We start from the raw sequence: 72,089 nt of genomic DNA on the forward strand, positions 1-72,089 counted from the left end.
GTTGAGATCTGCGTGTTTTTCGGAAGTCTTTTAAACAAATGAGATTTACATAAGAAAGAGGAAGCAATGGGGTTTGAAACTCAATGTATGTCTTTTCCATGTACTGAATTCTTGTTATTTAACTATGATAAGGTGAATTCAATTTTTGAATCTAGGGCACCTTTAACTATTACATAAACATACTATATGTATTTAATCTCACTGTATTAACCAATGTCTTTCAATGATCTAATTTAACCACACTAATAAGCAAAAATTACTTAAGATTAGATTTAGAAATAAGAGTGTTGAACTTCCTTCCATTCGACAGTAAAATAAAAAATTGTCATGTTTATGGAATGCATCTCGATTCTTCTTTAATCCAGAATGGCAGCACAGCTGAAAGGTTTGTTTGAGCTGCGCCCTCTACTGTACAGGTGTAAATATGCATTTCCTTCAGTCTGAGGCTTATTCATTTAACCTCTTGGTGTGAAAGGCCTTAACATTTGCCAAACTTTTTGTTGTTATTAAAAAACAAAGCAAGCCCAGCCCAGATGAAAAAAAGCAATGCAAAAGTAATGTAATGCATTACTTTTCATAAAAAGTAACTGAGTAATGCGATATTGTAATGCATTGCTTTTAAAAGTAACTTTCCCCAACACTGGTAGTAATAGCACTACTACTTTGCATTTCCCATAAACATTTAACTGCACAAATTAAGCAGTTAATTGCAAAGAGATTAATTGTGTTTACTTCTTTTGACAGCCCTAATATTTTTATTTTAAAGCCTTAATTTTGGTTTTATAGGTTTAACAAAACTGAAATCTCTCCAAGTACCCGCTGGGAACACGTACCCCTTGTTGAGAATCACTAGTGTGTTTGACATTAACATACACTATATTCATATATTCATTGTAGAAGAGACTAACAGCATCCATTATGCGCTTCTACATAATTGTTTTTATACAGTAATTGGATTGCATTTATTCCCACTTCTTACAAATTGGCAGAAAATGTCAGCTTGCAGATTGTGTTGTGGCAGCACAGTTCCGCAGAACCATAACTGAGGACCAGTACAGCAGAAAGTGATAAAACTGAGACAATGGATGCAAAGGCACAGCCACAGTTGTAAATATTGATTGCCGTAGAGTGAGGTCTGTTCTTACCACACTCTTGCAAGAGTAATGATGTTCCACAGACAGCCAAATTGTGATATTTCTCTCAAGGTGCGAGGTAGAGGATGCTAATAATGAAAAGCAAACACTAACACTAACCATATGCTGCCTCTGCATGGATGAAATCCTGTGATTCAAAGCAGCTGATTCCTTTTGGATGGATTTCCAGACATCTGCCAAAGAGACACCGAATCCACTCGGTTCTCCCCAAGCGACAGTGGTGACATAGCTAAAGAATTCACTTCAACTCTCAGACCATTAAAATGAAGGATGAACAGCCTGGGGGCCGATGACAGAGGGTCTTTTTTAATAGACTTTGGTGCCAAAGGTCTTCCAATCCTGTCACGCTCTCTCGTCCTGAAGAATAACCTGCGTCACCTTTGTGAGATCATTGGTAAAGTTATCATCAACATCAGATAATTACATCCACGTTCACTGCGAACATTTTCCAAGGGACCCTGATGGCGTGAGAGTGTCCCCTCAGACCGCAAATGAGGCTGGTGGTTGTAGGGTCTGGGTCTGAATTATTGATATGGTTCTGTATGAGTGGGGAGTTTTTAACGACGGTCATTTAGAAGATGGAGAGGCATCAGCAGGGCGCTAAATCTGACAGCGTGCTCCACAAACAGCGACTTTATTGGCCGCACAGATGGCCCGTGTGTACTGACTTCAGAGCGCCAGTACATCACACACATACACGCAGAGGGCTAGAATACAATATATGAAATTAGATTTGTGTTGATGTGTGATAATGCATTTAGATATGTTTGCACGGTATGTTTCAAGGTTTGGGTCAAAGAAAGAGCATTTTGTTGCATTTTCAAAGGCATGTTTTCTTTTCTGAGAGGAAGTGAGTGGTGCTGGTTTAAGATGATTGCTTTTTAAGGGCTGCTGGTCACGTTTCTGAGCTCAGATGCTCTGTAAAATATAGCTTGGGTGTCATCTGTTGTTTACTGTTGTGTAGCCCATCCTAAAGAAGACTGTAGACGAGGGCAAATCGATGTAGAAAATCTGTCAGTATGACTTCTGAAAAAGGCTTAATGGACATTTAAGGGTTTCTATAAAAAAGTGTGTGCCCTGTGCTGTCTGCAGTATGTGAAAGTCTTGCTAGGACATAGAAAATGCTTAATTAGTAAGTCTTTCATTGTACTTAAAGGGATAGTTCGCCCCAATAATTAAAATTCTCTCTCATGTCATCCTGGATGTATATGAATTTCTTTCTTTAGATAAACACAAACAAAGATTTTTATAAAAATAATCAATCTCTATATAATGCAAGTGAATGACTGCTGCTTGGTTGACGCATAAAAAAAACACACACACAAACCTGGATTATGACCAGGGTTTGACGTTAACAGCAGTGGCGTGTAATGCAGTCACTCCTACTAGCCACTTTGGCAGGTTAAATTTGAGACACAAATCCCGCCTCCCCACTCACTCATTTCTTTTGCTCCGGATGAATACTGTTGGTGTTACAGGGCTTGAATTTCGCCATGGGATTGCATGCTTTGCGCATAATTTTACTCATCCCTGTCTCTTATTTCACTGCTTATTGTGCTTAAACAGTCAAATACACACAAAATAGTGTCAAAATGCCGGTCTTGGCGAGTAGTCATGTAAACACAGTCAGTTATGTTTTAAAGGTGCCCTAGAACTTTTTTTTAGAAAGATGTAATATAAGTCTAAGGTGTCCCATGAATGTGTCTGTGAAGTTTCAGCTCAAAATACCCCATAGATTTTTTTTTTATTCATTTCTTTTAACTGCCTATTTTGGGGCATCATTATAAATGAGCCGATTCAGGGCTACTGGCCCTTTAATTCTCGTGCTCCACGTCCACGGAGCTCGCGCTTGCCTTGAAAAGTGCATAAAGTTTACACAGCTAATTTAACCCTCAAATGGATCTTTACAAAGTGTTCGTCATGCATGCATGCGTCGGACTATATGTGAGTATTGTATATTGTTATATTGTTTACATTTGATTCGGAATGAGTTTGAGGCTGTGCTCTGTGTCTAACGGCTAATGCTACACTGTTGGAGAGATTTATAAAGAATGAAGTTGTGTTTATGAATTATACAGACTGCAAGTGTTTAATAATGAAAATAGCAACGGCTCTTGTCTCCGTGAATACAGTAAGAAACTATGGTAACTTTAACCACATTTAACAGTACATTAGCAACATGCTAACGAAACATTTAGAAAGACAATTTACAAATATCATGTAATCATGGATCATGTCAGTTATTATTGCTCCATCTGCCATTTTTCGCTGTTGTTCTTGCTTGATTACCTAGTCTGTTGATTCAGCTCTGCACAGATCCAGACGTTCTGCTCTTGTCTAATGGCTTTCATAATGTTGGGAACATGGGCTGGCATATGCAAATATTGGGGGTGTACATGCCAACTGTTGCGTAACAGTCGGTGTTATGTTGAGATTCGCCTGTTCTTCTGAGGTCTTTTAAACAAATGAGATTTATATAAGAAGGAGGAAACAATGGTGTTTGAGACTCACTGTATGTCATTTCCATGTACTGAACTCTTGTTATTTAACTATGCCAAGATAAATTCAATTTTTCATTCGAGGGCACCTTTAAGTGAACATAAACATTTGAGAAAGAAAATGCATATGTAACAATAACATATCTTAAAGTGACAACCTAATATACCTGCTGCCAAATTATAAGATAATATTAAATATATATATATGGCAGTTTTTCCCAGTGGAATCAATGTCAAAATTGTGGCCATTGTAAATGCTGAGGCAAGTAACTTTGGAAAACCACTAGCCATAGTGGCTGGTGAGCAAAAAAGTTTGTGAAGCCCTGATTGTGACATAATCCATACAACCCAATCAATGTCTTTTGAAGCGAAGCCATAGGTGTGATACTAATGTTTTAATCAGCCATATAGCCCAAGATTGGTTGCCCAGTGAAGCTAAGCAGGGCTGAGCCTGGTTAGTACCTGGATGGGAGACCTCCTGGGAAAACTAGGTTGCTGTTGGAAGAGGTGTTAGTGAGGCCAGCAGGGGGTGCTCACCCTGTAGTCCAGGGATGGACAACTCCGGTCCTGGAGAGCCAGTATCCAGCAGAGTTTAGCTCCAACCCTAATCAAACACTCTAAAAAATAATGGGTTGTTTCAACCCAATTTTGGGTCAAAAATGGACAAACCCAACCATTGGGTTAAATTTTTAAATGCATTTTTTAACCCAACGGTTGGGTTTGTCCATATTTGACCCAAAATTGGGTTGAAACAACCCAGCATTTTTTAGAGTGAACACATCTGAACCAGCTAATCAAGGTCTTTAGGATTAGTAGAAAGTTATAGGCAAGTGAGTTTTTATCAGGGATGGAGATAAACTCTGCAGGACACTGGCCCTCCAGGACCGGAGTTGTCCATCCCTGCTGTAGTCTGTGTGGGTCCTAACGCCCCAGTATACACTTTAAAAAATGCTGGGTTAAAAACAACCCAAGTTGGGTTGAAAATGGACAAACCCAGCAATTGGGTTGTTTTATCCCAGCGGTAGGGTTAAATGTTTGCCCAACCTGCTGGGTAGTTTTATTTAACTCAACTATTGTTTAAAAAAACTATTAAACTATTAAATTTATATTAATAAAATATTAAAGCTTATTAATAAACATTCACCTTTTGTCTATTATTGTTGTCTCTAATTGCATCTGGTTTTTAATTTCCCAACTATTTTGGGTTCATTTTAAGCTAGCCATATAGCAATTTTTAAATAATAGTTGGTTTATATAAAACTACCCAGCAGGTTGGGCAAACATTTAACCCAACCACTGGGTTAAAACAACCCAATTGCTGGGTTTGTCCATTTTCAACCCAACTTGGGTTGTTTTTAACCAAGCATTTTTTAGAGTGTAATGTTGTGAACACTGTACTGTCAAAAAGCACCGTCCTTTGGATGAGACGTTAAACTGAGGTCCTGACACTCTGTGGTTATTAAAAATCCCTGGCATCCTGGCCAAATTTGACCATTGGCTTCTATCTATTATGGTCTCCTAATCATCCCCATATACTGATTGGATTCATCACATGTCTCCTCTCCAATAAGCTGGTGTGTGGTGGGCGTCGATATGGCTGCTTTCACATCATCCAGGTGATGCTGCACATTGGTGGTGGTTAAGGAGATTCCCCCTTCTATATGTAAAGCGCTTTGAGTACCTAGAACAGCTGTCATAGGCGCATTTACAAGCTCAGCATGACATAAGCATAAGTGTTTTGTGAAGTTCACATGAGAAGTATAGTAGAAGCACAAGCTTCACAATGCATTTATGTCTCGTGCCAACAACAGCCCTCTTGAGAATGCACATATGGCAGTAGAGCGAATCAATGATTTATAGTTTAAAAAGTTAAAAATATTAGTATTTTTCTTACACACCTATCGCTTCGCTTCAGAAGACATTGATTTATTCACTGGGGTCGTATGGGTTACCATCTCGATCGCTGTGTGCGGTTTCTCAAGCTTCAACCTAGTGCCACCCTTTAAATGGCATTATACGTACTCACAGAGATGGATTATTTTCCTAAAAATTTTAGTTTCTTTTTATCTGAAGAAAAAAAGCCATAAACATTGGGGATGGCATGAGGGTGAGTAAAATGAAATGATTTTCTTTTTTTTTCTTTTTTTTTTTGGTGAACTGTCCCTTTAAAAAAATAGTGTACCAAAAAATACAGATTCTGTCATCATGTTCTTACTCATACTATTGTAAAGCTGTATTTTAAGTGCATGAGATGATGTTTTGACTTATGTTAAAACTGCTTTTTCGACACAAGTTTTTTTTTTTTTTCCACTTGTGGAACCAATGACCACCAAGCTCCAAAAAAGGACACAAAAGCATAATAATAAGAGTCCAAAAGAGGAGAAAATATATATCCTACAAGTCGTATGAATACTTGTATGGTGTCTTGTTGTCTTTTTGTCATTCTTTGAAAGGAAAAGCACACAATTTTTTCAACATATCATCTTTTGTGATCCACAAAGGAATGTCAGTCATACTGGTTCAGAAAGACACAAGGGTAAGTAAATAATAATTTTATTTGTTTTGGGTTTTTTGTTTTTTTTTGTTTTTTTCTTTCACATTGCCTGCTGAGGATGGGGAATTTTCTTTTCATGCCATTAGCAAAAGGAGAGAAAAATGTCTAATGGTGGTTTGCCGTGAACGTTGAAAGATGCGAATGGATTGTACACCAGCGCAGTGCAGTACAGAATACCAAAATATGGAGATGAAGCACTGTACCTGGTCTTATCTCCCAGGGAATGACGTGCAGATTTTGGGAGGGAGAGAGTGAGAGGAAAAACAACACACTGAGAGCACAGTAGAATTTGCAATGAAAAAAGAGCTTGACTCCATTTGACATTTTTTTTTGTGGTGTGTTTTGTTAAGCATTCTCATGTCAATCACTCCAGCTTATAGAATATTTCTATGAATCGCCTGAGGTATGTGTCTGTTAATCTCTTTATGATGTATGATCTTTCCTTTGTAATGCTTATTTGTGGGATAGTTGTATATAACACCATTTTTAAACCTGTTTTACATAACCGTATACTTATTCCTTTTGCATTCTAAGTTTGATAGATAGATTGTGATCCTGCTTAAAGGGTTAGTTCACCCAGAAATGAAAATAATGTCATTTATTACTTGCCCTCATGCCGTTCCACACCCGTAACACCTTCGTTAATCTTCAGAACACAAGTGGCTCAATATTAATATTATAAAGCGATATTTTTGGTGCGCCAAGAAAAAAAAAAAAATAACGACTTATTTAGTGATGGCCGATTTCAAAACACTGCTTCATGAAGATTCGGAGCACAAATGAATCAGTGTATCGAATTTGCTGTTCGGAGCGCCAAAGTCACGTGATTTCAGCCGTTGGCAGTTTGACATGCAATCTGAATCATGATTCGATACACTGATTCATTTGTGCTCCGAATCTTCCTGAGGCAGTGTTTTGAAATCGGCCATCACTAAATAAGTCGTTATTTTGGGTTTTTTTTGGCACACCAAAATATTCTCGTCGCTTTTTTAATATTAATCTTGAACCACTGTTCTCACATGAACCGATTTAAATATGTTTTTACTACATTAATGGATCTTGAGAGAGGAAGTGTCATTGCTCCCTATGAAGGCCTCACGGAGCCATCGGATTTCAACTAAAATATCTTAATTTGTGTTCTGAAGATGAATGAAGGTCTTGCGGGTGTGGAACGGCAGGAGGGTGAGTAATAAATGACAGAATTTTCTTTTTTGGGTGAACTAACCCTTTAATACAATCTAACTTCAAGGAAATGCTGTTGTTTAAATCATCCTGTTTGGATAATGCACACAGCTCTATGCATATTGCATTAGAAGAGGTTTTTTATGTGCTGATATTTTATGTATATACACCAATATAAAAGAAGGCTTTCAATTTATTTATGTGTGTATCTAATCCTGTATATTATTGGATTTCATATTAGATTCTTTTAGTTGAAATTCCAGTCACAACCCCATACTTTGTTACAAGATTTTGTAATACTTGGCTGGGTCATTCCACAAAAACATGTTTTGTATAAGCAATGACTATATGGGGGAAAAAAGTGGTATTGTAATTTATTTTAACAATTGACAATTAAGGGTCTTCTCTTTTGTATCCCTTGTTTTTTCAGTAGGAGGTGGTCTGAAAGTCAACCTGTTAGCATGAGTTTGAAAAGTAACAAAACTGATCATTAAAAACTGGATGTTTAGAGGTATGTAGAAAGGCATATATATGTAGAAATATCAGCATAACATTATCGACGGCTATGACTAAATAAACTGTAAAACTTGGTTACTTTTCAAAGGCACGGCTATGTAAATATATTAACATTTTTAATTTAGCTTGAACAATTCATTGATGTTTAAAGACCATCTTTGTCTGTGGCTAAATTCTGTCTTTTAAAAATATAATTTACTTAAAAAATAGCCTTTTCAAAAATGGAAAGCACGAATTTAGTGGAATGAACCAGCCATTCAGTATTATTGTTTAAAATACGCCTATATGTCTGCAGTCCTGAAGGAGTGACTCTAATGAACCGCTTCTTTTTATTGACTCGAACACCGACAACGCGAGCAGTAGCCTACAAATCGATTCCCGAGGGAGTGACTCTGAAGAGTCGGTTCTTTTTATTGAATCAAACACACAAACGCGACCAGTATTATCCGAATCCCGAGGGAATGACTCTGAGTCGGTTCTTGTCATTGAATCTAAACACACACAGCGCGACAGGTAGGCTATAGTGCTATTTACGAACGAATAACTTTTACTTTTATAGTCCTTATAAAACGTATGCATCTTACGTAGTTGGTGTACAAAACGTGAACGTCTTTTGAAGTCATGTTAACAACAGAATTGAACCTTGCTACATTTAAACCCCATAGGAAAATTGGTTTGAAATAAATAAGTTTTAAGACCACAAACTGAACTGTTCCATTGCATTTCTTATTGCCAAACATTTCTTCTTCAAAAGTAGGCTATTAAAAGAAACGTTAAGGAACCGGAATAGTTAAATTCCTTACGGTCCCCATCCCTTCTCCCCACATATGTGTGTGCGCGCGCGTGCGTCCGTGTGTTTGTGTGTGTGCGCGCGTGCTGGAGGAGGGAGAACTCTCAGCTCTGAATCCAGCCACGAATCACGGAGAATGTGCGCGAAATGCTTCACTGCTGTTCTCTGTAACTCCACAGGGCAGATTCTGTATTATATGACTGCACGTACGGGTTTGGAGTGACATTGAAGAAGACGCATTTCTGAAGACCCAGAACCGAACCTCCCTCTCCCGAGCTCATCTACAGTCAGCATCCGTACATTCTGGACCTGTTACCACTCGACTGGTATAACACTGACCATTTCACCCTGTGTGGATACTTCTCCAGACCGCAGAGGATTCGCGCAATTTCCAACGGACCAAATTATGACTCATTTCACTTTGCTTGGATGAGTTTTCCATCTATTTTATTTGCTTTGATTTTCGACCATAACACATGTAATATTGTTAAATATTTAATTGATAAAATAACAATTAAATAATGACTTTTTAATGCCCCTCCCTTCAAATTAAATATTTTAATGCGTTTTAAGAGATGCGTAAAATGGAATCCACTGCGCGTAAATTCACGTCGGATTAACTCTCTCTTCGCATCCCTGCCACATTCCCGTGAAAATCTATGGAAGTAGCCGAGTTTGCTTTGAACTTGCTCTAGGCTGGGTGCCGGGAGTATTTTCTGCGGGACGTAGTGAGGATGCAGTCGGGGATGCGGGCGCTCTGTGCCGGCGGAGGCGCGTCTCTCTGCTGCCTGCTCATGCTGTGGATGATCTACACCCACATCCTGAAAGAAGGCAAGTGTTGAGCATCACTATACATGACTTTCTCTATGGTAACGGGTCCAAATATCCTCATATTTTTCTGTGCGTAGGCTCACCTCTGATTCTGTCCTTATTATAAAGTTGTTTAAAAATACAAGCAGTCAGATTTCTCTGAGCCAAGCTTCTGTGCCTTAATACCCAAGGGAAAAAACCATAGTGTATAGGACAGAAACAACTCCTCTGAAAGACCCTGGGGAGCTTGTGATATTATTATGGAAATCTATAGCATAATATGGAGGGCATGCTTCACAACCCAGAGGAAAATCGTATTGCTTAGGGGTTGCACGTTCATAGCTCAGGAGATTTATTGGAAATCTCATTCACGTAACTTTGTCTCAGAGGTTTTTCCTAAAATTAATTTGAAGAAATAAAAATTGAGATTAAAGGTGCAAGATAAACATGGACCGCAAAGGTAAAGAGTTTAATGAGGAATGGTTGAGATCTCTGACTGCAGACTTGAGAAATCTGAGAACAATTTGTGTCATTGTTGAGATTTCTCTGTGAGAAGCAGCTGAGAATTTCCTTTCCTTTGAATAGCTTTTAGGGGTGCATTCATTGTGTATGTCTGAATATTTGTAGTGTGAAGCTCATGGGTCTCTGAAGATCTTGTCTTCTACTTCTTCTAATGCCGTGAATGATCATTCAGGCACCAGTGCTTTTGTGTGCATGCTTTTGCATCAGTGCCTACTGATACACATCACTCTATATTTTGTTGATTGTGTTGCGTGTGCATGTCTCTCCGGCGTTTCCCTGTGTGTTCTAGAGGTAATGAAGAGGATAGTCATGATTTGAGTCAGGGGTAAGAATGACTCACATTTGATAAGCTAACTGGCCTAAAAAGGCACTGGGAGGCATGTCATATACGTGGCACAGCATTTGTGTGCTGATGTGGAAGTTTTGCAGATGGCTGTCAGTCGGGGGTAGGATGGGGGGTGGGGGGGTGATTGGTTTTTGTCAGGGGGTTGAGTTAAGATAGGATATAATAAGAGATATTACAGACATTAACACTTCATCTCACGGTGGCGTCTTCGCACGGTAATACTGCAGATTTATGGGCACCCCGCTGCACAAATCCTCACATTTAACTGAGACATTCAGAGCACTAAATGTTAGTAGGAGGGAACTGGTGTCTTGTATTTGGGGGATCAAACATCCCTTCTTGATCCTCTCTACACAGTAAAATACAGTACAAAATACACTACATTTTTTTCTTCAGACCACCATGAAGAAACAGGAAAAAGGAGCTTGAAATTTTTGCATCATGTCCAGCTGCAGAGGCTGATAAATCAGTCATCAAATGTCACTGAATAATTTTATGTATGTTGTGTTTTACAGGCAACCTGAGGGGATATTTCATATTTCTACCATGAAGTCTTTGCAATGTTTTTGCATAGATTGATTCTTTCATTATTTACTCACCCTAATGTCATTCTAAATCTGAATGACTTTCTTTTATCTGTAGAAAACAAAAAAAGACTTTCTGAATTATTATTATTCATGTTTTTTTTTTTTTTTTTTATTGTTCTTTTGGCCCCATTAACTTTTTTTGTACAAAAATAGCTAGAATATATTCTTTTGTGTTCTACAAGTTTATACACTATAGCTAGTATAAAAAAAATGTTTAACTGTTTTATTTATTTAAGTCTGGTGGTGTTGCTCTCTAGTGGCATTTTCTGGTTTCATGTAGTTTACATACTACGGACTCGGAGCCCTGCGCATGACATGCAGACAAATTAAGAATTCATTCTCTTGTTTTAGTACATCTTGGCCACAAATTAAGAATTTGATATTACGACTTATTAATTTGTTCCCTCACTTTAGTAAATCATGGCCACCGTGAACTGATTTGTTCCCTCAGTTCGATTGAACTAAATCAAGGGAACAAATTATTCCACTGTGGCTACGATTTTCTGAAAAAGGGGAATGAATTAGTAAAACGTGCTGACATATTATTGAGTCATGGGAATGAATTGTTAATTCATAGATATACATTTTTACCCCCGCATGTTATGTGCGGGGCTCTGTAATATACATTTATGCATACTTTTATCCAAAGTGACTTACATTGCATTGAATAAATTTTTCATCACTTCATAATGGTTTATATATATATATATATATATATATATATATATATATATATATATATATATATATATATATATATATATATATATAATATAGAATTGTTGGTTTAACTTAAAAAAAAAGTAAGTTACCGGTTGCCTTAAATTTTTGAGTTCATTGAAATTAAACATTTGAGTTAATACAATGAAGATGAATGGTTTAATCAATAGAAACTCAAAATATTATGTTATCTCAACCACATTAATTATCTAAGTTCATTTGACAAAAGAAAACAATTTTTACATTGTGTGTGTGTGTGTGTGTATATATATAATTATATTGTAATATAATATAATTTTTTTTCCTATTATAGAAAGAATGTTGTACAGGTTTGGAATGACATAAGTGTGAGTAAGTAATGACAGAATTTTCACTTCTGCTTGAAGTGTCCATTCAAGCAACACGATCTTGTTCAATAGCTGGATGAAATGGCAACTTCTGATTGCTGTGACGGTTTAGTGCGGTGGCCATTCATTTCGATAATGATATCCGTGACCCTACTGAAGTTGTGGGTCAGATATTGATTGATCAATGTGTGTGACCATCGACCTTTTCCTCTGTTTGGCTCCGAGTCATTTACAGATGAAAGAACATGGCTTCAAACAAGGCCTTGACCCTTCAAGCTCCATAGGCATGTGATGAAAATCCTTCATCGCTCTTGTCTTTTTAATGGCCTTTTTAAAGATCCAGCATACTGATGCACAATTTAATACTACATTAATTGTGGTACGATGTAAGTGATATGGATATGTGTGTGTGTCTTTGTGAGCCATCAGCTTGTGTGTTACAGTCGTGATTTAATTATGCCGTCCTCCCAGGCCAGAGCTGTCATCCAGAATCACAACAGAGCTGCTGCGATGACATCACTGATAATGCACAGAACGTTTTCATCACTGATGCCCAGCGTAACAAGAGGGACAGTGATGAGATGAGAGATTTACAAGATTAAAATCAATTGTCAGGAGTCCAATTAAAAATTCTCTCTTCTTCCATAGTGGAATTCCCCAGAAAGCTTGGAGCAAAAGATTAGTCATTTGTTAAATATTGTAGAAAGATTTCAGTTTTGTTGAGCACCTCCCGCACCACTGAGCGTTCAAACTAATGCACGTGCAAATTCGATTCAGCTGCTTTTTTAAATGAAATGCACACAAGCTTCTCTGCATGTGCAGGTTGTTAGGACACAGGCTCATGTCACTGACTGTTGTCTCCCTTTATCCATCAAGTGCACCAAATGCTGCCCTGCACATTAGAGATACTGCTCTGTTTGGTTAAATGTGATGTGTGACATTTTTCTGATGTTAAAGCACTTTCTTGTTTCTAGCATAATATGCAGAGACAACTGTAAGCCGCTCGTAGGTTGATTTCAAGGAGTTTTAATAAACCTGAAGAGCTATCCATCTTAAAGGCCGTTGCTCGGCTGGTGTTTGCAGCCTGGATTCTGCTGCCTTTGCTTCAGTTTCAGAAAGATTTTCTGATCCAATCACCTGAGCAATATATATGTCTTTGATCGTTCTATATTAGATGCCTTGCAACAGACAGGGAACAACATAAGTCTGTTTCATGCTGTTAAGAGCCCTGTGAGAAAAATAGGTCAGTGGTGAAACATCTACAATAATACTGAATGCCTGCTTTTCAGTGGTTGTCACAGGATTATTATATTTTTGAATATTTAAAGTTCGAAGTGACATGTGAAGGACACGCATTTAAAGGGTTAGTTCAACCAAAAATGAAAATTCTGTCATTAATTACTCACCCTCATATCGTTCCACACCCGTAAGTTCCTCTTCGGAACATAAATTAAGATATTTTTGATAAAATCTGATGGCTCCGTGAGGCCTCCATTGACAGCAAGATTATTAACACTTTCAGATGCCCAGAAAGATACTAAAGATGTATTTAAAACAGTTCATGTGGTTACAGTGGTTCAATCTTAATGTTATGAAGCGACGAGAATACTTTTTGTGCACCAAAAAAACAAAATAACGACTTTATTCAACAATATCTAGTGATGGGCGATTTCAAAACACTGCTTCATGAAGCTTCGAAGCTTTACAAATCTTTTGTTTGGAATCAGTGGTTCAGTGCGTGTATCAAACTGCCAAAGTTTTTAGTAAACGAGGCTTCGTCACATCATAAGTGTTTTGAAATTTCAATGGTTCACCACTGGGGGGCGTGACTTTTGCAGCTTGATACACATGAACAGTTTTAAATATGTTTTTAGTACCTTTCTCGGCATTGAAAAAGGGAGTGTTATTGCTGGCGATGCAGGCCTTACTGAGCCATCAGATTTGATCAAAAATATCTTAATTTGTGTTCTGAAGATGAACAAAGGACTGCTGTCTAGTGGCATTTTCATGTTTCATTTAGTTTGTTTAGATTTATGTGAATTTATGCATTTGTCATTGCATTGAAGACATTTTTATCAGGCCCGATTTGCAAGTTAACAAGCTCACCGACAGGTCGGGCTGTGATCGGGGGCAAATCAGTGGGTGATCGGCGTTTGCCAATTTTTATGTGTGAACTATTTAACGACGCATCAAAGGGGCTCGCTGACGCGTTGCTGACACCTCGCTGACACCAAACAAATATCTAGCATGATAAATATCTGGAGCTGTCGGCCGACTCGACATCCTGTGGCGTCAAGTGTCACGACGAGCTACAGCCAATGAAATATACACTGATGTCTATGGAAGCAGCAATAACAATCCGTTCAAATATAATTTGCTGAGGTTTATTCATATCAGATACACATTGTGTAAGTAACTATAAAGCTCACTCTATTCTCCCAGTTCACCGGCCACATATATTTCTGGACAAATGGATGAATTCATGTGCTGTAGCCTATAAATGTGACTGACAGGACTCTCTGAACCGAGGCGCAAACAAACGAGGCGTCGCCCATCTCGCGTTATAGATTAAGATCAAGATCGTGATGTAGGTTTTTAAATTACAAAACACTCACTTGCACATATTTGAGAGTTGGAATATCAGATAGTTGATGACATGGTGAACAAAGCGATACATCTGTCTGTCATACAAATGTGGCCGCGGTCGGTCACATGACAAGCGTGACGCGTCATCATGGAAACAGTAAAGGGATACATTCTAAAATAATGGTCGCCTTAACTCTTGGAGGTCAGCCAGAATGTTTTAAACTTATGTGTGAAAGGGTTATTTTAATTTGAATTAAATTTAATTCTAAATTTAATCTGCCGTCATTTAAAGTCTTGTATTGAGTCTTAACTTTTAGGGCATTATATGCTAATGTTCTCCTAAATATTGACTTTCTTTTTAGATATATACATTTAAACAGTCTTTCTCTTCCAGGAAAACAGGCCGAAATCCTTGATGAGTCATCCTGCACTAAACAGATTTTTGTCCAGTCAGATGCTCTGTAGAATGAGATTGTCCCTCCCCCTGCAATCAACCAGCACACACTGAATAATTGTTCATTGTAGTGACATAACTAAACCCTATCAGCTAATTTTGCGATATGTCCCACCTAAACTTCGGTTAAACTTTATTTTAATAATCCACTGTAGACAGTCTACTAACTGTAAGTAACTTTGCAACTACATGTTAACAAACACTCATTAATTTGCAACTACATGTTCGAGTATAAGTAGACTGTTAGGCTAGGGTTAGGTTTAGTAGAATAAGTTGACATTACCCAAAGTTGCTTATAGTCAGTAGAATGTCTGTTGGGGGAGCATCAAAACTAAGTGTTATCAGTTATTAAGCAGAATGTCTACTAATACTCTATTGACTGATAGAATGGACTATTGAAATAAAGGGTTACCTAAACTTCTTGTTTCAATAAAAAATACATCAACACAGGACAGAAAACCTATGGTAGCTCGTCAGACAGTTTCATGAGGTCTTTTCTGGATGTGCACTCAAAGAGGGTAATTTATCTGTTGATTTTTGGCAGGTGAAATTTCGTAACCACCTTTGACAACCATCAGCAATGATTTATAATGGCATGATTTGTAGTAGATGTTGTTCCCTGATTGTTATCCAAAAATCCCTCTACAGACGAGAATAATTCATATTAGTAAACGTGTCTACAGCTGAGAGACAGATGGAGGGTGTTTGGCTTAGGAAATGGATTTACAGTACAACAGAGTGATGCAATAAAAGGGCTACTGTGTGCTTTTAAGACAGGCCCATTACCTGCAACACGTGCTTTGGTCTGTCAGGCTCTTTTGGGGGTTCGGTAACAAAGAAATGTGTGGGTCGCTGCGAGTGGCTGTGAATTCTGCCCTGACAGCTCCCCCACAAAGCGCCGCCATTCGTCATGGCAAAGACAGGAAATCAAAGTGCGCTTGGCTGTGGGTGTGCACTCTGGGCCACAGAACAGACAGATGGATGAGCTGTCACCAACATCAGCGCTGCCAGTTTATTTAACAATACATTTGGAAATGTCAGTGTTCCCTCTACGGACTTTTCGCCATGCCACCACCGACACCTTTCGGCTTCCACCGTTAAGCTTGGGTATCAGTGGGTGGGAAGGGATGTTTCTAATTATAATGCGGCAGAAGTTCTCAGCACATCCTGTCCTGCACGAGAGAAAGACTCCAATAGTCTTGTTTTTGTTTTTCTGGAGTTCTCAACAGTGTCTCAGCAGAGTCAAGAGATTTTAATGTGAGCTCAAACATCACATCAAATCCTTCCAAGACCAAATTATTTGAGACATTCCCATCTGTCTATCTGTCTCTCCTATTAATTGTTCGGTCCCACTTTATATTAAGTGGCCATAACTACTATGTACTTGCATCAAAAAACAAGTACAATGTACTTATTGGGTTCATATTGAATTGCAAAACACATTTGCAGCTATTGAGGTGGGATACGGGTAAGGTTAGGGAAAGCATTGGTGGTATGGGTAGGTTTAAGGGTAGGGGTAAGGGTTAAGGGATGGGTCAACAGTGTAATTATAAATGTAATTACAGAAATTACAGATGTTACAGGTGTTTTTAAAATATAATTACAATGTTAAAACATGTATGTACACAGTAAGTGCATTGTATCAAATGATTAATTTAAATGTAAGTATAGTAGTTAAGGCCACTTAATATAAAGTGGGTCCAATTGTTCTATTGTCCTGTCTGTTTTTCTCTCTATCGGTCTGTCTGTCATGCCTGTCTGTCTGTTCTATTGTCTATTTTCTATCATTTGGTCTGTCTGCCATTTTATCTATCTATCTATCTATCTATCTATCTATCTATCTATCTATCTATCTATCTATCTATCTATCTATCTATCTATCTATCTATCTGTGTGTCTGTCTGTTTGTCGCTCTTTCTGTTTTGTCTGTCTTTTCTATCATTCTGTCTTTCATCCATCCATCTATCTGTCTGTCATTCTATCATTCTGTCTGTTTTATCTGCCTGCCTGTCTGTTTGTCTGTCCTATCTATCATTTTATCATCCTATCTATCTATCTATCTATCTATCTATCTATCTATCTATCTATCTATCTATCTATCTATCTATCTATCTATCTATCTATCTATCTGTTTGTCTGTCTGTCTTTTCTATCATTCTTTTTCCATCCATCCATCCATCCATCCATCCATCCATCCATCTGTCTATCATTCTGTCTTGTTTTTATCTGCCTGCCTGTCTGTTTGTCTGTCCTATGTATCATTCTATCATTCTATCTATCATTCTATCTATCATTCTTTCTATATATCTATCTATCTATCATTCTATCTATCTATCTATCTATCTATCTATCTATCTATCTATCTCTGTCTGTCTGTCTGTCTGTCTGTCTGTCTGTCTGTCTGTCTGTCTGTCTATCTGTTATCGTTCTGTCTTTCTGTAATGCCTGTCTGTCTGTCTTTTCATCCATCCACCCATCCATCATCCATCTATCCATCCATCCAGCTGTCTGTCATTCTATCATTCTGTCTTTTTTTTCATTTTGTCTGTCTGTCCTATCTATCAATTTATCTGTCTGTCTTTTCTATCATTCTATATATCCGTCCATCACTATCTAATGGTGCACAACCTTGTAGAAGAAACATCTGAAACAATTGATACCTAATAAAAGATAACTGAGAACTCCATTAATTCTCTCGAGCTGTAAACGAGCAACCTCTGAGCAATAAATTTGTCCTCTGGGATTACTTTGCTGAACCACAAGGTATGAATTCCTGGTTATTTTTGCACTCTCCCTAAATGCCATTGTCATAATGTTGTGTAGGTGGGCAGGACAGATATGTCATTTCCAGCAGCACAATTTGCAAAATGCAATTTCTTCCTCAACAAAGGGCACCAGCTCCCAGCATGCCAGATGTTAATGATGGCCCGTATCATAAATTTAGTGGCGACAAACCACTTGTGCCTCTGTAGGTAATGAAGCCGTAGAACTGAACGAATATTTATGGAGAATTCAAAAGCTTTTTAAGGCAAAATCAATTGTGCAGCATTGTGCCACACATTTTTAAAAAAATTTCGCTGCTGGGTATGTATAAATGTAATTCATATCAAATGCCACCCTGCTCTATTCCGTTGTTCTCTCTCTCTCTCCCCTTCTCTCTCTCTCTCTCCTAGCTGAGAGGAATTTTGGAGTGTCTAATATATGAAGATGAATGATATGATGTTCTGCAGTATTTTAGCTTCACTGCTTTCTCTCTCCTCCTGAGAAATGCCGTCTGAGTTTACTATTGTCAGATGTTGTGTGAAGTGTGTGACCTTTGTCCCCTGTCTTGTTGCTAACTTGTATCATTTTTTTGTTATAGCCTTCCTCATTCCACTTGAGGTTGATGCTAAATGACATAGATGTTTAAACAGGTTCTTAGAGGGTTAGTGTGGGTTAATTAGCTCTTCCGTACACAATACAGGAGGTTATGGCCGTCTCTATTGCTGAACATAACAGTTAACAGCAAAGACAAACTCTACAGAGAGGCAGTTTTAAAACTGTGGCTCAAGCTGCACTCCTTTCCACTCGTACAGTAACAAAGGATTAGCTTGGCTGTCTGTGGACTGAAGAGATGTATTTGAGTGAATCTCATGATGCCTGTCAAGAACATCATATTCCACCACAAAGAAAGAGAATAGTGCATTTTAGTCACATTTACTCTCATGTCATTTGTGGCGCACCAAAGAGGATGTTTAACACAAGTGAACTGCTCTCTTCCTGGGGATGAAAGTGGACTGGGATCAGGATCTAAAAAGGATGAAAACAAGCACCATAAAACATCATGAAAGTAGTTCATATGACTTGTGCACTGAAGTCTGTATCTTCAGATACAAAAAAAAACAAAAAAAAAACAGTACAATAGCTTTGTCCGAGGAATGGACTGAAATGTAAGTTATTTTCTGAAGATCTTGCTTGTCGTGCCCAATACACTACAACGAGCTTCTTCCCGGGTTGGTGACATCACAAACCCCAAAATTTACATAAACCCTGCCCCCGGGAACACACAACAAAGCAGGTGAGTCCATGTTGGGCTGCTTTAGAGAAGAGGAAGAGTTGTTGTAGTAGAGTGTTGTTGTCATGCCGTCATTTTACGCCAGACTGCTTCACAAACGAGGGTCAGTTCAACGCTGGATTTGCACAAAAGATGAACATGACGGCACATGCTAGTGGATGAGTTGAATCAACTCCACAGCAACTACATACATTTATCCACTAACCATTCAGAAACGTCCAGTTTCATTCTAAAAGTTGTAACTTCTTCCTGAGTCTCTCCATCAGTGTCGACTCCGGTTTGAACAATGTAAGGCTGAACACCGTTACTGACAATCCTCATTTTGGCTGCGTGAGATTCTCCAGCTTTGTTGTTGTTGAGCAACAGAAGCACAAGCTGTTAAAGCTCCGCCCTCTTCTGGAAAGGGGGCTGGGAACAGCAGCTCATTTGCATTTAAAGGGACACACAAAAACGGCATGTTTTTGCTCACACCCAAATAGGAGCAAATTTGACAAGCTATAATAAATGATCTGTGGGGTATTTTGAGCTGAAACTTCGCAGACAATTTCTCGGGACACCAGAGACTTATATTACATCTTGTAAAAGGGGCATAATAGGTCCCCTTTTACATAAAATGTATTACAGTATTTTGCTACTGTAGCACAGTAAAACTTACAGGAATGAGAACCCAAAAAAGAATTACAAAAACTTAAAAGTAAAATATTCACCCATTGGTATTAATAATCTAATTATTATTATCTTCTACCCATTCTTCAAACCACTTGTCCTATGTAGTGTTGCATTGTTGTTGTTGTTATTATTATTTTGCATAACAGCAATGACAATTGATGAATAAATGTGCTTAATTATCATTAAAATGTTGCAATGCAACAAAAAAACTCATTGTTTCTTTAAACTAAATGTTTCTTTATACAAAGTATATAAAATATTTTACCTTTTGAATTTGTATGAAATATAACCTGAACATGTTCTAGACAAGTTTCATGAGATTCATTCACTCTCATTGTGTGTTAAACTTTTAGCACTCCCGCTGATTCAAGTGATTGAAAACCAGTGAGAGTTTGCAGTGAAATGTTTTGTCTAACCCTTATCTTTTGTTGCAAACTCTAGAAAGAAACAAGTGTCATCTTCCTGTCAGTTGTCCTGTGGTGCTGTGCTTGGAGAGGAGGTGGTGTTTTGAACCACACTAGCTTTGAGCTTCATGTTTCCTTTGCAGTTGTACCTATATCTTCAGGCTGAAAGTGACACTGCAGACCTGAATGTACTTCCTCTGAGAGGGGAAGTAGAGTCTGAAGAAGAGCAGAGCTGAGTTTGTTGACCTGGTCTGTGCTGCTCTGTGCTCAGGTGCATGTAGATCCTTATCGTTTGATTCGCTCTGTCGTGTCTGGACTAAACAGGCAGAAAAACCTCCTGTCATATCAATTAACTTAACAACCTGTGATGGAATGGCTGTCAAGCTTTTGGCATATCAAACCCTCCGACTCTATCTCTTTCTCTCTCTTTCCATCCTGTTTTCTGAGGCTTATCTCCATCCGTCCCATTCATCCTCTGGCTGTTAAACATGGACAGAATGCTGGTATTTCATGCCATGGATGTTCCTGGCCAGCAGCACACAGCTGTTTTTATGGGTGTGTGTGTGTGTCGTTTTGCGCGTGTTTCTTCAAATACAGGCACATTTATCTCCCTGGGGTTGATTTTTATTAAAATTAATTTAAAAAAATATTAAATTAACTTTTTTCCCCTATTTGTTACATGAAGGTCACACTCTCTTGGAAAATGTTCAACATGCCTTCATTTCTTTCTTTCTAGTTTTCAAAATGCTTGTTATATGGTGATTGGATGTAATTTTTTACACCCAATTTAAATAAAATGATTGCATATAATTATTGAATTTTTAAACATGACAATCAAAACAAAGAGTCAAATAAACACTGACAGTAAGAAAATGTACATTTTTTTAAAGAAAACTATCAATTTTGCCTCTAATCACTTTTTAAATGTAGTGTTTTTGGTTTCCAAAGGTGAGTGCAGATCATAAATAAAATAAAATATGAAACGATGTGATATGTGAAGAAAATCAAAATTTAAAAAATAAAAAAAAATGTTTATTTCTTTTTATTATACATTTATAAAATATTTTTATTGCACTTAATTTCCAATCAAGTTCTAACTTCAAGTTAATGTTCATGGCTTTCAGAAATGGCAAATCCCAGAATTCATCTGTAATGCATGTATATTTGCTGTTGTTAGCAGACAAATCAAATTAACTAGTGCAAGTGTGTAAAGTACGAATTTATTTTCTAACAGAGACAAAAGCACCCGTAGTTGAAGAAACACCTCGATATGAAATGAAACAGAATAAAAAGGGGCAAACAGAGAAACATCAGAGGACTGAAGGAGGGGTTAATTCTCTTATCTAAATTCTGAGCTGTGGAGGATTAATGTGGGCCGTTATGGAAAGAGGTTGTGGCTCTATTTTGGAGGAGGCTGATCAGAGCGAGAGCGCGAGCGAGACAGAGAGAGGTGACCTTCAGCATTCTCCATAGTCTTTACAATAATGATGTCTGCTGGGATTTCTCATCTCCACTCAACAAGATGCCCCCATCGCCGTCAAGGTTAAAACAATTTCAATAGACTTTGCATCTGACACGTTCGGCCTGAAATTGCATGTAAGTTTTGCTCTTGGTGTGTGTTTAGTATTCACTGTAAACCCTAAAGCTCAAAATGCTTCAATGGTTTGAGTAGGACAAACTTAAATGAAACAAATTAGTTCAGTTAAATCAACTGTTATGAGTATTTAGAACTTTGTTTTTCTTTTGAGTTCACAGCACTGACATTTTTCAAGTAAACTGAACTGTTTCATTGTTTTGAGTTGAATTATCTCATTTCTTTTAATTTAGACTAACTTAAGGTTAACTGAAACTGGGCTGGGATTTTTTATTTCCCAGCATCCTTTTCCTATGGTACTCGAGAGTAAATGCTTAAATAAAGTGTTATATAATGTTTGTTTGTTTTGTGCAAGATTAGTGGTAAGGGAGATTTAGTAGTGATTAATGTTTTGTTATACTAATTTAGAAGAGTTTCTATTAATGTGGGTTTTTGGAGTGTTACCATCATGTTGACAAGTGGTGCATGCGGCTTGGTTTGAGAGAAGGTAATTTACATGTTTTAAGTTTCTGTACTCATTGCTATACTATTCTATTGTTAACATGTTAACTAGTTGGCATTTTCTGAATTAGTTTGTTATAGCTAGCAAAATATTTTGTTAAAATAACCTGATAATTTTATGTTAAATGCCTAAATTAGTGTACTCAAATATTTTAAGTTAAGAACAATAACAATGTATAAGGACAAAATAAAAATGTAACTTAAACTTTGAGTTTCTTAACTTACATTCTCATTCAACTTTTTTAAAGTAACTCAGTATAAGTTAGGACCAATTAACATGCATGAGTACTACAAACTCAAAACTTGATAGTTTTGCTTACTTAAAATTGGGAACATCATAACTCAAAAATTTGATGTAACTGATTATTTCAAATTTTTTGAGTTAGTCCAACTTATTTGGATTTACAGTGTTGTGCTGTTGCAAGAGGAAACTTTTTTTTTGTGCATCACAAGCGAGAATGGTCTGAAAATTAGTTCATAATGCAGTGTTTTTAGACACTATCACATGTCCTTCAGAAAATGTACAAATCTAGTTATATTAACAGCTCCCAGTTTTTTAAAAATGTAGAAATGGGCCTGACTGTCTGTCCATTGCACATTGTGTTCAATTCCCCTGGTATCTTCCATTAAAGGCAGGTGCCTTCTCGAGCTTGGCTGACCTTAACCTATTGTTTTGAAATAGTAATTGTTCAGGCCACTGGACTGTGAAACCAATTGGTCGTCCTGTAGGGAGTACAAGCTTTGCGTTCAGCACGTCCGTCTTAATCAGCTCAGTCTGTGCCGACTGTTGACCAAGCAGTAGCGGTCATCAGCTCTACACTGCTGTCTTTGCATTTCAATGGGTCAAGTGCTAATCCAACGGGAGGGTGGTTTTGCTGTTTTTGTGCATGTTGGGGTAGGGAGGGAGTAAAATATGATGAATAGCAATAAGCCGTTCAGCCCTGCAATCAGCAGCCGCTTAAAGCTAAAATCAAGGCTGGCACGTTGGCGAACAGAGAATATGGTGCATGAATAGAGTTTTCTGATTTCTTTTCGGACTGTCTTTCATCAAGCGTTGATTAAAGTTGTCCTGATGCAGTGTCACTGCATTTTGGAGACAATAGTTAGCCATTTTGCCCTTTTTTTTGACGATGAGATCTGATTGGGTCTCCGTTCGGTCTGATCGGAGTGAATTATTGCGCCCTTGAGATGAGCTTCCTGTGAAAAGGAATCTTAAAGCAGGAGACGGTGGTAATTCATCACTGTTCCCGAGTTCTATTACACATATAAAAATCCCCTTTCATCACATCTCTGTTGGCCCTTCAACGGTATCACATAAGATTAATTAATATTGTAAATCTGCTTTTATTGCCATTTTAAACAGCTGGATTCATAGAGTTGTACCCAGCCACTTTTCCTTTTGATCAAATACAAAGAAAGAGCAGAGACAGGAAGTGAAGGAAAGAGGAAGACTTTTTTTTTTTTTTTTCTTCTGAAGTGAATTATGATTATGATTATGTATGAGGCAGCTAATGCCTAGCCAGACTTTATGAACTTTTCATTCTTTTTCTCCGAAGCTTGCTGGTCATTGTGGTCACTTGAATAGAAGTTGTAAGCTTTGCCATCACACTAAAAGTGTCAAAAAATACTCAGCCAAGCGTTTATGCTTGTCAGAGAAAGCACTGAGGGGAAGTGGTCTCTGAGGATATAAGAGAGAGAGATTTTGCTTTATAAAAGGCTTGAACAACAATGAACACCTTAAGAGAAGTAAAAAGCTACCATTTATAAAGAGTAACACTTTAAAATGGTCTCTTCTTCTAAAGACATGATGAGAAACCAAAATGAGTTTTACCTATTCTGAAACATTCTGGTTTGTTTCAGATGTCTAGTAAATTGGTTGTCTGGACGTGTTTGGAGAGATCTAGTATTTGTCTTACATGATTTTCATAGTACAGCCAATGAGAAAATGAGATTTTATGCAGGTATTCAGAGCTATTGAACATGATATATATTTTAAAGGAATATTTCACACAAAAATGACATGAAAATCCCCCAAATCTGTCAGCCTGTTAGTTTCCATATTACATTGAAAAATTACTGCGCTTTCAAACTTCAAAAAGAACAAGAAAGCATCATAAAAGTGTTCCAGTCTTCTGATACACTGGGGAAAATGGTGTAGAAATGATTTTCAAAGAAATAATTACAAAGAAATGAAAGGTGAAATTTTGAAGTAGAAAGACTGAAATAGTATTTTCTTGTAATAATTTTCTACAGTGTATTTATCTTTGTGTGATGCACAGTCAAAATTGACGTTGTTCTCAGTGTTAAACTCGGTGTATCTTCTGAGACCGAATCACTGAGTCAGTGAGTTGAACTAGAGAACCGAACCAGTCCGATTCATGAATCATTCAGACCAGTTTTGTGAGCTTGATCAACCAATTCATTTAAAATAACTTAAACACTCAAAAGAATGATTCATTCACTAAATTCCTCATACAAAACAATTGTATAACTAGAAGATTTGGAATATAGTTGTTGAGTCAAATGAGCCACTTTTTAAGTCAAATGAACCACTTTTGTGGTGACTCAGGGTGCGTTCACACTTGTAGTTTGGTTCGTTTGGTTCATTTGGTCCGGACCAAAGAAGAAAAAACATTTAGTCCTGGTCCGGTTAGCGTTCACATTGGCAATTTTATCACCGAACCAAAAGATACCGAACCTTAAGGCATAGGGATACATTCACAACCTGATTGGTCGGATTTTATGATGTATTGCCTATTTTGAGACAGAACTTACCGAACATCCAAAACAATGATGTGTGCTGAGGTAAATGCGCGTTGTGTGTGCATAGCGGTGTGTAGCCTGCATGTGATGGTATTTTGGCCAGCTGGAAACTCGTGAAGAAGAGCTTATAAAATGTGTAAAGTACTCAAAACACCGGCGGGAATCCCTCTGTCACACACAAATGATCTGCTGCATGGAGACACGCATCTGATGCCTGTTATGGGCAAACTCGCGACTATGACAAGAAAAACCGACATGCGTGAGGATTCTGTCCTTTTTAGGGTCTCATCTTCCTGTTTTTGGTTCGGTTACATGTCTTTGGTCCGTGTTGCGTTCATATATCATTCGAACCGCACCAGAGTTCGTTTGGAAGCGGACCGACACCCATCTTTTCAGCGGTCTCGGTCCGCTTGTTTAGTGCGCACCAGGGTTCGGATGGCAGCGTTCACATATGTTCAAATGAACCGCACTAACCGCGCCAGGGTTCGTTTTAATCGAACCAAACATGACAAGTGTGAACGCACCCTCAGTTCTCGTTCACTTTCATTATATTGATTTACAAATACCTTTGTGTTCTGCAGAAGAAATAAAGTTAAACAGGTTTGGAATTACGTGAGGTTGAGTGAACAATGACTGTGTTCTTTTTTGGGTGTACTGTTCCTTTAAATGTTTTGTTCTACTTTACCGTAAGTCGTCTGTGTTTATTTCCCTCCATGATTGCTTTGGCAATGACTCTGAGACTGGTACATAACAATGCACTCAAAGATAGGGTCATTTTAAGGGATATTAAACCTTCATGATGAAGTTTATATAACAAGACTTGACTATTGATATTCTTATTTTCAAAGCCATGCTTTCTGAAATGTATGTGTTTGTGTGTCCTCCACAGGTCAGTTGGCAGTAGGCACATGTGAGATAGTGATGTTGAATAGAGACAGCAGTCAACCCAAGCGCACTATCGCCAGGCAGACAGCCCGCTGTGCCTGCCGGAGAGGACAGATCGCTGGCACCACACGGGCCCGACCAGCATGCGTGGACGGTGAGATGCAGCCCCCACACACACATTCTCACATTGTGTGCATGTGCACACACACATATATCCGCTCACAGCATGCAACAAGCCACGTCATGTCATTCGACTTCACTGTTGAATTTGCATTGCATCGTTTTTTTTTTTTTTTGTCTCGTGTCAAAATCTTGTATCACGCAATATAACACAATAGTCAGACTTGCTACATGTAAAGAAATGTTCCTCTCTGCAGTGTGCGCTGTGACGGCTGAGGATCGGTGAGAAGGGAAAGGAAAAATGTAATCTTTGGATTTTGATTGTCACTGTGGTTTAGGAGGAATATTTGAGCTTGTCTGTTCTGCCGAGCGCCGGATATGGCGGAGGATCTCATGGGGTTGGAAGCTTTTTGCTTTTCTTAGGTTGTAAACCTGAATATGATGGTGGTAGTTGTTTTTGTAGCAAATAAACCCAACTCTCCTGACAGCTGGGGTCGTGTAGCTAGTTTCTTCAGTGCAGTGGTGATTTTGGTAATGCTACAGCTTGAGCTCTTCAACGACACATTAGTAGCACTTTGTAACGGCAAGACCAGAGTAATTAACCAAGAGAGTACCATAATTACAGCTGTGGGAAATTGATTTTTATTGGCTTTCTCTGCTGCCTTCATGCTCCATTAGTAGTGGATCCATTAAAGAAGGACCTGTTGCATACACACGCACACACACACACATGCTGTACAATATACCCTGTGACAGCTGTACAGAGACAATTCAAGTTTTAAAGAATGTAGAAATTACAGTAAATATCCATCCATTAGCATCTAGTCAATCTGCCTACTACTTCTCATCTCATCATTCATATCTCCTGCATTATAGAGCTCAACAGAAGGACTATGGAATTTTAAATAGAAATTGATTTTTTAGTGTAAATGTATGAAACCATAAGTCAGTGTGATTTCAGCCTCATTTACATGGAATTGGAGCACTATATATGCATGCACACACACACACTGTTCAAAAGTTTGGGGTCAGATTTATTCTTTTTTAAACTCTCTTAAGGCACATTCACACCAAGAATGATAACTATAAAGATAATAATAAATATCTAGTATTAAAAATCACTCTTACAGTTCACACCACAACTTGAAACAATAACAGCACACAGAAATTTTCCTTCTGTTTTCCATCTGATGAATGATAAAGCAATTGACAGCCAATCAGAATCCATCCTGCCTAAAGAGCTTGAGCATTTAAAGAGACAGACGACAAAACTGCAGCACACTTATGATAAACAGAACGATATTGTGCATTAGTGTGGACGCTAATATAGTCAAACCAAAATGTATTCAACATTTCACACATTATCACAGTTTATTTGCTATAGTTTAAAAAAATGGTTATAAAATATGACAAGATCTCAGAGTTAAACTGTGTCAGAAAAAATGTATCTTAATAATGTCAGGTTAAAGTGTCTGAATAATAACGAAGTTGGACATAGTGGTGTATTAGAGGTAAAAAATGATATAAATACTGTTCGGTTTCTCACACAAACCGATCGTTTCGTGTCTTAAGACATCAATGTGTCGTCACGAGCCGCAGGGTTTAATTTGGATCTGTCTAAGCTAGTTTTATTTACTGTTATAGTTGAAGTTCCCATCAACTGCTATTATTTGACTGACAGATGGCAGCGGTTGCAGTTAAAAATCATAATTTGCATTCGACTGAAGAAACAAATTCACCTACATCTTGGATGTACTGGGGGTAAGCAGATAAACATCAAATTTTCATTTTTGGGTGAACTATCCCTTTAAATAGAAATCTATAACATTTTAAATGTCTTTACTGTCACTTTTGATCAATTTAATACATCCTTGTTAAATACAAGTCTTAATTTCTTGTATTAACTTACTGACCCCAATCTTTTATCCAACATACTGATAAAAAGGGATGGATGGATGGATGGATGGATGGATGATAGATGGATGGATGATAGATAGATAGATAGATAGATAGATAGATAGATAGATAGATAGATAGATAGATAGATAGATAGATAGATAGATAGATAGATAGATAGATAGATAGATAGATAGATAGATAGATAGATAGATAGATAGATAGATAGATAGATAGATAGATAGATAGATAGATTTAGGGACTGCTTTGTTGTTGTTGTTTTCCATGCCTCAAGTTAAAAATGTTTTAAAAATGCTTCAGGGCTTCTGGTTAAGATTAGTCAACAGATTAGTCGATTTGTCCTTCAGGCAACCCGTCCCAAATATATTTATAGTTTTGCACTACTTTATTGAATTATTTTCTAAGTTAGAGAAAATGAATGGAAATCTATTTCCTGAACCCTGCGCTCACTGTTGTGCTCTATCTGGTTAGATGGCAGTCTGCAGGTGAGGCTGTGTCTGGCAGATGAGTCCGGGGGCAGATGGTCAAGGGTCTCGGGAGCGAGGGAGGGCATGTGCGAGTCAGGTCCCTGTAGACGTCTAAATCAGTGTAGGTGTGCTGGACGGAGCCGGCTCAGGTGTTGCATGCACGCAGAGAGACGAATTGAGTCGTGATGCAGAACAGAGGTACCATGGGAAACAGTGTGTGTGTGGGTGTGATTCATCCTTTTTGAAGCTGGACTCGTTCTCTCCACACAAACGCACTGGTCAGTGGGTGGTATCTTTTTTTAATATGCAGAGAGGAACAGGAAATTATCTGGTTTTCTGGGCTGTTTATATTGATTCTTGTTCCGCTGCTTTTTTCTGGGGAGATTTTGCATATGCCTGCCCCATATACAGTGACCCTGAAAGAGAAAGTATTCTTGTTCTATCTATTTGCACGCAGTTAATGATCAGTGAGTTTGGAGCAGAGGCACACAGCTCCCCAGGAGGCCATGTGTTCACTGGCTGCCTCTATAGCGGAGAGCGCAGCTCAGGAGCCTCATCAGGCTTCACATGAAACAAATAGGGTACGAAAATATCTGCTAAACTCCGTGTGCGCTGTAATCTGCCGGTCTCTGCTCCCTGTGTGGCCTAGTTAGAGCACTTCACCATACCCAATGAGACGTGTGTATTTGCATCTCACATGCATTAATGATAATTAAGGCTATATTCTTATTTTACATTAAAGGCTTGTTTTTAGATCAGGGCTTTAAAGGCAGCGATGGATCAGCACCTTTTCGGTTTTGTTTATAGTATACAAGGTGTTTCCATTTTAGGACGAGATGAAAAGGGAAACGGATTTTTCTAGAAATTACTGAGGAAAACCGGTTATGAATATTAGAGAGACTGAATGTGTAGAATCTGTTCTAGTTCTAGGCCAGCAATAATGCAAATATGAGTACTTGTACTACTACACTACGTTCCAAATTATGCAAGTGACATATCAGTAAGATTTCAGTACAATAAACATTCAGATTTTAGTTTTTCCAGGAAAATGTTTGTTTATTTATCCAAGTATTTTTAGAAGACTGGTATCAATCTCAGACAAAATAATTTGCCAGATTTATGAAAACCCTACTTAGAGGTTGTTCCACATTATTAAGCAAGTCACAATTCTCATGCAATATGGGGAGGAAGAAAGATCTTTCTGAAGATGAAAAGCATGAAATGGTCCAGTGTTGTGCAAAAGGCATGAAAACAACTAATATTGTGTGAAACTGAATGGAGATTATCGCATTATCATACAATTTGTGAGTGATATAGAGCACAGCAGAACTCGGTCAGATAAAGGTTTATTAAGGAAAGTTCCTGTCAAAAAAATTAATTGTATCAAAAGGGCAGCTATAAAAAAGACAGTGTTGAGCAGCAAACAGGTATTTGAAACTGCTGGTGTCTCTGGACTCTCATGAACCTCCCCATGCAGGCTGGCAGTTGTGCGTAAAGATGCATTTCAGACACCACTAACCAAACCTTGCAAGGAGAAACATTTACAGTGGGTTTAGAAATACATTTTCAAACAGTTTTATTGCTGTGGTGCTTTTTTGCTGAATGGGATAGTGTATAGTACATTGTATTTCAGAAGGCACTATCCTTCTTTTTATACCATAGCTGAAAATGGCCAGTTATGAACTCCACATATCTTGCAAAAGTAATTTTAATACCCTCAGAGATCCTAAAGGGACCTTACATCTCACTTCCCAGTATTCCAGCCCAAATCATCACCCACCAGCTCCCTGCTGATTTCGCAGTCTTGTTTGAACTTGGTGGCCATTCACCAACTATCCAGAAATCCATCCATTTAGACCATCCATTGTAGTACGGCATTAGTCAGTGAATAAAACTATTTAAAAATGAGTCTTCATGTATTTCTAAACCCACTGTAAACATTTCTCTTTGTGAGGTTTGGTTTAGAGTGGCTAAAATATATCTTTACGCACAACTGCCAGCCTGCATGGAGAGCTTCTTGAGACTCCAGAGACACCAGAAACTTCAAATACCTGTTTGCTGCTCAACACTGGCTTTTTTTGATACAATTAATTTTTTTGACAGGAACTTTTTTTAATAAGCCTTTATCTGACCGAGTTCTGCTGTGCTCTAAATCACTCAAAAATCTTATGATAATTTGATAATTTCCATTCAGTTTCACACAATATTAGTTGTTTTCATGCCTTTTGCACAACATTGCACCATTTCATGCTTTTCATCTTCAGAAAGATCTTTCTTCCTCCCCATATTGCATGAGAACTGTGACTTGCTTAATAATGTGGAACAACCTCTAAGTAGGGTTTCCATAGATCTGGCAAATTATTTTGTCTGAGATTGATACCAGTTATCTAAAATGACATGGATAAATAAACAAACAAACATTTATATATTCACCAATATAATTTTTTTACTAAAACCGAAAAAAATGTAAGTTTTCATTAGCCAAAAAACCAAAGATTATTTAGTAATTAATCAGCACTCAAAAAAAAGTTGTATATAAACATTTAAATGCACATAAGGTGGTTCTTTTATATCTACTTTTTAATTAAATAATTTGGTCTTTAAAATTTAAACATTTAAATGGTGGCTGTAATAACTTCAAGATTTATTCAAATGTACATGAATAGGTTAAGTAAAAAGTCAGTACTAGTTCAAAGACAGTACTAGTGTAAGTATGAGTGCCAAATCAAAGTCAGTATTAGGGCTAGTAGATGTACTAATTTAAAGTCAGTTTTAGTACTAGTTTGGGTACTATTTCAAGTGCTATTATGAGTGCTTATTCAAAGTCTATATTGGTACTAGAATACCTGATGGTTCAAAACAAATTTTGTACACATACTAATTCAGGTCATTTCTAGTACTGGTATGAGTACTAGTTCAGGGCTAGTACTAGAATGAGCACTAGGGCCCTCATTTATAAAGCATGCGTACGCTTAAATCCACGGCAACGCTCATATTTTTTAAAATGGTCTTTGACGTGGAAAAGTGCTTAGAGCCACGTCAGGGTCTGAGCAGACATACACACTTTTCCTGGTCAGATTACTGCAGGTTTTTGGAAATTGAAGCTATTTTTGCAGCTCGCCAAGGATTTGGAGGATGACTGGGCATCTTTTATATGTAAATTACATTAATTATGTGTCATTTAAAACACAGAGAACTGAAACCATTCAGCTGCGCACAAGTTCAAGATCATTTGCAATTTATAATTTCACATCTGAAAAAGAGGCGTACGCTCGTTTTCTGTGTGTACGTACATTAGAGAAATGATCATAAGATCAAATTTAGGACTACATTTAGGTTTCTGCTCAACATTTTATAAATGAGGCCCCTGGATTAGTGCAGAGCTAGATCTAGTGCTAGGTCTTGCAATGTGTAAGTTCAGTACTAGCACGAGTACTATTTCAAAGTCTTCGTATTAGTGCTAGGTAGTGTTTGGTACCAAGTCCCTACTGAAATTTTAAAAATGCGATGATACCAGCATTTCCCCCTAGCATTTTGAGTGCTTTTGAGCGGATTCTTAAACACCTCTGATTGGCCATTATGTTCATACACTCAACAGATGTCTGTGATTGGCTACAATGATCAGCGCTTCAAAAACTTTTTGTAAATGTTTGATGCTCTTCCCAGAACGCTTAACGCTTTTACACACGGGAGCGTTTGAAAGCAGGCGTCTATCAGCAAACCAGTCCACTGATAGACGCCGGTTTTCAAACGCTCCTGCTTTCAAAACACTTTTAAACACTTCCTTGTGCTTTCAAACGTTCCTGTGTGTTGATCATTATAGCCAATCAAAGACATATCTGTTGAGTCCGTGAACACAATGGCCAATCAGAGGTGTTTAAGAATCTACTCAACAGCACTCAAAATGCTAGGGGGAAATGCTGGTATCACATTTGTCAGTACTTTCCGAAGTCAGTACTTTTGACAACACTAGTGCTAGACGTACTAATTTAAAATCTGTTCTAGATCATAGATGGTATTAGATTTACTATGAAAAATCAGTACTAATACTCTGCTAGTGCTACTATGTGTACTAGTTCAAAGTCTTAATATTACCTCTAGAATGAGTACAGATTTAAAATCTGTTCTAGATAAAAGATTACAATGAACAATACACTGTACTAGTTTAAAGACAGTACTAGTGCTAGTTTAACCCTTAAATGCATGACTGTTTTGCCAATCATTCTTATATATTCGGGTCTTTATCGACCCGGATCTATATCTAACACGGAAGGATCTCTACCTGCCGCGATAATATAAAACTCCTCTGATATTAGAGTAACAATTACAGAAGAATAAAATAAATTGTATTTTGTTACCTTTTGGAGCTTGAAAGGGCTCCGTTTGAGCAGATGTTTTATGCCATCATCACTGTCCTCGTCAGAGCTCATTTCCCAGTAAATTCAGCAAATAATGGGCTAGTTTTATGTTTGAGATCACGAATATGAGCCCATTTGCGATCTCAAACATATTCTCAGAACTATATAATTTTCAACATCTTCAAAATCAACATTTCGATCGCTAACAGCTTCACCAGATCCATCCCATGTCATATTTGATTGCGTTCAGTACTTGTTCTGCAGTAAATCGCTGAGCCATTTCATGTTTTTCTTATTATTTCGTTTTCTGTCTAAATGAGTCGTCACTTCAGCATTGTGTATCAGACATTGCCACCTTGTGGAATAAAAGTGAATTGCTCTTATTCCGTCATCTACGATTTAATTATTGTTGTGCAGAAAAAATATATGTACACTCATACACACCTCGGGTCGTTTGCGACCCTATACAATTTTTACAAAAAATGAGTACAAAATAGGCATTCTTTTATAATTTTATGATTTTATTTTTCTTTTTATATTTTTTATAATGAATTGATTGAGGAATACCAAGAAGGTTGATGTCTAACTTTAAAAAATGAACAAGGAGGAGGGTAGTGAGTGACGTCCCGGGTCACTAAAGACCCCAGGTATGCATTTAAGGGTTAAAGTCATTCAAGTGCTAGTATGAGTTCTAGTTCAGATCAGTAATGGTACAGTTTTGGATCTAGTATGAGCTCAAGTTCCTTATCAGCATTAGTACTAAACTGGTTTGAAGTTTTATTTCAAGTCAGTTCTAATAATATTATGAGTAGTTTTACTTGTCACATGGATCTGGTACAATAGCAAGATGTTTTTCATTTGACATGTTGGGCCAAGATCGTGGGCCAAAGAAAGTATGCCTAGTGCTCAGGTGCTCTGTGTGCTTTCAGCAGAAATTTCTCACTTATGTTAAAACTAGTCCACACACCCCAGTACTTCTTTCAACTAGAATACCAACTGGAGTGTGCAATCACAAGCGTTACCTCAATATAGCCATTCCTCAGCATGAGGCATTGCGGCTCAGACACCCTGACCGACTGTGCGCTAAATACCTCGCTGAAGCATTCCAGCTTCATTTAAGCCCATTGATTTCCTTTAACGCTCTTTGTTTTCTTTCTTCATGGCCCAGTTGTATTTGTGCTTTTGAATACTGTCCCTCAGAGGGAGGCTTGTTTATGTGATGTGGGATGGATTTGATTGTTTTCGGCCCCCCGGGGACAGGAGGACTTGGATGAGATCTGTAGAGCTGGCTTGGCCATCCACAGCTTTTGCTCCGGATCGTTTTAAAGACATAATCCTTCATTTCAGCAGCGCCACTTTACTTTGATAAATTCAGGGATGGAGCTTTGATAACGCTTTCACACTCAATATTCATAAGAACTGCCATGAAAGACCTGCTGTGTTTCAGATCAAGAAAATGGTTGTAAACATCTTAAGCGTCTGGTGACAGGAAATTTCTAAAAAGAAGCCGAGCCTTTGTACGCAGAAAATTGCATGGACAGAGTAATCAAGGAACTGAGGTCTCACGGGGATGGTATATTAATGAAATTGAGGATTTTGTAGAATTTAAGGATAATCTAAATCCTGGGAATGTATTCGGTGCACATCCATGTTCAGTTTCGTTTAAGTATGAATTTCTCACAACATTTCTTCAGGGAAATAAAGATAGAAACAAAAATGTTTCAGTTGCTGATTGACTCATATTGACCTTGGTATTCTGGCAAATCTGAGCTGAGTTTGAGATCTTTTCTGATTCCCTAGATATAAAGAGATAACTAGGAAATTTCTTTCAGTAGAAACATCTGAAAAGCAGGAGATTTAAGCAAATTGCTATCTTGGAGAAACAACTGAGATATTACAGGGATCTCATTTGTTATTGTTCTTTCCTGGTGTGCAGACGAGACGCAGCCATCTTCTGATTGTCTGATGCTCTACATCCTCTTTGACCTGTTTTGTTCCCATCACCTTCTGAACACTGGTTGATCTGCGTCTGAAGCACAGGAACAGCAGGGGTTTATGGAATTTTACATGGATCTACAGAGCAAACAAGAGAACTGAAAGCGGGAGCCTCGGTGCATACACATGTCTGATGTAGCTCTCTCTGAGTTGTTTGATGGTTTCGGTTCTACAACGTGAAGATAATGAAGTGTGCAGTGAATCAAGGCCTGCAGGCTGCTTACTGAAACATGCATGACTTTGCCATAATCTCAAATCCACTTTCATACACAAATCCATATTTTATGTTGAATATAAAGGTTGGGAGGTTTTTTGCGATGCCTGTTGGATCTCAAAGGTTTGTAGTAACAAAAATCTTTCATAAAAACCCATTAAAAGAAGAAATGGGGTTATATGACAGACGTTATATACACATTGTCATTTCCAAATCCTCTCATGTTTACTCATTTTTGTTAAATAATATATGAATACCACATTTGGAGACTTGTCAAGAATATCTAAACAAACACAAAGCACATTTTCATTTTTTTAAGAAATGGTTTTTAGATTACAATACGGGTGCACTGATATATATAAATTCATGAACTAAGAACTAAGGCATACAATACTAGAATAAAAAAACTAGACTTTAGTTGATAATGCAGTAATCATTAATGAATGGCATAGTTCTTCATGAGTCATACATTAACTCAAGATTATCTGGGAATTAGTTTAGCATGAATTAATGCATATTTCAAAATATTGTAAACCAGTTTTTAATTAAAGAAACAAAGCAATATTTTGAATTTGAGCCTTTTTGAAGAACTGGTTATTGCCTTTGACCTTCCAGCATTTTATGCAGCTTTAAAAGTTAGTTGTTTTATCAAATTTGTTATATAAAATATACATTTTTTAAAAATGTTACCCCTCATATGTATTATTCTTTGTGATGTTGTACACTACAGCACTTTCCTAAACACCTGTTTTAATGCAGAAATGTATTGTGCATTGATTTGTTGTACAAAATGGGTTCATTGATTTATTTGCATAGAAGTAGTGTTACTGTTTTACGTTGCCCCTAAAGGGACATGGTGATGGAGAAAAAAATATGAGATTGGAGAAAATAATTACGTTTTTGCGTTCTCTCGCAAATTTTGTGTTGCTCAGAGAAACTTTGCATTCGCTTACAAAATGTTTGAGTTCTTTGTAGCCAAATGCAAACATTTTGGTTTCATGACAGATTTATTCAAAAAACAAAATTTTTTTGAGGAAATACAAAGTTTCTCGGGGAATGCAAAAGTTTTGTGAGCAAACGCAAAGTTTTGGGGTGGGATCACAAATCATTTGTGAGAAAAAATGCAAAACCATCCAAATAAATTTTTTCCTCCCATCTCATATTTTTTCCATCACCATGCCCCTTTATGGGCTCTGTAGCAATACTGAATTTAACATTTATTTTATTTTATGTTATAGCTAAATTTGAACTAAGAATCAGAGATTTATAGGGATAGTTCACCCAAAAATGAAAATTCTGTCACCCTAAAGTTGTTCCAAACCTGTATAAATTTCTGTGTCTGTGACTGAACACAAAGAAAGATATTGTGAAGAATGTTTGTAACCAAACAGCTGATGGGACCATTGACTTCCATAGTATTTTTTCCATAAAATAAATTTTTGGTTGAACTATCCCTTTAAGGCAGTGTTGCTTAAACTGTGTGTCTGTGTTTGTATGTTTGTAGCCCGGATAGTGAAAAGCAAGCAGTGGTGTGAGATGTCCCCATGTTCAGAGGGCGAGATCTGCGGACTGCTCTTCAATCGCTCCGGATGGACCTGCACCAAAGGCGGCGGCCGCATTAAAACCGTCACGGTGAGACACGTTCTAAATATCTGTAACATTTAATTTCTTCACTTGGTTGACGCAGTGTTGCATCATTCACACCACCTGTGTTTCAGCTCATTGGATAACTCGTTCTAATGACTTTCATTAACCGACATTATTTCTTTATATAATGCTTAACAGATCATTAGTTAATGTGCATTCAGATAGATAGAAACATCATTAGGCATCTTAAATTTTCATATATATTTATATTTTAATGTATTGTAGTTCAGCTACTGATCTGTTAAGCCGTAAATAATGTTTTCTCATTATGTATTAATGAAAGTTATTATGAATGGGTTTATTTTTGTGATAATTACCACCTGACTGTATGATATTTCAAGTAAACAGACACTTGAGTTGGAATTATTATTATTATATTATTATGTGAGAAGAAAGACACCTCAGAGTGATGTGAGCAACTACTGGGACAACAGTCAATTATAGTTTAATGGTTCTTGTGCTAAAATAGGGTGATCAGGAACACAAGACGACGTGATCACCCTATCAGGGTTTATTTTGCAATAATGATAGGCTGACTCTACATTAACCCTTACATAATAACTTTCATTAATACATAATGAGAAAACATTATTTACGGCTTAACAGATCAGTAGCTGAACTACAATACATTAAAATATAAATATATATGAAAATTTAAGATGCCTAATGATGTGAAGAAATTAAATGTTACAGATATTTAGAACGTGTCTCATTAGAACGAGTTATCCAATGAGCTGAAACACAGGTGGTGTGAATGATGCAACACTACTGTATGATATTTCAAGTAAACAGACACTTGAGTTGGAATTATTATTATTATATTATTATTATGTGAGAAGAAAGACACCTCAGAGTGATGTGAGCAACTACTGGGACAACAGTCAATTATAGTTTAATGGTTCTTGTGCTAAAATAATTGATAGCAGAATGCAGCTATTGACCAATCAGAATAAAGTATTTCACTGTGCAGTGTAATAAAAAGTAGTACAAAAATAAAAAGACTATATACTGTAGTGGTCAAAAGTGATGTCCGGAAGGGATATTTGTTTTTTATGACCCTACAAGTTTGATTAAACCATCAAATTATGAGGACAATATTTAATATTTTTTAAATATGAAGGAAAAACAAAACAATAAACTTGGTTAAGGTATTAATATGACCAAATTAGTTGGCAAGCAGCTTTTACTTGTATTATTTTATTATAATATGGTTTTATTTTACTAAATACAAAAAACAGAATGCATAAAAAAACAAAAAGCTCACAGGAAAAAGCATACATTGACTACAACATAATCAATTATTAATATTTTGTTGGTTCTCTCTTGTTTTTGCATGTGTTCATAATTCCTTTTTTTTATGGTAGCCTGGCCAAAATGTTTGCTCAATTTGGCATATTTCATTGCATTATCACAAATAAAACGATTGACTCCAAGCACAACTATGCAATATGCCTACAAAATTTTAACATTTTAATATTTAAACAAAGGGTGAAGATGTCAATTTTCCTAGGCCAGACATCAGTTTTGGCCACTACTGTATATGTATATGTACTGTAGCATATACTGTTCAAAAGTTTAGGGCCAGTAAGTTTTTTAAGAAGAAATTAATACTTTTATTCAGCAAGGGCGCATTAAATTGATCAAAAGTGACAGTAAATATATTTAAAATGTTACAAAAGATTTCCATTTCAAATAAATGCTGTTTGATCTAAAAAAAAAAAAAAAAAATGGATCATGGTTTCCACAAAAATATGAAGCAGCATAAAAACGTTAATAATAATGAGAAATGTTTCTTGAGCACTAAATCAGCATATTAGAATGATTTCTGAAGGATCATGTGACACTGAAGACTGGAGTAATGATGTTGAAAATTCAGCTTTGCATCACAGGAATAAATTAAATTTTTAAATTTATAGACATAGCTATTTGCTATTTGAAATTGTAAAAATGTCACAATATTACTGTTTTTTAATCAAATAAATGCAGACTTGGTAAGCAAGAAGACCTTTCTTTCAAAAACATCAAAATCCTTGTGGCAGTTCATTTCCCTTGGACTTAACTGTACACTATAGCATTTGTCTTTATTTCTTACCAAAAATTTGTTTGCCTAAATCACTTGAGCACATTGTCGCATTCCTTTTTTGTGCGTTCTGCATGAATTTACATTCAAATCGGGTTGCAATGTCAGAAAAGTGCAGGGGGCAAAATCACCTTTTTTCAAAAATTCATCTTGACAGGCTCCTGCTTGTGTGAGTGGCCGTACAGGAGATGAATTGGGCTCTGTGGTGTGATTCGTTGTTTGCAATGCGTTGCATACATCACAGGCATAAGTGCTGAGCTCAGGGGGTGTTTGGGCTGTGCTGACCCTGCAGGCTCCCGCCCCATAATGTCTTGAGGCATTCTGTTTTTTTGAGTTGCTTTGCACAAAATGACAAGGAGCAATTATGCTGAATTAGAGGGTGTTTTCGAAAAGAAAAAGAGATGGAGAGGAAGCGAGGCTGCATATTAAACAAGTGCGGTTCTGCTCGGGTTAGAGGGGTTGCACCATTCAGCCAGAAGAGCTGAAATCATTCATGTGTTACTGAGGGTGTGAGTGTTCATCGCTGTGTGCATATTTACGGCTTTATTTGCAATGTTTGCATGCGTGCCTTTGCTTTTTGTGTGTTTGCGTGTTCACTCAAAGTCAACGTCATAAAGTCATTCTTTATCTTATTGTGCGTAATTAATCAGTGCATGTTATTCCCAAAAAAAATTTAAATATAGTAACTTGCGCCATCCTTTTTAACGTCCACTTTTCACAATCCAATCAATTCCTGATGCATAAAAAGCATAAAAAGATGCATAAGTCCTTTCCCACATTTTTTTTTTCTGTAGAATACCTTATTTCACTTAGAAGTTTATTACTTAATCTTAAAATCAACATGAAATCTTATCTTAATTTTTCTCTGGTATCTTCATTCTTTCTACCTCTTTCCTTTTCTCACTCTTTCTCTTCCAAATTGCTTTTTTGCACTTTTGCAGGTCACTGCAGATAGGAAACACTCTTAGTGGGCCCTTCCACAGGGCCGTTAGTGAAGTGCACACAGTGTCATTTATGATCACATGATAATGGTGCAATTCATTATAAAACCTGAGCTAATTTACTATATTACCTGGTATTTAAACCATCCGCATGCACTCAAGGCCTAAATGGGGAAAAATTCCTGTACATTTTCTATTTTCATATCTTCATATTTGGGTAACACTTTATAAGTATACAGTAACAAAGTACTTTGCAAACTATTAGTTTATAGTTAATTAACAGTTTATAATAAACTGTAGTTAACACATTATAAAAGTAAATACAAATAGTGTGTTCTTCATTCATTGTCACTGTAATTAACTGTTATTGTTTAATTAGCTCATATATAAAGAGTTAGATAATGCTTTGTTGACAACTTATTAACCATAAATAGTTGTCACTTTAGATTAGGTCATGGAAAATCGGAAAAGTGTTTAAAATTAAGTGGTTTAAACCAACCTTAATTGCATTAATTGCATTCATATTCAGTCTTCCTTAAAATGTTTACAAATACAGTAAACACACACACACACATGCTGATTTTCCATAAATTATTTTTATACTGTACAAACTGTATATTATATCCCCTACCCGTAATCCTAACTGATATATTTTAACAACGTGACCAAATGAGTATTTGTATGAATTTCATAATAATAGCTTTATGTTATATCATTTTTTAAGTGGTTATGTTTAGCTTTGGGGATAGGCTTAGTCTGTTAATGTACATGTATTAAAGGGTTTGTTCACCCAAAAATGTTTTTTTCTGTAATTTATTACTCACCCTCATGTTGTTCTACACCCGTAAGACCTTCATTCATCTTCTGAACACAAATTAAGATATTTTTGATAAAATCTGAGAGCTTCCTGGCCTCTGATACACTGCAACGTTAGTACCAATTTCAAGGCCCAGAAAGGTAGTAAAGATCTTTATAAAGGTAAAGGTATCTTTATTAAGATAAAGGTAGTAAAATCTTTAAAATAGTCCATGTGACTGCAGTGGTTCAACCTTAAAGTTATGATGCAGAGATGGGCACTCGAGTTAGAGACTCGGACTCGAGTCGCATTTTAACAGACTTCAGACTCGGACTCGACCTGAAATGACTCCAGACTTGACTCAACTCGGCACAAAAGACTCGAAAAATTTTTCCTTAACTTCTGATATAATAAATAAAGAATTTGTGTTGTGTTTAAATGGTTTTATAATATCTGCGTCACATATATTTCCTTACGTGTCATGGTAGATTGGACTCTTGTCATAGAATTTGATTACGTATGTCCGTGCGCATAAACTCAGAAATGTCATAATAAGAGTCCCATGCAACATGACGGGAGCCACCGTGCCATATGTTCTTTCGTTTGGGTTTATTATCATGTCAGGTCAGCTAGATGCACAGAATGTGGGAAAACAATTAAAGACACCGGAACAACATCATTAAATTTTATGAGACATCGCATCCACAAAGGTTAGTCACATTAACTCACACAGTTAGCTATTATACTGTGGTGAAGCTGCATGGCTCTTTTTAATTGCCAGCCTGTTAAAATATGAACAAAAAGATCTAGACTTTAAACCTAGCACTACGTTTTATCAATCTTTTCGTATTATATGCAGCTTTTCTCTTTCTTAATGTGTGTCCATAAGAGAGAAAGAGATGTTAATCCATTTATTACATAAAGCTCATATTTTAATGTATCGCAATCAGCATGTGTAGAGTTTTCAATTGACATCCGTTAAAATTACAACAAAGCTGTATAACAAACAGCTGTATAACAAACCGTGACTCACTGGCGCCATCTTGTGTCCGTTTAGCGACTGTATTTAAAATGACTACTCGTGTTGCCAGGACGACTGTTTTGTACATTGTAATGGATTATAAAGTAACAAACTGGATGTACATTATCCCTTACATTATAGAACCTTAATTTCAAATAAAACAGATTACAGACAGATCATTATTTTGTCTATATAATACAACTAGGATAAAAAATAGGCTTTGATTATGAATTTTTTTTTTTTTTTTTTTTATGACTCTAGACTCGACTCGGACTCGTGACAAAAGACTCCAGACTTGACTCAGACTCCAGCTTAAAGACTTCAGACTTGACTCGGACTCCAGATAAAAGACTTGTGAACATTTCTGTTATGATGTGATGAGAATAGTTTTAGTGCGCAAAAAAACAAACAAAAATAACAACTTTATTCAACAATTTCTTCTCTTTCGTCAGAACGCCGACTCATTATTGGCCGGCTCCTGCATCAGCAGCACACGCATGCTCACATGAACAGCGTCGGCCAATACTGAGTTGTTCAGATGTAAACACGGAAGCAGCGAACTGTGTTTACTATGTGAACAGCATAGGAGACTGACATGGAAGAGAAGAAATTGTTGAATAAAGCTGTATTTTTGTCTTTTGCGCACAAAAATAATTCTTGTCACTTTATAACATCAAGGTTGAACCAAAATAGTCACATGGACTATTTTAACAATGTCTTTACTTCCTTTCTGGGCCTTGAAAGTGATAACGTTGCTGTCTATCAGAGGCCAGAAAGCTCAAGGATTTCATCAAAAATATCTTAATTTGTGTTCTGAAGATGAACGAAGGTCTTATGGATTTGGAATGACATGAGGGTGAGTAATTAATGACAGAAATCTAATTTTTGGGTGAACTAACCCTTTAACTACAGTCTATAAACTATTAATTAACTATAAACTAATAGTTTGCAAAAGATTTGTAAATACTTTATTACTGTATACTTTATTATATTTTAAAAAGTTTGATTTGCTGCAGCTGTAGGTAATTTTTTACTGCTGTGTTATCAAGGATTCATAGTAAGTGGCAGTGACGCATGTCTTTGTGTTGTTTTTCAATAGCCACCTAAGAGACTCACTTGAAGCGCTCTGCTCTTGGAAATGAGTTAAGCGGTAGTGAAGCTCACTTTTCAATGGAATTCGCCTCTCTCGTTCTGACCATCCTTTTGTGTCTGTGTACTTGCTAACACTGCATTGGTTAGTGTGTGTATGTCGTTGTGTAGGCATGTGTGTGAGTGTCTAATCTGTGTGCGTATATGCCTGCAGCCTTGTGTCTCTGAGCCTGGGGCAGCTGCCGCAGATTTCATGCCCCTGTTTCCTGCACCATATAATCTAGTCTGACAGCGGAGAGGAGTTTGCATGGGAGTTGTTTACTTATATGAGTGTGTATTGAGCTGAAATGTGTCTGTGTGTCGGTGTACAGATTTTTACGTCTGTTGGTGATTATGGATAAGTGTCCATTTGTGGGTGATTGCGTTTAGGGTGTGTGTGTGTGTCTGTTTGAGAGCTTGTGTATCCTAAAAAATGAATCTCTTTATGGTGGACTGAATGCTACTGTGTTACAGTGTCAGCAGAGGCAGTTTTCAGCAGATTTGTGACAGCTATTCTTAGGTGGAGAAAGATATCGATATGCATCTGGAAAAGTGTTATGGTCGTTATTGTGAGGTCTAGCAGGAAATTAGCAAGATAGTATGATTACCAAGTGAAGCACGGGGTTCATAAATCAGTGGACCTGGAATAAAGAAGGTTGCACTTCCTAACAAAGCAGTGAAAAACGGAATTATGTTGCAGTTTCTGTCCCATATGGGTTATTCAATAGCCGATGGTGATATCTAGAAAGCAGTATTATGCTGATATATATTCTTAATACATTTTCGCCTAATAAAGCCTACTGTATCATATTTGATTCATGAATTTCTAAGGCTCCTGTATTTTCATTATGATAAAAATTCTGAAAAACCTGTTGTACATAATCTACATAATCTTTCAAAATCAAAATCTTTAATGACTTTTGTAAAGTAAACTTAAAGTCCCCCTGTAGTCAATAACTTTATCCCTTAAAACTCCTCTTTGATCACCAAAGTTTAATATTTAAAAAAAAAATTCTTATGAAAAAAAAAAATTCTTGAAAGTAAGTACATCCTTGCTTTATTTAATATACGTGGCTCTATGGATATGCTAATTAGCCCCGCCTCCACTCACCTGCATGAGCTCAGAGATCCACTCGGTCAACTTCCTGCGTCCAACGTCAGACACATAACCAGCGATGCACCGATATATCAGCCAATAATTGGTATAGGCCGATAAAAGCAATTTTTCACACTATCGGCCGAAAGTTTAATAGCAGCCAATAGTCAGAGCCAATATATCCTGTCAATTGAAAGAGGGCAGGAAAATGCACTGAATTTTGGCTTTGTGTTAAGAAAATGCTAAGAAACCAGTTTGATGTTCAATATTAATAGTAATTATAAGAATTAATAACATTCAGAAAGTTAAGAAATATTAATGTAATCTTCAGAATTTAATGTGTTAATATTAATTTGAGTAATGTATTTGTTTATAACTGATACCAGTTACTCTAAAACAAGTTGATGAAATTGAGAGAATAAAGTTTTTATTTGCATTTCTTTCAAAATGTAATAATTAAAAATATAATGATTAATTATTAATTATAATGAAATTATCATTAATTTAAAAGAAGGTATAAAAGGCAGAACCCCCAAATTATCGGTATCGGCAGATATCACTCTAATCGGAGATCATGAATAATCGGATAATCGGAGATCATGTTACAAACCATGTTCCCATTTGCCATCTGAGTCAAACAGCTGCCTTCTAAAAATCAGTATCCTTAGAAACAGGTTTAATTTATTCATACATCATGTTAAAATGTGGCTTTTGAGGAACATTTGTTTGTACATCGCTCAATCATTGTTGTATTGCATTGCATTGTATGTTTTTCCACGCACAACGAAAACTACAGAGTTTTGATCATTAAAAAAAGCATTTAAATATCTTAAGACGCATTATTGGGAGATAACAACTGATATTTATATGCATTTTATTCAAGTAATGTTATAAATATTTACGTTACAAGCTATCAAAATTTCATCTAGATTTTTGTCAGTTTGTGCCTCTGATGAGGTGTTTTTGTCCTCAAGTATGAACTCCATGTTATCACTATATCATATTATATGAGCCATAAAAGCCTGATGTATCAAATATAATACCAAACATTAAAAAATGCATTTATTTCCCTAAAACTGTTCCATCTTAAAATATGAGATTTTTCCTACTATTAGTCAGAATATCAGGCCTTACATGGTTAATAATGCCAAAACAGATGTACATATTTGCTGGAGTTACATGCACATAAAATTTACTCAAAATGCACAAACTTGTCCTTGTCACACAACAATCTTCAATAGTGTGGTCAGGACATTAACACAAAGATGAGGGGTCTTGTATCACTCTAAAGGGGTTTATTTTGTGCTAATGCTTGAATGACTGTAGATTATCATAAATAAATAAAGGGGCATGAAATATTGATTTAAGTTTTATTATTTTATTATGTAAGATGAAAAAAACCACAGAGTGCTTTTAAAAAAAAAAAATGAAACTAGCAAAGGAAATTGGTTGCTTGTAATATCTGGAGAAAGCTATCCATTAGCATAGCCATTCATCTCAATGGCAGCTGCACGGCTAAAATATAAGGTAATGTAAGTCTATTTCATAGCTTTGAGAGCTTTCAAAAAAAAGTAACACTGGTAAAACTTCTGTATTATAATGAAAAATGTGACTCTGGACCACAAAACCAGTCATAAGTCGCAAAAGTATATTTGTAGCAATAGCCAATACATTGTAAAATGATCGATTTTTCTTCTATGCCAAAAATCATTAGGATATTAAGTAAAGATCATGTTCCATGAAGATATTTTGTAAATTTACTACCGTAAATAATTCAAAAAAAATATTTTTGTGAATATCCATTGCTAAGGACTTAATTTGAACAACTTTAAATGCGTATTGTAATATAATATTATATTGTCCTGTCCTAACAAACCATAAATCAATGGAAAGATTATTTATTCAACTTTCAGATGATGTGTAAATCTCAATTTAAAAAAATTGACCTTTATGACTGGTTTTGTGGTCCATGGTCACAAATTAGCAATATATATGTTTCTTGAAAAACAGATTTTTTTTTGTCTTTTTTTTTTTTTTTTTTGTCAGAATATACAGCTAGTTTTGAATTGCTGTCATTCAGCCAAACCATGATCACTTATAATGATACAGTTTTTATTAATTCAATTTTGTTTTATTAATTTTTAAATTTACAGTTTAGTGCTCATTATACAAAATGTTTGTCATATTTTGTCATGATAGACCGATCAGAATTACATATACCAGAAAGCTGTATGATTAACCATTGTAAGACTATTCATTGTTTGAATTTCTTAAAGGGATAGTTCACCCAAAAATGAACAAATTGTCATCGTTTACTCACCCTTATGTCGTTCTAAACCCGTAAGACTTTTGTTCATCTTCAAAACACAAATGAAGATATTTTAAATGAAATCTGAGACATTTCTGTCCCTACATTGACAGTCCACGCAACTACCACTTTGAAAAAAAAAAACATAAAGAGATCATAAAACTAATCCATATGAATCTAACGGTCTAGTCAAAATTCCCAGAAGCTCAACTGTACTTGCTTGACACATGAGAACAAACCTCATTGATTCTTGCAGAAGCTCAAATGTGCTGGGTGACACATGGGAATGAACCTCATTGGTTTATGCAGAAGCTCAAACAAGCTGCGTAATGACAACAAACCTCATTGGTTCTTATGGAAGCTCAAATGTGCTGCGTAAATGTGCTGAACCTCATTGGTTCTTGCACATCAAGCAAATTGCTTGAGCTTCCGTTTAACACAACTGATGTATGTGTTGATGAATGTTTATATGTGAATATAAGCCTAAATTCAATCTCTTCATCATATAAAGGGATCAAGTCTCTTTTGGACTAAATCTGGACTAAACCGTTCAATTTACTTGGATTAGTTATACAATCTCTTAATGAAATTTTTGAAGCGTCAAAGTAGTAGTTGCATGGCTATCAATGGAGGGACAGAAATCTCTCAGATGTCATTAAAAATAGATTGCAGTGAGACTTCATTTGTGCATGTTGCAATAACATTGCATTGAATTTGTGTAACAGAATTGCTGTATTCATATTATGCAAAGATGACTGAATAGCAAATGCATCATGGGGTGGCGAATCAACGGCAACAGACGGACCACAAGCACAGAGTGCAGTTATTCGTAGGCTCAAATCCAGAAAACATGTGCAAACGGAGTGTTTATGTCTTTTATGTGTGCATACATATGCCGTCTTTCTGCTGTTGCATGCACACGCGCGCCGCACCTGCAACTTTCCTATTCCCAGCCCCCCTCAGCGTGCAGGGGATTCAGACAGAGCCAGGTTCTGACCCGCTAATGGAGTTAGCATATGCAGCATGCTGAATCCCTGCCAGGCATTAATACAGATCACTCACGAGGGCCCCTAAACACGCTGGCCATTTGTCTTCACTAGTGAACTGCTGAAAGGTTCAAATTTGCCATAGTCTCGGGAGCCCACTGCTTTGGCATGTCATGCGCTGTGGAGATATTCACAGAGATGGATACGAATAGGAAACAAAGAGGACGAGAGTGTGAATGGGGCGTGTTTTCTGTTAGCGAGGCTGGGGAGAAGGGTTTGAGAGTGGGTGGGCAGCATGTGAACTCTGTCCGGTCACAAACCACTGAGTCATGCTGTCAGGTCATTTATAGTCCCTGTGAAAACATAATGCTCTTGCAGGAACAAGGATGTTTCCAAGGAAGAGTCATTAGATGTGCTTTACCGGATGCTTTCTCAACATGTGGTTTTCTCTGTTGCTTTTTATTTAGCTTCTCTGCATGAGCGCATATTTGATAGATAACATGAAATCAAAATTAAAGTCACCTTGAAAGCAAAATTTACTTTTTTTTATTGCAGTGTTTATTATAAATTATCTGTGCACATATTTTTTTTTTAATTCATGTGCCCTCATAATCTTTAATCAAAATAAGTCCCCCAACGTGTTTTTCAGTGTGAGGGCGGGACAACCTGTCTCTCACATGAGATCCACCAATATCAAACCACAGCGATCTAATCAATTCCCAATGGGCAAAATTAAGTCCTGCCCTACATTTTTCTTCTTCAAGGAGCTGTTTCACTCGGATATACGTCACAACAGTGAAGAAAAGACTATTGCAACTTTTGTTTTATGCGACTATTACTTTTTTAAAGGGATAGTTCACCCAAAAATTCTGCCATTGTTTATTCACCCTCCAAACCTTTATGAAGTTTTAACCTGTAAAGAAGATATTATGAACAATGTTGGTAACCAAACAGTTTTGTTGACCATTGACTTCTATTATCGACATTTCTCAAGATATCATCTTTTATTTTCCACAGAAGAAAGATAGTCATACAGGTTTAGAATGACATGAGGGTAAGTTAAGGGTGTGTTCACACTTGATATGTTTAGTTTGATTAAAACGAACTGTGGTGCAATTTCTCTGTTAGTGTGGTTCATTTGAATAAGTGTGAACGCTGCCAACCGAACTCTGGTACGCACCAAACACGCAGACAGAGACCCCTGAAAAGATGGGACTTGATCTGCTTCAAGATGCAACAAAAAAGACAAGATTCTCAAGCATACCTGTTTTTTTTCTCATCATAGTTGTGATGTTGCCCATCGCAGTTCGGTACAGACATCAGAACCGCGTCTCCTCGCAGCAGATATTCATTTGTGTGTATGACGGAGGGATTCCTGCTGCTGTTTTGACACATTTACACATTTTATAAGCTCACAAGTTCTCTCTCAGCTGGTCAAAATACCAGCACATACAACAAGTGCATTTATCCCAGCACACAGCATTGTTTTTTATGTGATGTTAAAAATGCCAATGTGAACGCTAAGCAGACCAGGACTAAATTTTTGGTCCAAACCAAGCGAACCGATCTACAAAGGGGTAAATTATCCCTTTAATGCATGTTGCTGGTCTTGTTGTAAAAATCTATCTGTCTATCTGTCTGTCTGTCTCTTTCTGTAAGGCATTTAAACCTTCAAATTGAGGCTTTTTAAAGGTTTCCCCAATCAAACTTTCAAACAATGCTTTATCAATCCAACAAGTTTATCTGGACAGTTTTGCTTTTCTAGTAAAAAAAAAACAAAACAAAACAAAAAAACAAATAGTTATATGATTTGTTTTGAATTTTCAGTTCATTTTAATTCCACTTGCATTCAAATTTGAATTTTAATTCTGCATTCTGTTTGGTACCTCAGTTCAAATCAAATTCAGGAATTTAATTTGGAAAAAAGACATCAGTTCAGTTTTAAATGAAGCACAACCCTGATGTGCAAACGTAGAATTAGGAGTAAAAAATTCATGTTATTGCTGTTTCTTAGCTCTTCCTAGGGAGCTTTTCCTTGCTGTTGTTGCCTCAGGCTTGTTCACTGGGGCATTATTTTTCCATTCTTTTATCTTCTTTATTTTTCTAGTTTCTGCTATGCTAGTTTTAACAATTTGTATTATTATAAGCTATACAATTATACTGAAACAAGCATATTTTAGTCAAACACCAAAAATAAGCTGAATCCCCCTCCAAATCGAAACCTGTGTTTAAACCAAAGCTGCTCCCTTGCTTCTCTGCCTGTGATTTTTCTTTTTTGATGGCATGTCTTTCTCTGTCTTAATCTCTACCTCCCCTCGGTTTCTTCTGGGTAATGGCATTGCTCTGTCACTGCACAGTCATCATTACCGAGAGAGAGGATGAAGGAGACGTTCAGAGGGAGGGAAAGAGCGACGGAGCGGTGCGGAGGAATGAGGCGATTGTTTTCAGCCAGCCGTTGTATTTAGGGAAGGGGAACTTCTCGGTGAGATCGGCTGCGACAGGGTCAGAGCAAACACAGCGTCTCATCCATGAGCCGTCTCCCCCCGCTCCGCCTGCTCGCTTTCCGCTCACGTCCGCCTCCGTTTGCTCACGCCTGCACTGTTAGAGGCCACTAAATATCTGACACACTGGAGAATTGGCAATCCTTTGAGAGTCTGTACCCTTTTCAACCTCTCCCCTCTTCTTTTTATTGAATACATTTATGGAGCCGAGCGCGTGGCGCAGCGGGTCGCCTGATTTGATTCTGCTTCGCCTCATCCGTGGGGAGGAGGGCATCCAAATTCAGCTCCGTGGGTCCTCAAAGAGGCCTGTGCGACACAGCGGTGTGTGCCTTTATTCATAATTGAGAGAAATACATTAGTCGAGTGCCAGCGTGGGGTGTTTTTTGTAATTGAAGTGGCAAGGTGTTAGCAAAAAAGAAAACACCCTTACTCTCAGCGGAGTGACGCTAGGAAATCTATCTAACTTGTTATCTGCTGTCGCAGGCTGTGGATTTATAAAGCCTGGCACGGATGCAGCTTTGTTTGTTTCTTATGAAATAATTATATTCACAAATCAAATTTTTCATTGTTAGCACGATTGTTATGCATTCGGCCCTTGTAATGAAAGGCTAATTTAGTTTTCTGTTTTTTTATTTTTGCACCTGTTCGGTTGTGCATAATCACTAAATAATTACGGAAAGCTCATGATCCTTTGTCAAGAAACCTCAAACAACACTTCAAAAAGGCACAGAAAAAGAGTTTTATGAACCAAATTGATGAGAGACTGTAGTTTTTGTTCATTCTTTTTTTTCCCATTACTTGGTTGAGTTGATGTAGCTATGCAATTTTGGCAAATTAAATGTCTCCTTGCAATCATGAAAATATATGGTTTGTCAGTTTTCTTAATGCAGTATCATTTTACAAGAACAAAGGATTTTTATATTAGAAATGCTTTAGTTTTTTGCATCATATAGAAAGCTATAATTTCTGCCTCATTTTATAAAGATAATGCACCTATATGATCATGCACTCAGTGTGGGTTTGAAGTAAGCAATTTGTATTTGAATGGTTTAAGTGAAAGTGACGTGATGGTGTTCCATACTTGGAATTTGTGCTCTGCATTTCACCCAGCCAAGTGCACACACACACAGCCAGGGTTGCCAGGTTTGCACAACAAAACCTGCACAATTGCTACTCAAATCTAGCCCAAAACTAGCCCAATCACGTTTCCGGGGGAAAATATCCACTTTTTGGCAGGGTTCCCCTGGTAAAATTTGCATTCCAGGGATAAATATCATGTTATTTGGGGTCGCTTCAACATGCGGACATGTAAAACAACCCGCGGCAACACTGTTAAAGTAGCCCAGTTCTGCAGGAAAGCCGCAGACTTGGCAACACTGCACACAGCAGTGAGTATTGAACACACACTGGGAGCAGTGGGCAGTCATTTTTGCTGCGGCACCCAGGGAGTGATTGGGGGTTAGGTGCCTTGCTCAAGGGCACCTCAGTTGTGGGTAAGCACTCCCCCACCTACATTTCCTGCCGCTAATGAGATTCAAACCCACAACCTTCAGGTTACAAGTCCGATCTCTAATCATTAGGCCACAACTGCCCCCAATTTACTAATGATTACCCAATAATATCTCTTTCTAGTTACTAAAAAAGGAAAAATTCACAAAAAATAAATGTGAAGGCATTTGAAACTTGAAACTTGAGATCATATTTCCATCATCATTCTGTCATCATTTCGTTCCAAAACTGTTGGTTTACTGTTGGAACATAAAAGATGATATTTTGAAGAATGTTGGTAACTAAACAGTATTTGTTACCAGTGATTTCCAATTTGAAAAAAAACAAGAACAAAAAAACTCAAAGACATTACTAAAAAAATATATTCTCGTATGTTACACAGAAGAAAGAATGTCATATAGATTTGAAAAGCAAATATGAGAGATTTTTTGGGTGAACTATCCTTTTAATAAAACCCTACAACAGAATAAATTTTCTTGGGAAGCAGCACTGCATAAGATATTGCAACTTGTTTGTATTTGTAATATAACAATGTCTTACTGCACTGACAGATACATTTAAAATACACACTGAAAAATGGAAGTAATACAGTGTATTTTGATGGTTATTGATAAAATGCTTTGAATGTCAAATATAATAATTTGAATAGTTTCACTGTTGCTTTACAGATATTTAAATTCTTGTCAAGTAACTCATTAAGTCAAATAAATCATATCAATTTTATGTTTTAGGCAAGTGTACGCCTACCATGTCAAAACACAGGTTTGATTGAAAAGCCCTGAGCACATCCATGCAAGTCTCATTATGTATTTGGTGCTCAAGAGATCGTTACGAGTATCAAAGCTGCCTCTAATCAATATCAAAATGTTTCCGTTTATTTCAGAGCACAGAGAATGAGCACAGCACAACAATCTATTTAATTACATCTAAATGTGCCATTTCTGTTCGGTTAGCTGGTCGACAGATACAGATTGCCTTGTTAAGGTTTGAGTGAATTAAACACGCATTCTGTTCTTTGAGTTTTCTTTGCACGCATCGTTTCTTGATTTCATGAAACCCTCCTCCCTCACCGCCTCTCCCTCTTAAAACGATTCCTTTATGTTTTTGGCCTCTTCTCATTCCCGTTAGAAGCCCCTCTCAGCCAGCCGCCTCGTCACTTAGACCACGTTTAGGCCATTTTCCATCTGAAGGATTGCCAGGGTTTCTTTGAACTATCGTTTTTGCATCCCACAGGCAGCGCTTCACATTTCCCAGAGGAATATTTCGGAGATGTTTGCTGCGGGTCTATCAGGCCATGATCAGAGGATGTCTAATATTGTCCTTCTTCTTTGAGGCCCCCGCTACCGTTTTTTTTTTTTTTTTTGAAGACATATTAGCATACTGAGACTAGAGTGTTAGCTCTTCTACTACAGGATAACCAACAGGATGAAAAATTCATTTGAAACATCTTCCAAAGAAGGTGCTTTCAATAATGCATTTGTAGTGATTGAAAGTGGGATATTTCAAAGTATTCCAATGCCGAGAGATGAACATGTAATGATATCTCTAAACTACTCTCTGTACCAGTTCATATATGCATCTGTTAATTTATTAATTTCTTTATTCGTTTTATTAACTCTCTTTGTCATGGGAGCCTTGCATCGAGCAGAGAACAAAAGCATAGCATTAAAAAAACACATGAAAGCCAGAGAAATGCTCTCACTCCATTGTGACCTGCTCTCCCACAGGCGGCTTGAAAAGCACATATCGCACCAGGGAATCTAGCTTCTTTTTGAAATTCATTTCATTGAGATGCTTGATAAAGCCTGAAAAATGTCTCCTAACTATTCACTGACTGGAGTTTAGCAGTCATTTTCAAAGGCTACTCCATCAATATACGCTATATTACCCATCAGGTTCGTCCCTGCAGTTTGCCAGTGATTTATAATTGCCTTAATTGCTGCTCTCGCAGCCACTGGAGGAGATTAATCAATCCTTAAATTCGAAATCCAGCCGAGGCCAGTCGGAGGAACGGCCCTCGCCGCCTCCCACAAAGGGCATGTATCGCTTTTAATTCGTAGCCATGCCTGCTGTTACCGTGGAAATAGAGACTAACGTGAGTGTGTTAATGCACGTCTCCCACGGTTACAAAATCGCTAATCCCTGTCTAAACGGCATGAGGTTGAACGTCCGCAATCTTCCAAATGCCGTCCTTAGACACGTGATGTGTGAAGCAGGCCTGAGGAGCGTGTGTACAGTAGCACTGCTGAGAAATCGCAACGTGATGTGCTTTCACATGGTAAATTGGGAAAATAAAAATCAGTGCTTGTATTTTGAATGCACAATAGTATGTTTTGTAAATTAATATTAACCATTAATAGATAGAGACAGTGAAAAAATGATGCTCATTGTTAGTTCATGATACCTAATGAATTATCTAATGGTACAAATTGAACCTTACTGTAAAGTGTTACCACATTTTTACATTACATAATGGTAATCTAAATATTTAAAGGGATAGTTCACCCAAAAATTAAAATTCTGTCATCATTTACTCACATGACTTACTTTCTTCTGCAGAAGATGTATTGAAAAATGTCTAGGATTATTTGTCCATGAAATGAAAGCCAGACAGTTCCAGTGTTGTTTGGACCACAGTGACATTTATTTTATTGACAAAAATAGTTCAAAAAAGCATTCTTCAAAATATCTTCTTTTGTGTCCTGCAGAAAAAAGACAGTCATACAGGTTTGAAACAACATTAGGGCGAATAAATGATGACAGCATTTTCATTCTTGGGTGAACTTTACCTTTAAAGGGATAGTTCACACAAAAGTAAAAAAATTACCCCATGATTTTCTCACCCTCAAGCCATCCTAGGTGATTATGACTTTCTTCTTTCAGACGAACACAACTGGGGATATATTTAAAAAATATCCTTGCTCTTCCAAGCTATATAATTGCCATGAATGGTGGGCCCAATTTTGAAGCCAAAAAAAGTGCATCCATCGATATAAAGTACACTCCATACACTTCCGCGTTCGTCATTACGTCATGCATTGTGTCAGAGGTGATTCTCCTGCCGCAGATCCATGCGTACGGCCGTCTGCTGTAAACTAGCTATTATAGTTAATAAAGTTTTACATGACTAGAAAAAATATTCTTCAGGTGTATTTGAAATGTTTTAACTAATCATCTTATAATGAATGTCATTCAGTTTTACTTTCCGAGTATGAATTATCACATAGCTGTATTTACTCTTTCAGGCAGTAAATAGTTTCACTGTTACTAATATTGTATCTGTTAAGCACTTTTTACCTCCTGCGACGTGAACACCTGGAGCAGTAGCATCATTTGCGCTAATGATAGCTAATCCGCTCAATTAGCAAAGTACACATTTGTAATCTGGGCCTCTCTGCTAGCAGGCAAGTTTACATACTCTTCATCTTCCTCTTGCAGACTAATGCCCTACGACATTCACAGTACTGTGGCGGCAAACAATCCCCTGTGGTAACATACTAACAGAGGAGCTGTTTCATTCGATTGTTTGCAGACACAAGAAATGGCTTCTTCTTTCCACATGTCCCTCTCCCTCAGTCTCTTACTCAGTCTCATTCTGCCTCTTTCCGTCTTTACCACAAGAGACCGCATTCACCTTTTTAGCCCATTAATTAGCATGAACAGTTAATAGTGCCTCCTACAATAGCTGCCTCAGCAGTTTTTTCTCAGAATTGGTGTCACCAAATCGATATCAAGTCGAGCAGAAAGCACTAGAGAAACTCAGTCGTAAGAAGCAGGCCTGTTTCTTTCAATGATTTTTCTGTTAGAAGCAAGCCATCCCTGAACCAATATGCATAATACCATGTGATTTTGTTTTCTATACTTTATGACTGTCTCTTTAATTGTACAATATGACGCCAGTGAGATAAGATTTTGGTAGCAACCGAGCACTGACAGGACAAAAGAGTGCATTAAAGGTGCCCTAGAATTAAATATTGAATTTATCTTGGCATAGTTGAATAACAAGAGTTCAGTACATGGAAATGACATACAGTGAGTCTCAAACTCCATTGTTTCCTCCTTATATAAATCTCATTTGTTTAAAAGACCTCTGAAGAACAGGCGAATCTCAACATAACACCGACTGTTACGCAACATTCGGGATCATTAATATGTATGCCCCAATATTTGCATATGCCAGCCCATGTTCAAGGCATTACACAAGGGCAGGCAGTATTAACGTCTGGATCTGTGCACAGCTGAATCATCAGACTAGGTAAGCAAGCAAGGACAATAGGGAAAAATGGCAGATGGAGCAATAATAACTGACATGATCCATGATTACATGATATTTTTTGTGATATTTGCAAATTGTCTTTCTAAATGTTTTGTTAGCATGTTGCTGATGTACTGTTAAATGTGGTTAAAGTTACCATCGTTTATTACTGTATTCACGGAGACGAGAGCCGTCGCTATTTTCATTTTTAAACACTTGCAGTCTGTATTAGGGATACTCATTTCGGTTAAATTTCTCGACCGACAACCGACGCTCATTATCCGATTATTAACCGTAAACTGATAAAATTATAATATTGTATAGCCTATATAATATGACATATATATGACATTAAATAAAAAATACAATTGACGAGTGTCTGTGTCTTCCATGGGTTTATTTTAACATGCAAACAGCAGCATAGAACAGATAAACAACAGAACCTGGATTCACATTATCAAATTGTCACGCACCTGCAGCGTTTCTGACAACAGAAAAAAATAATTTAAATAAAAAGCATAAAATAAATAGGCCTACACTAAATATACACATACCAATTAAACGCGCAGGTCTCCTCTCGTGCGTCCTCCCCACTGTGTCGCCGGTCGAGGCAATAATTTTCGTTTCGCTTTTAGATATCTCTTTTACAGATGCCATCAATGCTTTTAACTGTCTAGATGTAATTACCGAACTCAAAACAGTCCATAAACTACAAATCCTCACGAAAACTTCAGTCAAGCCAGCTCGCGCGTCAATCTGAGAGATCAGCCTCTTACCTTAAAGTGTCAAATTTCTCGGTTTCTGAATGGACGGTTTTGCTTGGTTGACAAACGCTAACGTTCGGCCACGATTTATATACCATCGACCTGTCCTAAAACGTTAGCACGCTGTGATCGATTGCTTGGAGATCACGTGTTTCCTCTTCTTCACATCTGCGACAAAACAGTTGATTATTTATGAACGAAAGCTCACAGAAACGTGAAAATGGTCTCATTTGAAAGAAAAATATCCTAAGCTAAAAGATGATATATTGTGACTGATTGAAGCAGCCCTTATCAAAAGTGCGGGGGTCGAATTCTATCTTTTCAAAACTGCGGGGGTCCTGATCCCCCTGTCCCCCGTGCCAACGGTGCGCCTGACCCTTTCTATCGAAATGGTCAGTACTTCTTTTCGCTCGCTTCATTTTGCTTGTTGCTTAGCGAAATATGTCTGGCACGTGTGAAACACCCCGCAAGTTAACAAATAAGCATGTATATATAGCATATTTATCTTTAACCATGCAGCAAACAGCAAAAAAACAAAAAAAAAAAAACGTTTAACTGATTATTAATCGGTTAAAATTCTTACTTTCGGTTAACGGTTAAACGGTCAATGTGAGCATCCCTATAGTCTGTATAATGCATAAACACAACTTCATTCTTTATAAATCTCTCAAACAGTGTGTAATGTTAGCTTTAGCCACGCAACACTATCAAACTCATTCAGAATCAAATGTAATACATCCAAATAAATACAATACTCACATAATCCGACGCATGCATGCAGTATGCATGACGAACATCTTGTAAAGATCCATTTTGAGGGTTATATTAGCAGTGTAAACTGTTTTTATGCTGTTCAAGGCAAGCGGGAGATTTAAAGGGGCCACAACCTATATATCGGTGCATAGTTAATGATGCCCCAAAATAGGCAGTTAAAAAATTGAATTTAAAAAAATCTATGGGGTATTTTGAGCTAAAACTTCACAGACACATTCAGGGGACACCTTAGACTTATATTACATCTTTTAAAAAGAAGTTCTGATTTTCAGAAACTTTTTGTTGTGTTTCACCTCATAGCTGGCCATTTTGGTTCATGGCTTATAATTGTTAAATAAAGACTTTTCAAAAATCCCAATGGGAAAAATACTTCCGGAACCAAGGCCGCTGAAAAAGTGGGCGGGCACTGTTTGTGTCATCATTGATATGCTAATGATACGGCACACAGCTAAATTACAATTTGTTGGCTCACGCTGGCTGAAAGATGGATTTTGTAGACTGATCAAGTTCATTTTTAGGAGAATTGTAATAATGGTAACTCTAATGAAGATGATTTATCTTATCATGTAGACAAGTTCTTCATCTGACACTGTTGCTTCAACTTTCAGACAGGATTCATGCCAAACCAATTAACCCACTGTCGATCATGTCACACCGAGCAATCAAAGATAATTCCCAAAGTTTGTCTCAGACAGCAAAGCTGTGGCAAAAATCATATACAGTAGTGTGCGCTCAGCTTACGTGATAACACTCTCAGAATTCTCCTCACATCTCGAGGAGAATGAAGAATGTGTCTAGGATCTTGAAGAACAGAAATTGGAAAAAATCAAATCAAAATGCTTGCAGCCAGTTGCAGGATTGTCTTGTTTGCTTTTGCTGTCCTTGTTGTTTTCATTTAACAATACAGCATGAGTGCTTAGCATTTAGATGACATGTTTGAGGAAAGGTGCAGCAGATCAGATGCACTGCGTGAAGGGTTTCACAGAGAGCGCCAGGCTTCCAGGGCGGAGAGACATACGGGCAGGCGGGCACTGGAAAAACCGGCTCTACCCATAGAATCACGGGCACTGTCAACACCATTGTGAATGACGCGGTGATGAGCCAATCAGCACGGGTGCCAACGAACAGCTTAGAGTGCCTTCTGCATGCCAATGAGTGTAGCGGCTCCAAGAGCCATGAGCTTGCCAATGAGGGACTCAAAGTCTTGAGGGGTTAAGAGGTTTTTATAAACATTGAATGAGCAAGTGGAAAGTTGGAAGTTTCTTCAACTTGATCTGAGAGTAAAGACTTCAAAAAAGCCCTGTGAAGTGCAGAATACAGGGCTGGCTAATTTGAGGCGCTTTGAGAGCATAAACCAGACAGCGAAGGACTTGAATTAGTACCATTAGCAAGGTTGAGAGTGTTGCAGACAGTCAGGCAGTGCTGGATATTGACTGTCTAAAATCAATACCAACTTGGCCATATCTTTCAATGGAGAAACTGTATTGGATTTATTAACATTATTGTGGTATGAAGCAGGGCGGGCCGAAAGCCGCAGGAGTCCAGGGCAGCTTTTATTACGCTAATGCTGCAGTTGGCCGCTTCCGCTCTTTGCATTGTGTATGTGGGGTAATGCAGTGCTGTTTTACATGGTTAAAACAATCATACTATATACTGTACATCTGAGTGTATTGAAAGTTATGTTATAACATTACTTAACATAACACGTTCACTCTGTGGCTGGTATAAGAGAATTGTTGCACATTGCAATAAACCGATATAAGAAGTAGATCGATATAAGAATGTCATATTAATTCAAACAGGATGACTTGTGTTGCTAAATGACATGCAATTAATTCATATATATATATATATATATATATATATATATATATACAGTTCTTCCCACACATAGACTTTACTTGGGCGGGCCGCCCACATATAATAACGGCCGCCCAAGTATATTCGGAGACACATTTTTGCTTTTATTATTTTTATCCTCTTATACTTTTATATCCGCGCAAGATAATGAAACCATCCGCGATTGATTAACTAGTTGTTTCGTACCTGCTCGTTATGTGTGCGTCAGAACTGTTTACTCCCGCTGACATTCCCACGGGCGCTGCATTTTGCAAAGTCACAAGGGGGCGCTGTTTTGCTTTCTACAAGCTCGCGCAACAGCGCTTCAGACTGCTTCAAAGTTATTCTCAATCAATGAAAAGTGCAGATTTATGCCAAGCGATTGCTAATGAACTCAAGTTGATGAATTATTACAATGTCTACTTTATGGCTTTTATATAAAATGTTTTAGACGATTGTAAGATCAGCCTGCAATAGTACAGACATTTCAAAATAAGAGTACCTGTGTGTTAAATATTTTTTTATTTCTTGGGCTTCACTTTCTGACTTTCTCTGTGTCTTGGGATTTTTCCATTGTGCAGCTCATGTGCCTACCTAGACAAAACAAGTAGTATTTCAGGCTTGTTTATAATTAAAAGTCACACGCTCAGTTTTTTCTTTTTCTTTTGGGCATTATTGGTATTTTGGTTACACAATAAATTGTATTTAATTTGATTTCCATTTAATTCATAGTAAATTAGTAGTAAAAGACTAAGAACATTATTTGACACATATATTATTCATTTTATAAATTTTACTAGTAAAATCTGTGTTCTATTCACTGAGAGAGACACTATATGACAGCAAGGAGAACATAGGAAAATGTGAACCATTTAAATCAGTGGTCTCAAACTGCCGGCCCGCGGGCCATTTACGGCCCGCCCTCCCCCTCTACCCGGCCCGCAACTGATCTAAAAAATAAAACACAATCCGGCCCGCTAAATTATTATTATTATTATTCTCTAGTTGCTACCGGTCTGATATGCAAAGAAAAAGTCGCCGTTCTAAGGGGCATTCACATATCGCGTCACATAAGCGGCAGCGCCGCATTCTCCTTCTTTCCAATGCACTTTCGCTCCAATTGCATCTGTCGTTGCTATGCAACCATGAGCCGTGCTCTCAACCGCGTCGCTTCTATTATGAGCGCGCTTGCCTAAATTACAGTAAAAGCACTAGACTTTAAGTCACGAGCGTCGATTTAAATGACCAAAACGCATCCGATTAAATGCCATTAAACGTTACCGATGAGCAAACGGCATCTTGGACAAATGCGCTGCCAGGTGTCTGTCAAGAAACAGAAGAGTGTACAAATGTATTCAGGGATTGTATTTGTTCAGTACAGTGTTGGTCAGTGCAAAAATTTAATGTTATTTAAGCTAACATAAAGTAAGGGAAAATACTTCCACTAAATATTAAAAACTAATAATGTATGTAACAATGAGAGATTTTTATTTTTTGGAAAAATAAAGTTGATAGTTTTTTGTTTATTTCTGACCCCTCCACGCCACAAGTGTTAATGGTTTTGTTCCTAAATTACTATTTTTTTTTTTATTCCATGCACCCTGTTGGATGTGAGAAGTTGCACCAGACTATTGCAATTAATAGTATATTAGTAGTATTATATTAGTAATATAATTACATTACACTCTGTAACAAAGAGAGATATATTGCTGTTTACATTTAGTATGCTAAATAAAATATTTATAGTATAGGTATAAAGATATTTTAGCATGCAAATTTGATGTAAATGAGAAATAATGCAAAGGAAAGTAAATTTTCTGAAATGTTGCTCTTTCTTGCGCTTTAATGTTAATATGACCCTCCTATGAGGTGTCAATCATGTATGTCAAATGTATATGTTATTTAATTAAAATTAACTTCAATAAATAAAAATACTGTTAAAAATCACACATTGTTTGTTTGTCACATGTAGTAGACCATTTTTGTGCCATGGGTAATAGGAGGATTTTTCACCCGGCTACCACTGCAAGTATATTTCAAACCTGTGGGAAGCACTGATATATATATATATATATATATATATATATATATATATATATATATATATATATATATATATATATATAGTATGATGGAGAAAGCTCTCTGATTATGCAATGTTAGCCACTTAACAAAACAGTGTTATCTCTGAGGCATGGTACAAACATGGTACTCATGGTAAATCAAGAAAACAAACGATGCAGAAAATAAGACTAACAGTGTTGAGCTATATAACAATGATTGGTTTTCTGTTGATAAATGTATCCAAATAATTAAACCTCCTCAACTGCCAATTTAGGGGACATCACCCAACCCTATTTATCACCATATTTTGTCAATTTTTCCTGTTATTTGGTTAATTTTAATGATAAAACATTTATTCATTCATATTTTATGTGGAGATAACACAGTCTAGTGAAATATCTGACCTCTATTTCTTTTTTATAGCCTCTGCCCAAGGAGCCATCCTAAAGGACTTAAGATTTCTGCGAGGAGGTGAGTGGTGCTTCAGAAAGATTATCTCTTATCTTGCTCTGTTTGCTTTTCCTTAGTAAGCCATCATTGTCTCTAAATCTAATATGCGATGACGTAGGTCGTCCAGCGAGCAGGTCCGAAGCAGAACAGCGACAAAACGTGGTGAACGTCAAGAGTTGCTATCACAGTGTTTGCTTTAAAACAACATGACAGATACAGAGCACAGGTACAGAGGTGGAATAAGGCAGAGCAGAAATCGAGTGGAAATCTTATCATTTATCCAGCCAATTGTGCCCCGGTGGCGCTGATGAAGTTGTGTTAAGAGTGACGCACCTGATCAGCAGAAGGGCTAAAGCAGGATTAGAGGGCAGCTGGGGGCGCCGGTTTTGCTGCGGATCGGGAGATGAAGGGAGAAGATGATGTTGCGAGACGTGAGCTGAAACTCAAAATCCCTTGCGCTCTGCCACAGTAGTGATTGCAGATGGCCTGATGGTAGCAAAGAAGAAGATACGGTTATATTTAACAAGATATATTTACTTGCCAGCTGTTGTTTGTCTTTCTGTCATGCTTCGAGCGATTCCCAGTGAGTTTACATGGCTAGGGAAAGACTAGTTTTGCAGCGCGGGAAGATAATATGAGGATAGAAATTTGCATAAATGTATGTTAATCCTTGAGGCAATTAGCACCTGTCAGTTTCTGATCAATAGCTTTCCTGTCTTTTCATTACATGGCAAAATAAAATGCTGAATATTGTTATAAAACCAATCCCAACACCAGGTTTTCTGTATTGAAAAGTATCCTTTGGGAAACAATGCCTTTTCAAACCAGTGTAATTCCAACAGTCAAAGCTATATTTGAGTTGAACATGCTGTTATTTCTTTGAAAAGCATTTTATTAAAAAGCTAGTCATAAGGGAAGACTTTTTATTGAAAAGCTCCATTATAAAAGGGTCCAAAGTGAGCACTTAAGGAACATCTCAGAGGGAAGCTGTTGTGTAAGACTTCTGGGGCGGATTGTAGGCTTTGTGGGCTCTGCGGTGGCTCTAGAAAATGAAATTCTGTATGGCCGTTCTGGTTAATTTCCAGCATGTTTCGGTGTCCTTCCTCAAGAGAGCGCCACATGTATCGCAGACAATCATGAATAGACGGAGAACCAGCAAAAACGGAGCACCATAAATATTTACTTAGAGAGGAACTGGAATGTACGTATTTGTGTTCTGATTTTGGCAATTACATTGGTGTGCATTAAAAATTGATCTGGGTAATGTGGGGGGATGTCTGATTTACAAATCCCAATTGCGAGTTATTTATGAATTATAAATTCTGGGGATTGTCAGTTAAACAGCAATGAACTGATATGATGTTCTTTTCTCTAACTCAGGGATTCCCAAACTAACTGCCATAAAAAAGTGAGATAGTTGCATAATTGTTTTCAATTGACCTATTAAGATGGATGATAAATACTTAGTTTTGTGGAGAACAACATGCAGTTGGCAGGCTAAACACTGAAAGCCTGATGGTAGCTTTGACAATAAGATTATTATTTTTGGAAAACATTTTTTTTTAATTGTAGAGTGAATATAATTTATGCTCTACTCTGGAACTGGCACATTTCTTTAGCTGAAATCGTATAACATGGTTCTGGCAATTGGTAACTCATGGGTTTGATTCCAATGGAATACACGGAGTGATAAAATGTATACTATATCTTGAATGCATTAATGCAGTGTGAGTTGCATTGGATAAAAGTGTCTGCTAAAAGCATAAATGTAAGAGTCATCAATATTTCTGATGTGTTGTGTAGTGTAAAACTGGCTAACAAGCCATAGTGATCAGACAAATCACTGATGCAGAAGTCTCAAGAATAGAATTTGTCATATGTATCTAAAAGAAGAAATGTTTTACTTGAATCAAAAGACAATTTAAAATAATTTTGCTCTTAAATTACAGTATATTCATTATCTATTATATAAGATTGTAAGACTGGGATTCTTCACCTAAAAAATAAAACCACTGAACAACTTTTCTGAACTTTTAGGCAAGACTGTTTTATGTCCACTCAGTAGTACATTTTTCAGTGTTTTACCCAGAGTAAAAGAATTGGAAACTGCCAACTGGGTTTGCTTTTCCTCTAAACCATTCCCTTGTATGCCTCTATGCTTACATTTAACATCAATAAATGCATTTAATTCTCTAGTCCAAGTCTCAGATTCAAATTTGTAAGTGAATCATTTTTGAATCAGTTATTTTAAGTGAACTGGCTGAATTGTTCACAAATTGGTCTGAATGATTCATCAGCGAATCGTTGTGAAATCAAGTCATTGGTCAAAAATGTGGGAACCCTGAACATTGTGAGATTTTATTTGCAAAATATCAAAATTATTACAGCTGCAAAGCACAAAAGAAAGATTGGTAACACTTTAGAATACTCTTCCGTCATTAATGAATAACTACACGGGAACATGTGAGTAATGCAATAACATTCTAGTAACTACTATTAACTACCTATTTTTTCATACTTCCTGGAGGAATAAGAACTACCATATACAGTTTCTTAATTTCAAAAATGACTGCCCACTGCTCTGGGTGTGTGTTCACAGTCTGTGTGTGTGTGTGTGTGTGTGTGTGTGTGTGTGTGTGTGTGTGTGTGTGTGTGTGTGTGTGTGTGTGTGTGTGTGTGTGTGTGTGTGTGTGTGTGTGTGTGTGTGTGTGTGTGTGTGTGTGTGTGGGTGTGTGTGTGTGTGTGTGTGTGTGTGTGTTCAATACTCTCTGCTGTGTGTGTGCACTTGGATGAGTGAAATGCAGAACACATATTCTGAGTATGGGACACCATACTTGGCTACATGTCAGGTCACCCACTCATAATTAATGCGAGTAATGCATAATGTATAATTAAATTCTAGAGTGAAGATCATGGTAACCTACAAGTAATGACTCAAGTATTACACTTATCATTCAGAAGGAATTACTTATTATTTGGAGCAGTATTCTAAAGTGAAAAGCATGATAACTACCCAGTAATAACCAAAGTCATTTTAAGCTTTTGAGGTTTTTGTAAGGTTTTGGATAGAATTTGGACAAACACTTCAGTCATTACTAGTGAGTTACCATGATCTTCCCTTTAGAGTACTGTTCCAAATAATTAGTAATTCCTTTAGAAGGATGTAGTAACACTTGAGTCATTACTATCTAAAACCTTACAAAAATCTCAAAATCTTTCAATGATTTCAGTCATTTTTGGGAGTTATCATGCTTTTCACTTCAGAATACTGTTCCAGATTAGTAGTAATTCCTTCTGAAGGATTTGGTAATACTTCAGTCATTACTAGTGGGTTACCATAGTCTTTACTTTAGAATTAATTATACATTGTGCATTGCTCTCATTAAAGGGTTAGTTCACCCAAAAATGAAAATTCAGTCATTAATTATTCAACCTCATGTCGTTTTACACCCGTAAGACCTTCGTTAATCTTCGGAACTCAAATTAAGATATTTTTGATGAAATCTGAGAGATTTAAACCGTAAAGCAACGAGAATACTTTTTGTGCACAAAAACAAAACAAAAATTGACTTTATTCAACAATATCTTCTCTTCTATGTCATTCTCACACGTTTGCGTGAAAGTTGTCAAAAGTACCGACTTCGGTACCAATCAGTACTGAAATTTTAAAAATGTGATGCTTTGAGCGCTGTTGACCGTTCTGATTGGCCATTGTGTTGACGTGCTTATCGGACATGTCTGTAATTGGCTACAATGATCAATGCACGGGAGCATTTGAAAGCACACGGAAGTGTCTGAATTTGAAAGCCGGAGCGTTTGAAAGCAGGCGTCTATTAGCGGACTGGTCCACGATATATGCCTGCTTTCAAACGCTCCTGTCTGTATCTGTGTAAGTGCTCTGTGAAGATGACTATTTACAATATTTTTGAAGCATTGATCGTTGAAGCCAATCACAGATATATCCGATGAGTGCGTCAACACAATGGCCAATCAGAGGTGTTTACGAATCCGCTCAACAGCGCTCAAAGCATCACATTTTTAAATTTCAGTACCGACGTGGTACCGAAGTCGGTACTTTTGACAGCTCTAGTTTGCATCCAGTGCTTCCATGTTCTACATCAGAATGCTGACTCATTATTGGCCGGCTCCTGCGTCAGCATCACAAGCATGCGTCGTGCTGCTCACGTGTGCATCTTTCACCAATATTGAGCCGGCATTCAGACGTAAACACGGAAGCCTTCACTGTGCCTACTGTGACAATTACGTAAGGATAATGACAGGGAACAGAAAAGATTGTTGAATAAAGTCATTATTTTTGTTTTGTTTTTGCACACAAAAATTATTTTCGTCGCTTCATAAAATTGAAGGATAAGTTCACCGAAAAATGAAAATTCTGTCATTTATTACTCACCCTCATGTCGTTTCACACCCTTAAGACCTTTGTTCATCTTCGGAACACAAATTAAGATATTTTAGTTGAAATCCGATGGCTCCGTGAGGCCTTCATAGGGAGCAATGTCACTTCCTCTCTTAAGATGCATAAAGGTACTAAAAACATATTTAGATCGGTTCATGTGAGTACAGTGGTTCAATATTAATATTATAAAACGATGAGGATATTTTTTTAGGCACCAAAACTAACAAAATAACGACTTATTTAGTGATGGCCGATTTCAAAACACTGCTTCAGGAAGATTCGGAGCACAGATGAATCAGTGTGTCAAATCTGCTGTTCTGAGCGCCAGAGTCACGTGATTTCAGCCGTTGGCAGTTTGACACGCGATCCGAATCATGATTCGACACACTGATTCACTGTGCTCCGATGCTTCATGAAGCAGTGTTTTGAAATCGGCCATCACTAAATAAGTCGTTATATTGTTATTTTTGGCACTCCAAAAACATTCTCGTCGCTTTATAATATTAATATTGAACCACTGTACTCACATGAAACGATTTAAATATGTTTTTAGTACCTTTATGGATCTTGAGAGAGGAAATGACATTGCTCCCTATGGAGGCTTCACTGAGCCATCGGATTTTAACTAAAATATCTTAATTTGTGTTCTGAAGATGAACGAAGGTCTTAAGGGTGTGAAATTACATGAGGGTAAGTAATAAATGACAGAATTTTCATTTTTGGGTGAACTAACCCTTTAAGGTTGAACCACTGCAGTCACGTCGACTGTTTTATGTACCTTTCTGGACCTTGAAAGTGTCGTTAAATTGCTGTCTATGGATGAGTCCTAAAATATCTTTGTGTTCTGAAGATGAACGAAGGTGGAACGACTTGAGGGTGAGTATAATGACAGAACTTTCGTTTTTGGGTGAACTAACCCTTCAGTTATGAACCTGTAGTTCTTAGTAGTCTTCTGGGAGGTATGAAAAAAAAATAGTAGTTAATAGTGAACTACCACATTCAACTAAGCAATATTACTTACTAATTCATTAATCAGAGTTTCTTTTTACTCTTAAAAACAAAGGTTCCAAAAGGGGGTTTTCACAGTGATGCCATAGAAGAAGCATTTTGGGTTCCCCAAAGAAGCATTTTTATCTTACATTTTAATAATCTAAAGAATCTAAAGAACCTTTTGTGTCAGGGGAAGGTTCCATGGATGTTAAATGTTCTTCACAGAATCAGAGATGCCAATAAAGAACCTTTATTTTTAAGAGTGAACTAGAATGTTAATGCTTTGGTACTCATTTGTTCGTGTGTAGTTATTCATTAATGATGGAACAGCATTCTAAAGTGTTACCGAAAGATTCATTATGCACTTTGATTAAAATAAAGCTGAGAACTATACTAAAGCATGATTGTATTTAAAATAACTGAATATCTTAGCAGGACAGCAGCTCGGAGGAAACGATGCTGATTAGCACACAGGCATCGTACATTTACATATTCAATTTTAATTCTCTAAATGCGAATTAACACTCAGACAGACAACGGGTGGTATAATTTCCCCTTTAAAAAAACTTAATGGTGCCACACGATGCGCGCAGCCACATTGAAAGGCCTGTGTGTAACAAAATAATCATTTTACTAAGGCTTTCGTGCTAAAGAACACAGGCATTCACCCTCTGCCATTTACATTTTTCAAAAGCATGTGCCTTTCAAAGCAGACGCTCTTCAGAATGCTGTCATATAAAAATCATCACTCACTAAGTAAACACAAACAAAAGAGCCACACAAGATCAACAAACATGAAAAGACGAGGCAGGAAAAGGTAATGCGTGTCGTTTTTTCCTGCCTTTGATCATGCCGCAAAATGCATTTCCCTAATGTCCTCGCCGACGGTTTTCTCTTTGTGTGTGCACAGGTTTGCTGACATTCACAGGAGCGACGCCAAACAGGAATCATCCATCAGCCCCCACACATTTGTGTCCATCCTCTCATCTCGGAGCTAAAGATATCAGCTGCCCAAATCCACATCACCCTCAAACAGGAAATGGAACCCGTGCGCCATGGTTACAGTCAGTCAAGCATCTCTACGGTTACATGCAGGTCATCGAGTCCCAACGGTCATCATCATCTCACAGCAGGGGACGTGCAACATTTCTTAGTGAAACCTTGACATAATTGAACTGTTTCAGTTTTGATCTCAAGATACATTAGCTAGGAGAACATTTCACTCGCTTTCCAGCTAAGCAGACAGGGAAGACTGTTCGCGCACCTTTCAAACTAAGATAAGACTATATAAGTTCCTCGCGAACAGCAGCGGGGGTGTTGCGTAAGAACGATCTTGATGGACCCCAACTGCGTCTTCAGAGCAAGGACATGTCGTTGACGAAAGGCCAAGGATGTGCAGAGACCTTTAAATATACACCAGAGATCAACTCTTTGTAACGAGATAACTTGTTTTCCTTTAAAATTGCGGATGAATTGAGAAAATCGGACAAAGCAGCAGCTGACTGATGTATCTTGTAGATTTGACCTCACGTGGTTTGACCATATGGATTGTGTGCTGTTGAGCTCTGTCTGCAATTGGCAACGCACTGATGCCGTCAACTCTAATCATGGGTGATTTAAAGATTAGCAAACAATGTGTGGATGTCATCTGTCCCTTCCTCTCTGGGGCGTCTCTTTCACTCTCTGCTTTAAATGTCTGTCTCTAATGGATATATCATTTCTATCAATACTTTATTTTGACTGTAAATTGACACTTGCGATGGGGTGTTGAACTAGATAGGAAATAAAGGGTGTGTCCATGTAAATGTGCACAACGCTTTGGGGAGTCTCTCCATGGGCTGCGCTGATTCGCTGCTTAAAGTCAACATGAAATCATAATGCGTCGTATTGAGTTTATCAATAAATATTTCTGGTCTTATTGCAGTCGGTTCATTGGTGCGCTTACACTAACGGTCTGTAAAAAAATTTATTATTTTAGAAAAAAAATCTCATGCTCATCAAGGCTGCATTTATTTGATCAAAAATACAGTAAAAACAGTGAAATATTATTACAATTTGAAATAACTGTTTTCTATTTGAATGTATTTCAAAATTTAATTTATTCCTGTGATCAAAACTGAATTTTTAGCACATTACTCCAGTCTTCAGTGTCACATGATCCTTCAGAAATCAGCAGCTCAAGAATAGAAAGTTCAAAAGAACAGGATTTATTTGAAATGGACATCTTTGGAGCGTTATAAATGTCTTTACTGTCACATTTGTTCAAATTAGTGTTGAATAAAATTCCTTGTTGAATAAAAGAATTAATATCTTTCACACAAATATATATTTCTTACACACACACACAAAAAATTCTTACATCAGATATTTAAAGGTAGTGTCAGTCTAAAGATAGTTTTTTTATTATTATCCTTCATTAAAACTTTATATCTTTCTTGACTTTTTTTGTCTAATTAAAGCATTAGTTGACTTCAGAATTAAAATGTCCTGATAATTTACTCACCCCCATGTCATCCAAGATGTTCATGTCTTTCTTTCTTCAGTCGAAAAGAAATCAAGGTTTTTGTTGAAAATTCCAGGATTATTCTCCTTAAAGTGGACTTCAATGGCTTCCAGATGGTTGAAGGTCAAAATTACAGTTTCAGTGCAGCTTCAAAACGTTCTACACGATCCCAGACGAGGAATAAGGGTCTTATCAAGAGAAACCATCAATCATTTTCTAAAAAAATAAATAAAAATTTATACATTTTAACCATAAATGCTCATCTTGAACTAGCTCTCTTCTTCTTTTTCTCTATTTGAATTCCGGCTGTGTAGACACTGCTAAGTGTATTACTGCCCTCCACAGGTTAAAGTTTGCACTAATTGTTATATACTTGCACTAGCATATTGAATATGACAATTTAGTTCAAATTTTGACCTGTAGAGGGCAGTAATACACTTAGCAGTGTCTACACAGCCGGAATTCAAATAGAGAAGAAGAAGAGAGCTAGTTCAAGATGAGCATTTATGGTTAAAATGTATAAAATTTTTATTTATTTTTTTAGAAAATGATTGATGGTTTCTCTAGATAAGACCCTTATTCCTCGTCTGGGATCGCTGTAAACTGTAATTTTGATCTTCAACCATTTGGACTCCATTGAAGTCCACTATATGGAGAAAAATCCTGGAATGTTTTCATCAAAAACCTTAATTTCTTTTCGACTGAAGAAAGAAAGACATGAACATCTTGGATGACATGGGGTTGAATAAATTATCAGGAAATTTTAATTTGAAAGTGAACTAATCCTTTAAGGCAGAAGAGGTGAAGAAAACTAGTATTAGCCAATAAAATCATATTTTTGCACAATCCGGTCAGATCCCAATAGATGAAAACAATTCCAGTTTTTCTTACCAGATATTCTGTTTAACTCATAAATATGTAAAAACTTCAGTTAAATGCTTTGCAAAATGCTGATTCATGTTTTCAAAAAGTCAGAATTGACCTACTTCTCAAAGGGTTAGTTCACCCAAAAATGAACATTCTGTCATTAATTACTCACCCTCATGTCGTTCCACACCCATAAGACCTTTATTCATCTTCAGAACACAACTTAAGATATTTTTGATGAAATCCGAGAGCTCTCTGACCCCTTCATAGACATAGACATTACCACTTTCAAGGTCCAGAAAGGTAGTAAATACATCGTTAAAATAGTCCATGTGACTACAGTGGTTCAATCTTAATTTTATGAATCGACAAAACATTTTGTGTGCAAAAACAAAACGAAAATAATGACTTTATTCAACAATTTCTTCTCTTATTTATTCAACAATTTTGTCTCCTATGCTGCTTACATTGTATAGACATTACAGCACTTCTGGGTTATACTCGGTATTGGCGGACGCTGTTCATGTGAGCACTACGACACGAGTGTGATGCTGACGCAGGAGCCCGCCAATAATGAAATACTCAAAAATATCTTAATTTGTGTTCCGAAGACAAACAAAGGTCTTACAGGTTTGAAATGTCATGAGGGTGAGTAAATGACAGAATTTTCATTTTTGGGTTAATCCATTGTTAATTGATGTCACCAAGTCCACCTATCTCAACCAACAGGCTCCAGTTGAGTAATCCCAAAATTTGACCCATTTCACCATCCAATTAAATTCCATGGGCTGCTTCATAGTGCTGTTTCATGTTGACTTCAAGTATGTGAAAGATGCTTCTTTGTGTTTTGCTCTTTGTTTCCTCTAGTAGTGAAGCAGTCTTCTTTTCACAGAGTACACAGATCGATTCTCAAATCGGTTCTCCTCATGGCCGGTGAAGAAGATCAATCCATATGATGGACGTAACTGGTTTCATGTAGCAGACAAAAATAACCAGCGTCCCAGAAGATGAAAGAGCAAAAGAATATGGTCACTTTCAGTGAACAGTAGTAATTCATCAGTCTCACGGGCTAGGCCCGGCTCCCTGAGTTGTGAATTTTAATGGTGTTTTTATGGTTCCTAATAAAGTCTGTTATGCTTCTGGCAAATATGCAGAGCACGACATCGCTCGCTTCCAATTACTGAGAAACTCAAGGAGATTCAGTATTCATTCGTTATGGCGTATAGTTATTTAGGAATAGGAATATCTCTCTTTCTCTTTCTTTCTCTCATGCATTCTCTCTACCAATGTATGTGGAGTGGAGTGACAGTAATTTCTCCTCCTCCCTCTTCTGTGTACTGTAATCACTCTTGTCCAGATCCATTCCAGGTTTTCTTTTCTTGGTCCTCACTCACTCCCCACTCACTTGTGAGAGAATCCAAGGGGTCAAGGTTTGGCTGGTTAGCATCATAGACAGTAAAAAAAAAAAAAAGATGGACGACGCACCTTCACTCTCTTCCATTGTAGTAATTGAAGCAGCCAGTGTGTCAATATGGCACTGACATCTCGAGTCTCGAGTCTGCGCATGGGGAACTTGGAGACCGGGTCCGCGCGGTAGTGAGCACGAAGTGGAGCCGCAATATCAACGGCCGCCCACACTCCCATAGATTCGGTTAATACTCCAGAGCAACACATTATGTCAGTGTGATAACAGTTCTGGAAATGTAGAAATTGAAGTTAAAGCTCCAATCTTTTCCCAAAGATCAAGAAAAAAGTCTGTTGGTGCTTCAGTGACTACTTCGCTCAGAGAAGCTGTCAATCACATCAAAACCCACGTTTTAATAGCATCAAATAACTAACTAAAAACAAACTTATTTAAAGAATGAACAATTAAAAAAATCAGTGTGATAAAAAAAATGACAGAAACCATCTTTGGAAAAAAAATATATTTTGACATGTAATTTGACTGTTTAGTTTGTCTCACGTCCCATTACATTACATGGAGAGGGCGGGGTTTATGACCTATACTGCATCCAGCCACCTGGGGGTGATCGAGACACTTTGGCTTCACTTTTCAGGACTCGTGTGGCACACTTGGTTAACATGGTCCAGTTTGCCCCTACTGGTAAATATTGTAACTACACCATCTTGTCATAAACAGCATCTT

General features: G+C 37.2%; 1 protein-coding gene across 1 annotated transcript; it reads left to right on the top strand.

Moving 5' to 3' along the window:
* Positions 1–9,428: 9,428 nt before the first annotated feature.
* On the top strand, positions 9,429–36,737 carry tafa5l (TAFA chemokine like family member 5, like). The gene is made up of 4 exons (XM_067395611.1): positions 9,429–9,525; positions 25,941–26,090; positions 36,512–36,639; positions 36,726–36,737. The coding sequence occupies exons 1-4, from the start codon at positions 9,429–9,431 to the stop codon at positions 36,735–36,737; spliced, it is 387 nt and encodes a 128-aa protein (XP_067251712.1).
* The last annotated feature ends 35,352 nt before the right edge of the window (positions 36,738–72,089 follow it).

Source organism: Chanodichthys erythropterus, chromosome 9 (genome assembly GCF_024489055.1).
Source record: "Chanodichthys erythropterus isolate Z2021 chromosome 9, ASM2448905v1, whole genome shotgun sequence".
In the NCBI taxonomy this organism is placed as follows: domain Eukaryota; kingdom Metazoa; phylum Chordata; class Actinopteri; order Cypriniformes; family Xenocyprididae; genus Chanodichthys; species Chanodichthys erythropterus.

Bases quoted from the DNA above. Each gene is read 5' to 3' on its own strand.
- tafa5l (XM_067395611.1), top strand. From the start codon at position 9,429: ATGCAGTCGGGGATGCGGGCGCTCTGTGCCGGCGGAGGCGCGTCTCTC. The intron at 9,526-25,940 runs GCAAGTGTTGAG...TGTCCTCCACAG, and splicing joins CACCCACATCCTGAAAGAAG to GTCAGTTGGCAGTAGGCACA. The intron at 26,091-36,511 runs GTGAGATGCAGC...GTATGTTTGTAG, and splicing joins CCGACCAGCATGCGTGGACG to CCCGGATAGTGAAAAGCAAG.